This window comes from Hordeum vulgare, chromosome 2H (genome assembly GCF_904849725.1).
Source record: "Hordeum vulgare subsp. vulgare chromosome 2H, MorexV3_pseudomolecules_assembly, whole genome shotgun sequence".
NCBI classification, from domain to species: Eukaryota; Viridiplantae; Streptophyta; class Magnoliopsida; order Poales; family Poaceae; genus Hordeum; species Hordeum vulgare.
The window spans coordinates 57,034,149-57,106,237 of NC_058519.1; the positions used below are offsets into that span (position 1 = coordinate 57,034,149).

A 72,089-nucleotide genomic window follows, 5' to 3' on the forward strand; every position below is an offset into this window, starting at 1 on the left:
CTCTAGATCGGATTTCTGCGGAGCTCGGGCGAAGCCCTGCAGGAATAGATCATGACCATCACCGGAGCGCCGTCACGCTGCTGGAAAACTCATCTACTTCCCCGTCTATCTTGCTGGATCAAGAAGGTGGAGATCATCATCGAGCTATACGTGTGCTGAACGCGGAGGTGCCGTCCGTTCGGTGCTATGTCGGAATGGATCATGGGACGATGGTGATTTGAATCACGAAGCTGTAGCACTACATCAACCGTGTTTCTTAACGCTTCCCGCTTAGCGATTTACAAGGGTATGTGGATCCGATCTCCCTCTCGTAGATGAACATCACCATGATAGGTCTTCGTGTGCGTAGGAAAATGTGTGTTTCCCATGTAACGTTCCCCGACACCTGCAACGCACAGACCTCACGATTAAACAGGAATCAAGCACTACCTTTATGAAGGAAGAAACTTGGAAAAAGCTATGATGGATCAGCAAACGTTTTCTTAGGAGCATACAAAAACCCGAGAGTGGTGAAGAACACGATAGATGTTTTGTTCAGCTTGCACAACCCATAGATTCGTACGAACTCCGTTCGTGTACAACAGAAATTCTGCAATGCTTGTGAGGATGCCCAAGTGATAGAATACGAGATTCGCTAAACCTTATACAAGGTAATGATTTCAGTGCGACATGGCTTGGCCACCATGACGACTTACTCTTATCATTTCTCTTGCTATTCGGAATGGTAAATCTGAGAGACTTACCCATAGAGAGAGACGATGTTCTTTGAAGCTTTTGTTTAAGCCTTAGAATGGTATGATGAAAGCCCCATGTACATGGCAATTGTTGTCACGCGTAGGAAATTTTACGGTGAGGATGAAACCAAGACCCTTCTCACTGCAGGATAACAACAAATGGTAGACCACCATGAGAATCATCGATAGGTTATTTAGAATGGTCACGAGACTTGTGAGTTAAGAAGACCCAGTGCCAGAAGAAGTTTATATCAACGAAAGAGCACTCAATTTTGATGAAAAACATTATGACTATAATGGAAGATCATCACCAAAGGAGTTACCATGAAGAATGTGAGGAGCCAGATGCCAAAACCCCATAGGATTGTTAAAAATTTAAGGGACTGGTAATTCTCATTTTAAGTGTGGTAGCACCCCACTTTGCAGGATATTGGATTTGTTACAAGACCTCCAAAACCCTAACCTTTTCTTTCTAGCCTCTTCGAATCTCAAGGACGAGATTCATTTTAAGTGTGGTAGTTTGTAACATCCCACAATTTGTAAATTTTGGAATGTTATAACAAATAAATAATTAGGTTTTTTTTCCTTGAATGATGTGTGATTGATTGTTTGAAATTGAGTGGAATTTGAAACTTTTTCAAAATTTAATGAGAGGGAATAAAATGACTTCCCAAAATTTTCTATTTTGTATCCCTATTCAATTTGGAGTTTCAATTTTTTCAAAACCCTCAGAAAAAAAATCAAATGAGAGGAGGAAAATGACACTCCAAAGTTAGATACAATGCCTTCATTCAAATTTTAAGTATTTCAATTTATTTGAAATTCAAGATTCCTTTTCATTTCAAAGTTATTGTAAAAAAATTAAACAAGTATTTTATTTGGTCTTGAAAATATGTTCATGTTGTAGTAAATTTTATTCTAAAAATTTTGATATATAATATGCCTATATAAAAATTCTGTTTTATTTTGTATTTATTTTGCTTTGATGTTTTTGTTAAAAAAACAAGAAACACTATCCATGGATAAGCACTATTCATCCGGAAAAAATTTAACAAAAAAAAGTGCGCTACACTGTTCACCGCGGCTGGCTGAAGCTTTTGGCCCATGCGGCACCTCTCTCCTTCTTTTTCTATTTTCCCTACATTACGTATATGTTTAGTCCCACATTACCTATCTATTGACCTTTAGACCTTCCCTTCACCTATAAATATAGATCCATAGAAGCATCTAAAAATCATCTACTCCGGGATAAATCAATTTTTTGGTTTAACTAGATTTATTAAATAAAAAATATTCTCTTCTCTTCGGCAGGATTTCTCGATGTCGTCTCCTCTTTGGAATTATTTCTTGTGTGCATTCTAAAGGTATTCTCTTCGTGATTTTATTTTATACTCTCGTAGTTTATTGTTCTTAGACTAGTATTTCTAGACTAGTATACAGTAGAGTAACAGGATTATTAATTAGTCTTCATATTTACATATTAGTACTAGAATTCTTTTAGACATAACATTTTTTCTTCCGTAAAACACTTTGGCCCTGTTTTTTCAAATAGCCATAACTTTTTACTCGTTCACTCAAATTAGATGAAACGAGCACCTACATTTTAGTCTTGACCTCACCTATCGAGTGAACCTACCAAACCAACTTTTAAAAAAAATCAAATTTCAAAATTTGTTCGGATACATATTCAAACTTCTTTTGATCATATCTTTTTATCTGTAACTCCATTTTAGATGAATCCAATTGCATCAAATTCATATAAAAGTAATATTTTTGCTTGTATCAATTAGTGTTATCTCTCCAACATATAATTTCGATCATAGTTATTACTCCACTAGTCCACAGTAGTGTTGCCACACCGCGTTCTAACTAGATTCAATGACATATTGAATTACTTATATCTTTTGATCTGTTATTCGAAATCTAGTAATTCTTTTTTCTACATGTTCATATTGACCTCCCATTTGCAGTAGCTTCATTAGTTTCAACCTTGGAACCTTTCAAATTTGAGCGATCCAAATTTGAATTCGAACCTTCATTTGATCATACCTTGCAAACAGTAGCACCTTTTCCATTGATTTCTTTTGCCCCTAAACACTCGTGTTATGTACTTTGTATTCATAATAACCATGCTCCAATTCAAATACTTTTGACCTTGATGGAATTAAATTTATATTCATACTTCAGTTCGCTATAACTTGCGTTGTAGTGCTCCATTTCAATGAATTCTTTTTTTTTTGCAACTGAATTCTTATGCTCTATGCTATTTGTCATTCATGTTGTTCTCCGCATACTTGGGATCGTCTTTCATAGTATCTGCACCCTAAGCGTATATAGCAATAGTTCATCGTCCATTAGCTCTTTTGATCTCATTCCTGCACCTTCACTTTACAATACACTTAGAACCTATCTTTTTTTTATTAAACCTTAGTATGTTGTTATTTTGCACCAAGACATGTTTTGTTCTTATGTTCTTTTGGTTCTTCCTTTTGGCATGAATGTTTATTGAATGTTATTCGTTTATGATAGATTGCTCGGAGTGTGACGAGTAGAATTATCAGGAATGTGAGACCGACTATCTTCATCAAGTAATACCAGGCAAGTTCACATTGATCATATTTTTACCTATGGTTTTATTGCATTAGTTCAACCTCCTCCACCGAGTGCATGCAAAGTAGGTACTCGGAAATTTGGTTCTTGATGTAGTATCATGTGGTAGGCACTCATAAACCCTTGTTACTTTGGCCGGGGCGTTACTTTCCCATGCTCCTAGTAGACCGGGTTTGGTTGAGTGTTTATCATGAGTGTTGTGAGAACTTAATAATCAAGACCTGAAGACTTCAAGACTTTCAAGACCTCATTATGCAATATACCTCTCGGTGAAGGACGGTTCAGATGGGCACCCTGGGGAAGCGAGTGGATGACCCGGGATGCATGGGGAAGCGCCATGACATCTGGCGGAACGGTTCACCCAGGCACAAAGAGATGGATGGATTCTTCAAGACCCGATGCTTACTTGCACAGCCACAAGTCATTATGGGCTCCGTCTTGGTTGGACATCGTGGTGACTCTGGACGGGCGGTGCTATGATATGTAGAAGAACGGTAGGATTGGATGGGCAACGATAGTGTCTCAGAGGAACCCTTTGGAAGACCATGTTTTGATCATTCGGTTCTCAAACACCCTGAAGTGCGAGGACTTCAACGAAGGCGGTCAAATCTTGTGGGGAACGTGTGCAAAACTCTACAGAGTACTTAAACCTAATCGATTATCCGTGTCCACGGTCATGGACAACTTGAGCCAAAGTAACTGAAGCTATCAGGAATTCTCAACACCAATAATTTCATTGATGTGGGTGTTATTGATAACTCGGGTATGAGAACTGGTTGGTGGAACCTTCACATTAACAACCAACTGTGTAGTAAATTTTTGCTTTTACCCCCTCTCTTGTTGTAGGAAAAAATTGTTTTACGCAAAACTTAAACTACAGCCCCACCTGCCATATATGCATATAGTATAGAAGATATTTTGACCCCTCTCTTTTGTGACTTGCCGGCATATTCAATATGCTGACCTACACGGCTGCAATGTCTTATGTTGCAGATACTTTCTACGACGAGTAAGAGTACCATTCAGGGTTACGGTCCGCACTCAACCTGCCGTTGGTTTTTATTGGGACTCCACTCCCTTGACTGTCTCCATTGAGATTTTGAGGTATATACAGTTTTAAGTTATTTACATGTGATTGCACTTTGATATATACATTGATGTACTGTGTGTGCCATCATACTGATCAAGGGATGGCACAGATACACACCTCCGTGTAGACCCGATGCGGCCGTTTCCTCCCTCCAGGTGCCGGCGGCGGCGCCGCCCGTGAGGGGGGCACACCCCGGAGACGCGTGTCACCTCTTCGGAGATGCCACCACACCGTACGACATGTATGAGTGCTCGGTGCCCCCACGGCCCCCGGCCCACCTAACCCTATAGAAGTTGAACACGAGATCTAGCCCTTTGACTTTCCACGGACGGGCTTTGACCAGTGGACCTTGATACGTCCAAAATGCACCACTATTTTGTATCATAATTTCTCTCTAGTCATTGATATGTTTCACAATATGATGTTATTCTTATAGTGTTTTGGTTTATTTTATACAGTTTACAACTTTCCGGTGCCGAAACAGCAGACGCAGGATTCAGCGAAGAAAAGAGCATGAAGAGTTGCCATATCAGAACATCTCCAACTTCGCTGAAATTTATGGGGAAGGAGTTTCCGAATAAATCACTAAGATAGGCCGAAGAGGGGCCGAAGGGGGCCACCAGGCACCCACGCGACCTGGGGGCGCAGTCTGCCTCCTGGCTGCGCAGGGAGGCTGCCAGGGTGGTGGGTCCCACCTATGGTGCCCCTCTTTGGCCTATATGATCCTCGTCACCTAAAGCTCCTAAGGACAACGAAGTTTTCCTGGAGTTCCGCCACCGCTCCGGGGCGGAAACCTACAGAGAAGAAAAGACATTTGCGGCGGGCAGATTCCGCCGGGAGAACTTCTCCCGTAGGGAGGATCGTCCTCGTTGTCATCACCATCGTCACAGGCATCATCAAGATCATCATCATCACCAACACCATCTCCATCTTCACCCCATCTCACTTTACCATTGCAATCGGAGTTGTACCTTGCACTATTCATCCCAATTACTCTACTGTTGTTGATTACTCTTTTGTGGTGAATGCTATTGAGTATTGTTGGAGAATTATTGTTATGACCAGAGTGTTCATCATATTTTCATCACCTCTTATTATGATCTCTTTTATGTCTTGTGAGTAGTTCCTTTAGTTCTTGAGGACATGGGAGAAGTCTAGTTGTTAGTAATCATATGATGTTGAAGTAATATGTGTTGATTGATATTTAAATTATGGTGTTATTCTTCTAGTGGTGTTATGTGAACACCGACTACATAACACTTCACCTTTTTAAGGACCTAGGGGAATGCATCGTATAAAGAATGCTTATGGTGGGTTACCGGAGTCACAGAAACTTGAACCCCAGTTCACATGCTTTTGCACGAGGGAGTGTTGGATCCTAAAGCTTATTGCTATGGTTAGGCTTTGCCTTAATTTCTCTCTTGTATTTGCGGATGCTTGCAAGAGGTTTAATCATAAGAGTGTACTTGTCTTAGCCTAGACGATGCACTAGTTAAGATCCACCGACATAACACTTATCAATACAAAACATAGTACTAGACGGGATATGGCGAAAGCACATGACTATCTCTCCCGTGTGTCCTCAGGAACGCCTTAGTCTTTATAAGTTTAGTCCCTCGGCTTATCCTTTGTGTTCAAAAGGATTGGGCCACTTGCTGCACCTCAGCACGATTTACTTTCCCTGCTTTATTTCCTTGTTGCTTATACCAGAAAACCCATAAAAGGTTACCTTTCAGTACTTGCAGTTATTCCTTACTCAAGATTGCTTGTGAGTACCTTCTCCTCCTCGTTGGGTTCGACACTCTTACTTATCGAATGGGCTATGATATATCCTCTACACTTATGGGTCATCAAGACCATTTTCTGGCGCCGTTGTCGGGGAGTGTAGCGCTATTGGTAAGTGAAATTGGTAAGGAAACCTTTACGTTGTACGTGTTGTTTTTATTTTGCTGTTTCCGCTTTTTGTCCCTATGGACAACTCTACTCTTGTTTTGTTGCTTGTGGGGAACCGCACCAACTCTATTGTGGTGGAGAAGCCTCCTCCACCTCCGGAAATTGTGTCGTTTAAAATACCAACTGGTATTATTGATTGTGTCTTAGCTAATCGATATGCAGGAGATAAACATCCAGGTGAACACTTGTTATATATTTCACAACTATGCTCCTTATTTAAGCTTGTAGGTATATTGATGGATTTTGTTATGAGAAAGTTATTCTCTCTATCATGAAGAGATGAGGCTTTGTATTGGTATATGCTTCTTGATAACTCTCATTTGCTAAATTGGCAAGATCTTATGCCTCTCTTTTATGCAAAGTTTTATCCCCTTCATGAAATACATCGAGACGGGAACTATATTTATAACTTTTGGTATCGTGACTGAGAAAGCATCGCTCAAGCTTGGGGAGATTGAAGTCCCTAATGCTCAAATGTCCCAATCATGAGCTCCCTAAGGAAATTATTCTTACAAATTTTTATGCAAGGCTTTCTCGTCAAGATAAAGAGATGCTTGATGCCTCCTCTAGTGGGGCATTCTCCAACAAAAGCGCTGAAGCTAGGTGGGATCTTATTGAAAGGATCTAGAAGAACACTGAATATTGGGAGATTGATAAAGGTATTGAACCCGTTATAAATTATGAGCATGATTACATTGAGAGCTATGTGAAAACTGATTGCTTCAGTACCTTTTGTGCTAAGATTGGTCTTGATTCCCAGCTTCTAATTGATTTTTGGAAAGACTTTGCCTCTCATATTGATTCCTCTAAGAAGAAGGAGGATCGACACCATAAACCTTTTAAGGAATTACATGTTGATATCAATGTTGTTGACCCTATCTTGCCTGCAGTTTTATATGAAAAGCCCCCTTTTCCCACAAGGATGAGGGAGCATTCTTTTGTCACAGGCATACTGAATAAAAGTGAAAGAACGACTGATGAGCATGAGGACCTGATTAAGGTCAATCCTCAAGTTGCATTAGTCAAGGATCTTGTTACTAGTAATATTGAGGATTCCAATATAATTTTTTGTGATGTTTCTACTAACCTTGTTACAGCCAAGAATAAAGGCCTAATTTTAGGTACTCCAGTTGTATCTGTTAAAATAGGAGATCATAATTATTACGGGCTATGTGATTTGGGATCCAGTGCTAGTGCTATTCCTTTTTCACTTTGTCAAGAGATCATGAATGAGATTCTACCATGTGAAATTTAAGATGTTGATGTTACTATTCATCTTGCAAACAAAGAAACTATCTCTCCTATTGGAATTGTGCGAGATGTTGAAGTCCTATGTGGAAAGGTAAAATATCCTACCGACTTTTTAGTACTTGGTTCAGTGCAAGATAGTTTTTGCCCTATTATCTTTGGTAGGCCTTTTCTCAAAACTTGTGGAGCTATTATAGATTGCAGGAAAGGAAACGTATCTGTTGAATTTAATGGTGGGCCATATGAATTTAACTTTTCTAAATTCTCGAAGCAAACTCGTGGTACTGATTTTCCTAGTAATGATAAAATTATTGAAGAGATTGCTTCTATTGCTATTCCTCATAACGACCCTTTGCAGCAATTTATGAAGGACCACGAGAATGGTATGCATATGCAGGAAAGGAATGAGCTAGACGACATATTCTTGAGACAACTTGCTATCCTGAAGCACAACCTTTCGGTTGAGCCTTTGGGAATTTTATCGAAACCAAAAGAAGACCCGGTGTTTGATCTTAAACCTCTTCCCAATACGCTCAAGTATGCTTATTTAGATGAAAAGAAAGTATATCATGTTATTATCAATGCTAACCTTTCAGGATATGAAGAAGAGCGATTATTGGAAGTCCTTCGTAAACACTAAGGCGCTATTGGCTATACCCTTGATGATCTTAAGGGGATTAGTCTATCTATTTGTCAGCATACTATCAATCTTGAGCCTGATGCTAAATCGGTTGTTGATCATCAACGACGGTTGAACCAGAAGATGAAGGATGTTGTGAGGACTGAAATCCTCAAGCTTCTAGCCACAGGTATTATCTACCCTATAGCTGATAGTAAGTGGGTAAGTCCGGTACATTGTGTTCCCAAGAAAGGAGGTACGACTGTGGTTCCTAATGATAAGAATGAACTAATACCTCAAAGAATTATTATTGGATATAGAATGTGTATTGATTACAGGAAGTTGAACAAAGCAACCAGAAAGGACCACTACCCACTGTCGTTCATCAACCAAATGCTTGAAAGATTATCCAAAAACACTCACTTTTGCTATCTTGATGGGTATTCTGGCTTCTCTCAAATTCATGTTAACACTGTCGATCAAGAGAAGACCACTTTTACTTGTCCCTTTGGTACTTATGCTTATAGATGTATGCCTTTTGGTTTATGCAATGCTCCTGCTACTTTTCAAAGGTGTATGTCTGCTATCTTTCATGGTTTTTGTGAGGAAATTGTGGAGGTTTTCATGGACGATTTCTCCGTCTATGGAACCTCTTTTGACCATTGTCTCCACAACCCTAATAAAGTTTTGCGGAGATGTGGAGAGACGAACTTGGTACTCAACTGGGAGAAGTTCCACTTCATGGTCAATGACGTAATTGTTCTTGGCCACAAGACTTCTAAAAAGGGAATCGAGGTGGACATGGCAAAGATCGAAGCAATCAAGAGGATGCCTTACCCAAAGGACATCAGAGGTATTCGTAGTTTTCTCGGTCATGCTGGTTTCTATAGAAGATTTATTAAAGACTTTTCTAAGACTTCGAAACCCCTCACTAATCTTCTGCAGAAGGATATTCCTTTTGTGTTTGATGAAGATTGTAAGGAAGCCTTCGAAGTTCTTAAGAAATCCTTGATAACCGCCCCTATAGTCCACCATCTGATTGGAATTTGCCTTTTGAAATCATGTGTGATGCTAGTGATTTTGTTGTTGGAGCTGTGTTAGGACAAAGGATTGATAAGAAATTGAATGGTATGCATTATGCTAGCAAAACCCTTGATGGTGCTCAAAAGAATTATGCTACTACTGAAAAAGAATTTTTAGTGGTAGTGTTTGCTTGTGATAAGTTTAGACCTTACACTGTTGATTCCAAAGTCATCATTCATACTGATCATGCTGCTATTAAGTATTTTATGGAAAATAAGGATGCCAAACCAACGCTTATCAGATGGGTCCTTCTTCTTCAACAATTTGATTTGTAGATTGTTGATAGGAAGGGAGTAGACAACCCTGTAGCAGACAACCTTTCCAGGATGGAGGACATACCACATGATCCTATTCCGATCAACGATAGTTTTCGTGATGAATACTTCGCTATTTTGAAAATACAATCTAATTTCGATCCATGGTATGCATATTATGCTAACTTTATTGTTGCAAAGTTTTTGCCTCTAGGTTTAACATTCCAACAAAGGAAGAAATTCTTCCACGACTTGAGGTATAACTTTTGGGATGACCCACATCTTTTTAGAGAAGGTGCAGATGGGATCATGAGGAGATGCATACCGGAGCATGAGCAGAAGGATATCTTGAGACAATGTCATAGCAGTCATTATGGAGGACATCATGCCGGTGAGAGGACCGCACACAAGGTTCTCCAGTCAGGTTTTTATTGTCCTACTCTCTTTAAAGACGCTTGAAATTATGTTTTATCTTGTGATAAATGTCAGAAAGTTGGTAATATTAGTAGGAGAAATGAGATGCCTATGAATTATTCTCTAGTCATTGAGCCTTTTGATTGCTGGGGTTTTGACTTTATGGGTCCTTTTCCTCCTTCACACAAGTACATTCACATCTTAGTGGATGTTGATTATGTGACCAACTGGGTTTAAGCAATCCCCACTAAAAGTGTTGATCACAAGACATCTTTGAAAATGCTCAAGGATGTAATCTTCCCTAGGTTTGGTGTACTTAGGTACCTCATGACCGGGAGGATCACATTTTACACATGGTGCTTTTAGAAAAGCTCTAGCCAAATATGATGTTAATCATAGAATTGCTTCACCTTACCACCCTCAAACAAGTGGGTAAGTTGAGCTCACAAATAGAGAGATCAAGTTGATCTTGCAAAAGACAGTGAACAGTTCTAGAAAGGACTGGTCCAAAAAGTTAGGAGATGCCTTGTGGGCGTATAGAACTGCTTACAAAAATCCCATGGGAATGTCTCCGTATAATATGGTCTGTGGCAAGGCATGCCATCTACCTTTAGAGTTAGAGCACAAAGCTTTCTGGGCTGTTAGAGAGCTTAATGCTAACCCAAAGCTTGCTGGTGAAAAGCGTCTCATGAACTTGACTTCTCTAGATGAGTGGAGAAGTGAAGCTTACGAGAGCGCAAAAATGTTCAAAGAAAAGGTAAAGAAGTGGTAGGACAAGAGAATTTTGAAACGTGAATTTAGTGTTGGTGATAAAGTTTTGTTGTATAGATCTCGTTTCAGGTTTTCTCCAGGTAAATTACTTTCCAAGTGGGAAGGACCGTACCATATCGAAGAAGTCTACCGCTCCGGTGCAATCAAGACTAACAATTTTCAAGGCACCAAACCACATGTTGTGAATGGGCAAAGACTCAAGCATTACATGGCTAGAGACCCCACCGATGTAGAGGTGGATGTGATACAGATAGCTACTCATGAAGAACATATTGCAATACTGTGTCAGACACCAACAAAAGCAAAACAAGAATAGGTACGTAATACGGTAAGAAAACTTTGCGGACATCAATAAAAGTTTCGTATTATGTGTTTTTACAAAATTAGGAAAATTTTGAGCCGAAGTGGAGCAGGAAAGGAACTCCCGGGGCTCCAGGCGACCTCGTGGCGCGGCCTGCCTCCTGGCCGGGCAGGGAGGCCGCCTCGGCCACCAGTAGTCGGTCTCCGACCCCACTTTGGCTTGTTACCTTCCTTTTGGTGCAGAAATGTTTTCTATATATTTTTCCGGATCATCTCGGTTTTGTATCTTACGATTCCGTGCTTTTTATTTTTGATATGTTTGTGCCGGGAAAACTTTCAGCAAACCTAGGTGCCATGGCTTCCCCAAACTCCCCCAAGGACAAGTTCTTTGTCAACATCATTAATCCTTACCTCACACAGGTAAAGAGACACCCGCAAACACTTTGGGTGGAGGATGGTGTCCTCCACTAAGAAGATCTGAAGGGACCTGTCAAGGAGGGGGGCACCAAGGCCAGGATGGAAGAAGTGGAGCAAGAAGTCTTAAAGTACAAGTTGATGATCGAGTGTGGTGTCGAGGCCAACTTCGATATCATCGCCGAGTTGAAGAAGCAACATGAGGAGGAGATGAAGGAAGTGCGATCAATCATATCCGCACTAGAAACCAAATTGTTCGAGCTTCAAGGGCACATCTATGACCTTCAAAACCAGAATTGTGAGTATGAACTAAAGTTCTTGCGCATGGGCTTATCTGCCGAAAGCAGGATCCTGGAGACTGAAGAATCCTATGTGGAGGGAGGACCTTTGCCATGGAATCTTTTCGCTAAGGATTACCTGAGGAACAAGAACAAGTATGAAGAGTGAAATCTTCATGGGTAATGGCATTCCCTTAGCTTGTTCCAAGCTTGAGGGAGTGCCTGGTATCTTTATCTTTATCTTTTATCTTTTATGGTCAAGTCTAGTGTCATATCATGTCTAGGGAAGTTATCTTATGAAATAGGTGTTTGCATTGAGGTCTATCACTCCTTTGTGGAGAGTCTTGTATCCATGAGTGTGCAGTTGTCTATGATGGAATATTAATGAGAAGTCTATTGGTTTCCTCGCTGCACCTGGTATTCTCTTCATGCAATCGACCTTATATGATGATTCTTATGGGAGTATTCATCTTATATATCAGGTATGGCTTTGAAAACTTTATTTAATCTTGGCAAACATAGCATTGGTCATAACAGCAAGCATGATTTTTTCTAGTAGCGACATAGCCAAAACCTTTATGTTCTTATGCTTGAAGTGTTATGCTGACAAGGAAGACAACTTGATGTTTCATGCCAATTCTTTATGTTAAACTTTATATTGTTTTGCATCCAAGTCAACATCATTTGTCTGCTTTCAAAAGCCTTTGCTAGCCAACCCTTGTACTAAGCGGTAATACTTCTTGTGCACCCATACCTTGAAACCTCAACCTTCCCAAGAGTCCACCATACCTTCCCTATATGTGGTATTTCACCGCCACTCCTAAAGTATATTACTCATGTGCTATCTTTAAACCTTCAAAATATTATTCCCTGTTTTGTGCCTCTGTTTTAGCTCATGAGGAAGTAGTAGATAATTCATGATCTTCTCATACTGGACAAGCTTTATCCTGGGTTTGCATGTCTAATCTGTGAACCCCTAATAGAAGGAGGGACTCGCATGAGTGCGCCCAGCTCATAAAAGATAATATCAACAAACAAAACCTCCTTCATGCTTTGTTTATGAGAAATCAGAAAACTTTGGTAGTGATAAACAAAGGAGACTAAGGGGATGTTATCGTCCCCAATTTGGGAGTCGTTCCTCAAAACTTGTCCAGCATGAGAAGTATTGGGATATCTGCTAGCAATCGTTGACAAATTATGCACCTCTCAAAAGCTTGTTTTACAATCTTATTGATTTCAAAATCTCTAAAAGCCCTAGCACATACGTTTTCCCTACTTCCCTCTATGAAGGGCTAATCCTTTATTTTTATGTTGAGTCAGTAAACCTACTTCTTTCTATCCTACAAAAGAGCAGACACCTTATGTTGACAAAGATGCATGCATTTATATTGTTTCATTGAGAATTGCCATATCACAACTTTGTTGACAATATCATTAAGATAAGTAAGTTGTTTGTTAAGCCTAGCTAAATAAAACATCTTCCTTTGTGTTAGCATTTTCACTTCTTGACTAATAACATGTTCTTTCAAAAAAGCTTCAATTGATCTCATCAAAATATAAGAGGAAGAGCAAAATTTAAAAGTTATTAGTTGTTCTTTGACCAAGGACATGTTTGCCATGGTTTGATGAGTTTCCTTAGCCTTACTTTTTATTGTAATTGATATTACTCTTTCATATGGGCCTTATGAGTTGAGATTGTTGTTGAGGCTGGTTGAGTTTAGTAGACAAATTATCATGCTTCTTGTTCGTATTCTTATTTATCGACACTTCACTCTCTAAACTTGCGGACAGATTTACTGAGCTCAGTATTCGCTTGGGGACAAGCGAGGTCTAAGCTTGAGGGAGTTGATACGTCCAAAATGCATCACTATTTTGTATCATAACTTGTCTCTATTCATTGATATATTTCATAATATGATGGTGTTCTTATAGTGTTTTGGCTTATTTTATACAGTTTACAACTTTCCGATGCCGAAACAATATACGCAGGATTCAGCGGAGAAAAGAGCATGAAGAGTTGCCATATCAGAACATCTCCAACTGCGCTGAAATTTACAGGGAAGGAGTTTCCGAACAAATCACGAAGACATGCCGAAGAAGGGCCGGAGGGGGGCCACCAGGCACCTAGGCGACCTGGGGGCGCGGCCTGCCTCCTGGCCGCGCAGGGAGGCCGCCTGGGTGGTGGGTCCCACCTCCGGTGCTCCTCCTTGGCCTATATGATCCACGTGACCTAAAACTCCCGAGGACAAAAGTTTTTCCGCAGTTTCGACGCTGCTCCGAGGCGGAAACCTACAGAGAAGAAAAGACCTTTCCGGCGGGCAGATTCCACCGAGGAGAATTCCTCCCTGTGGGGGAGATCGTCCTCATTGTCATCACCATCGTCACGGGCATCATCGAGATCATCATCACCATCATTTTCATCACAAGCACCATCTCCATCTTCACCACATCTCACTTTACCATTGCAATCGGAGTTGTACCTTGCACTATTTATCCCCATTACTCTACCGGTGTTGATTACTCTTTCATGGTGAATGCTATTGAGTATTGTAGGAGAATTATTATTATGACCAGATTGTTCATCATATTTTCATCACCTCTGATCATGATCTCTTTTATGTCTTGTGAGTAGTTCCTTTAGTTCTTGAGGACATGGGAGAAGTCTAGTTGTTAGTAGTCATATGATGTTGAAGTAATATGTGTTGATTGATATTTAAGTTATGGTGTTATTCTTCTAGTGCTGTTATGTGAACGTTGACTACATAACACTTCGCCTTTTTAAGGACCTAGGGGAATGCATCGTGTATAAAGAATGCTTATGGTGGGTTGCCGGAGTGACAGAAACCTGAACCCCAGTTCACATGCTTTTGCACGAGGGAGTGTTGGATCCTAAAGCTTATTGCTATGGTTAGGCTTTGCCTTAATTTCTCTCTTGTATTTTCGGATGCTTGCAAGAGGTTTAATCATAAGAGTGTACTTGTCTTAGCCTAGACTGCGCACTAGTTAAGATCCACCCACATAAGACTTATCAATACAAAACATAGTACTAGACGGAATATGGAGAAAGCACTTGACTATATCTCCCGTGTGTCCTCAGGAACGCCTTAGTCTTTATAAGTTTAGTCCATCGGCTTGTCCTTTATGTTCAAAAGGATTGGGCCACTTGCTGCACCTCAACACCATTTACTTTTCCTGCATTTATTTCCTTGTTGCTTATACGAGAAAACCCAGAAAAAGTTACCTTTCAGTACTTGCAGTTATTCCTTGCTCAAGATCGCTTGTCAGTACCTTCTGCTCCTCGTTGGGTTTGACACTCTTACTTATCGAAAAGGCTACGATAGATCCCCTACACTTGTGGGTCATCAGACCTCTCCACCCGGCTGTGGTAGTTCATCCCACAGGAACACTTGGGAGCTACGTCCGGGGCAAACTCACAGCAAGAACCCCTCTGTGTAGACCCAACGCGACCGTTTCCCCCCTCCACGTGTTCGCAGTGGCGCCGTCCATGAGGGGGCCCACACCCTGGAGATGTGTGCCGCCTCTTCAGACATGCCACCACACCGTACGACATGTATGCGGGCCCGGTGCGACGCTCTGGTGCCATTGCTACCCTCCAGGGCACCCGTCCCGCCTAACCCTGTAGTAGTTGAACACGAGATCTAGCCCTTTGACTTTCCACGGACGGGCTTTGACCAGTGGACCTCTCCACACGGATGTGGTAGGTCAGCCCATAGGAACACTTGGGAGTAATGTCCGGGGCAAACCCACATCAAGAACCCCTCCGTGTAGACCCAACGCGGTTGTTTCCCCCCTTTGGGTGCCGGCGGATGCGCCGTTCATGAGGGGGGGCACACCTCGGAGATGTGTGTCGCCTCTTAGGACATACCACCACACCGTACGACATGTATGAGGGTCCGGTGCGACGCTCTGGTGCCATTGCTACCCCAGGGCCCCCGTCCCGCCTAACCCTATAGCAGTTGAACACAAGATCTAGCCCTTTGACTTTCCATGGATGGGCTTTGACCAGTGGACCTCTCCACCCGGCTATGGTAGGTCAACCCATAGGAACACTTGGGAGCAACATCCGAGGCAAACCCACAGCAAGAACCCCTCCATGTAGACCCAACGCGACCGTTCCCCCCCCCCCTTCCAGGTGCCGGCGGCGACGCCGTCCGTGAGGGGGGCCACACCCCGGATACGTGTGCCGCCTCTTCGTACATGCCACCACACCGTACGACATGTATGAGGGCCCGGTGCGACGCTCCGGTGCCATTGCTACCCCGCAGGGGGCCGTCCAGCCTAACCCTATAGCAGTTGAACATGAGATCTAACCCTTTGACTTTCCGTGAGGGGGGCACACCCCGGACGTGAGGGGGGTCACACTCCCGAGACGCGTGTCGGGCGTTTGCAACCGCCACAACACTTCTGTAGGCACAACTATTTTTGATTTTCATAAAGTATAAGGACCTATATTGAAAAGAACGTGACGATACATTATTAACGTACTCGAAAAAAAGTACAAACTACATATATATTCATAATCAATGGAAAAAATTCACCAAATCGATAAATAATGTATGTATGTTTATATTTACACATGCTACATGTAAGTTAATCAAATAATAATACTTAAAAATAAATAAAAATTATATATGAGGACAATATATATATATATAACTATGCCGACGGCACAGCCGTCGGCGTAGCTATGGCGAGGGTAGGTGATCGGCGCGTCGCGGATCGATGACGTGGCTGGTATGCCGACGGCAGCCATCGGCATATATGTTGGTCGGTGCGCCCCGGATCGGCGATGTGGCCTGCGTATCTATGCCGACGGCCAACCGTCTAGCCATGGGCATAGATTCGACGGCGTTAGCCCCCGTCACGAGGGGGGCGTCGGGCCCACAGCTATGCCAACGGCCCGTTTGTGCCAACGGCCACTGTAGGTGTACTCGTAGCTAGGTTGACAGCCTTTCAGTGCCGACGGCCTTTCTATGCCGTTGGGGGCCGTTGGCATAGCGACGGATAGCCCGACGGCCTGGATACGTCGATGGCCTGGCTACGACTATCGGCATAGCTCTGAATAGGCCGACGGGGGCCATCGGCACCGAGCCCTGTTCCGATAGTGAGTCATTAGCCCTCAGCCAGGGGTTGCCTAGCTCCATGCGCAAGAAATAGGAGGCCTGAGACCAACTAATCACTTGCCTGTACTAATCTGCTAAACCAGGCCACTCTAGCTTCATGCCACTCAGGGTGTCAAGTTGTCAATGAAACACTATTTAGGTAATATCCAGGGAGGCGTCAGGTCAAGCACATCAAGCTCAGGTGCTGACGGAACAGCCCCTTATGACATCTCCAGTAGATGATGTATATTTTGATGTTTCAAACTGGTAATGGTCTAAATTTAAAGCATCAAAAAGTGTTTTTTACATCTTTGAAAAAGACTTAACTCCAACAGATGGTCCAAAACGAAGATGTAAGAAAAAGCAACTCCAACAGATGGTCCAAAACGAAGATGTAAAACGACCAACTACTACTTCATCTCAACATAGTTCAACATCAAATTCAACATAGTTTCGTACATAAATTCAACTACTAGATGAAACTACTCCTCGTCGTCGGAGCTGCAGAACTACTCCCAAAACTCGTCCTTGTCTGGGTCATCGCACCCCTCGTCCTCCTTGTCGGAGTCACTCCAGTCCTCATCTGACAACTTGATAGGGATCACAGTCGAGGGGTCGGCCTCGTCCTCCTTCTTCACCCCCTTCTTTTTCGCCTCGACATCGCACTTCGAGTAGTGCTCTAGCTCGGCCTCGACGTACTATGGATGCTCTCGTGCAAAACAGGTCATCACCGCCTCGTCGCTCTCGTCGGGAGCGACGACAACCGCCGGAATCTTCTTCGCCTTCTTCGTCGGCATCTCCTCCATCCGGATGACCTGCGGCACGAGCCACTCCGCTACCGCCGGGTCTCGACCTCGGGGAAGTTGAGGTCCGTCTTCGGTCGTCTGACACGCCATAGTACCACGTTGTAGGCACGCACGACCTCATCAGCGGTGGGATACATGCCGAGCTACCAACGTCGCCCGGCGTCGGTGAACTCCACTCTGAAGTTCCCGAAAGGCTTCACCCTCACACCGAATAAACCGGACTTGCCCTTCGGCGTCTTCTTCGGCAACATCGGGGAGCGGGCGGAGGCGTGCGACGCGGAGCGGAGGCACACGGAGGCATGCGGTGTGGGCAGAGGCCGGTCCAAAGGCGGGGGCGGACGGAGAGGACGTGGACAGGGTCGGGGCGAAGGCGGCCGGAGAGGAGGCGGACGGGGTCGAGGCGGCGGCGGTCGGAGCAGGGCAGATGGCGTCGGGGCGGAGCAGAGGCGGACGGAGGTGTGCGGTGCGGGTGAAGGCCGGACCGGAGGTGGAGGCGGACGGGGTCGGGGCGGAGGCGGCCGGAGCGGGGCAGACGGGGTCGGGGCGGAGCGGACGCGGCAGGGTGGAATGGGCGGCGGCGGGCGGGAGGAAGAAGGGGGAAAGCAAATGAAGAGTGATTGGTGGTTGGCGCGCGACCGCGGTTTTTACATCTCCTGCCTCCGGAGATGTAAATTTGCGCCGCGAGGTGTTGAAATTTACATCACCAGGAGGCGGAGACGTAATTTCTTTGCATATGGACCACCTGTTGGAGTGCTGCTTTTTGCCTCAGAATATCCAAAAGTTAGTTATTTTTACATATGGACCGTCTATTGGAGATGCTCTTAGTCCAAACTAGCCTCGCGAGGCTGAAATTTTCATCCGCGCACATCCACGTCAGGCTCCACTTTCTCCCAGACACGGGCGTCGGGAGATGGACCAAACTAACTCTAAGACTACCCACAATAAAAATAACATAAATAGTAACATAAATGCCACCTAAGTAAAAAAATATAATGTGACAACTAGTTAATGAGAAGAAAGAGAAACTGAGTAACTTAGCTAGTTACTCATACTATGAGTAACATAATGCATACGAAGGCAAGATGAGTCTATAAGCTAATAAATGAAAGGCTCAATGTTACTATCCACCGTAAAGTTAGTAACTTAGACTAGTAACATATGCATGTTACTACTCTATGTTACTCCCCATTGTGAGTAGTCTAAGCATCTCCAATAGCTTGTCTATATGGACGTCTATATTCGTTTTCCACGATGTGAGCCCAAAACAGGCATCCAACAGCTTGTCTATATGATCCTCCAAACATGCACATCCTCTAAATCGACCGCGACAATGTCTATGCCTGGACAAAGGCGTCGTCCAAACCCAGTTGCAGCCATGATTTCTCCCTTTCTCTAGCGGCGGATCACCTGTCATGGTCCCTGTATATAGACGTTCTGATGCAAAATTGAACATGTATATGAGGGAATTTTTTTAAACCATCGTCTATATGAATATATAGACATCAAAATATAGACATGCTATTGGAGATGCTCTAAAAACAAGGTGGGTGACGGGGCCGAAGCGGCGACCGACGAAGCTAGGGTGCCGGCGAGGCCGGAGCGGCCACCGATGGGGGATAGGGGTGAGGACTAGAGCATAGGGAACTCTATTGCTCTGACATATTCTCGAAAAAATGCAATCATGGCTGGCATGTTGCTAAGAGCATGGTTAATAGTATAGCCAGCTGATGGCTATAAGCTATTGTCATGTCATCCGTAGTTCATCCTATAGCCAACATGTATAATAATTGATTAGAAAAGTGTACTAATCTTTTTTATATAGCCCACATTTCACTAAGAACCCGCTAATCTTCCGTCTCTTCTTCTCTTTCCTCCAATTAAACAAAAATATATTAGTTTATTTTTTATAGACAGCTGACTCAACTTTATTATACTTGCTCTAAGGCCATGTCTAATGCTGGAGGCCTGCCCAGGAGCTTTCTTCATGAGTACTTCCTCTATACGTAAATAATTATAGTTAGAGAAAACTCTTTATGTACCTAAATAATTATAGTTGGAAAGAACTAGATTAGTCTACACAAATACAATTATTTAGATATAAAGGAAATACACTATAGTTGCAAAGGAGAGAAGTAGCAAACCAAAATGGTACAGCAAATCATCTCAATCGATAGATCGGATCCAGCATCGGTATGTACTAAAACTTTGGAGGACTTGTAGGGATTCTTAAAACCACTTGCATTAGAATTGCTCGCCGTTTCCGGCAATGTATGAACGACCCACTTACAGGGCTGCTCCTGACATTTTAGGGCCCAGATGCAGAACGATAAATTTCCCCTTTATATACAAATAAATATATACAGGTTTGTGAGGCTGGTCCTTTTTAATGATCTTCATGTATTGTTCACTTCAAAGACTCTTGCTGATACCATGGAATAATTTATTTTATTAAATTATTTTTTAGGCTAATTAACATGCGTTGGATGGGTCCCTAAACAACAAGAGGCATGTGCGGTAGATTGGTAGTTATGATGTTAAATTTCCAACGCCTGGTCCGTCCGAGCGCCAAGCACTCGGCTCTTTTTGTCTACTACGTTCGTTTCTAAATATTTATCTTTTTAAAGAATTCATTACGGACTAGATACAGATGTATATAGACATAATTTAAAGTGTAATTTTAATTATTTTACTTTATATGTAGTCTGTAGTTGAATCTTTAAAAAAATAATAAATATTTATGAACAGACGGAGTACATACAAGATGGCTCTGCCTTTGTTTCTAATATGTGCAAAGCCCTTATAGGAATAGAAAAATCAGTGGCTAGACTTCATTGTACTTCGAATTGAATTACTGAATCAAATCTCCGGTATCATATTGTGCTCCCTCCGTTCCTAAATACTCCCTCCGTTCTAAAATATAAGACCTTTTAGAGATTTCATTAGGAGACTACATACAGAGCAAAATGAGTGAATGTACACTCTAAAATATGTCTATATACATCCGTATGTAGTATATAGTGCAATTTCTAAAAGGTCTTATATTTAGGAACGGAGGGAGTATAAGTCTTTTTAGTGATTTCACCAGGGGCTACATACGAAACAAAATAAGTGAATTTATACTCTAAAGTATATCTATATGTAGTCCTCTAGTGAAACTTTTAAAAAGACTTATATTTAGGAACGAAGGGAGTAAGGAATTATGCTTTTCACTTATATCACACCAACAGAATTTCCTTGACCACTTAATAACACTGATGGTTCTAAGTCTATTAGTAGTATTTTTATCACGAAAGTCGCAATATAAAACAAACTGAGCGTATCACCACTCACCAGCAACCTTGAGCTCTACACAAGTAGCCCATGAGTCAGTTCATCCCCAGATCACAACCACAAAGCCAGCCAGCCTCGCATAATAAGAAGGCATATATGCATACACTCCTGAAGATAAAATGCAGAGCTTCACAACCACCCTTCTGAACATCAAGCTACTCCCCGATTTTACTACAGAAATATCGATAATATACCGGTTGTAAGTGATAATTATATTAGATGTGCCACCTAAGTTGGTCAAACAGTCCGGTTCTTGCTCCGCAGACTACGCCCTCTGTACTCTGTAGACCGCCGTCCAGAGGTTAATGAGACAGCACGGCGCGATTGCGAACCAGCTCAAGAAAGCCATGGCGGTGGCGGCCATATAGGTCGGGCAGTGGTTCTCCGAGCACAGTAGCAGGTCGTCGTCGATGAGAATGGTGATGGCTGCCGACCCACTCGCTGCAGCGAAGCCCAGTCCTCCAGTGACCTGCCGATGAGACGCCGGTGGGAGGGTCAGAACCGAATCTATGCATACTTCTTTAGGAGAAAGGGAAAATACGTGTGATGCTTAAATGATTCTTTGCTTGTTCATGCCTGTGAAACATGTTCAGTGCAGGAGTGAGTCCACAGGGAATGGCAGATGGGTGTTTGGTTTGAGGTGCCTGAGAAAAAAAGCGTGTGACTTACCCAGTCCCCGGTGGAATATATGGTGGTAACTCGGGGAGTCCGGAACGAGCGCTTGACAAGAAGCGCGTAGACGTCCACGGCGGCCAGGGCCAGGCTCCACAGGCATTGCAAAGACTCTGCTGCTACCAGGAGGCTGCTCAAAAGAGCAACAATGAGTGAGTTCATCAATAGAAGGAAATCGACCCCCTGTTCTGAGTTCTGAAAGCAACATCCTAATGCAAAAGACTATCTAATCGCACCACAGAAATAAGATACACATGCATAAGACAACATGTAACGCATATCAGGAATGTATATTACCACAATCACACCGTTCTGAATTCCGACAACCAGAATGCTAACCAACCCTATCGCCGTATCCAAGAAAGCCAGCTGAGATGATATCACAGAGAGCATCGACATGTCACCATCTGATTTGCATTACGTCTTTCAGGACACCAGACTAACAGTACAACACTGGATGCACTTGTTCAAATGTTTTCCTGACCAACAATAATTATGCACAGCGCAGTACACCATTGTCCATTGCAAATAACACTATTCCGAATCCGATAACCAGAATCGCAGAGTATGAACCAAACTTATTGGCATACACACTGAAGAGCTCTGTGCCCGAATGCCCAGGAAACTATGCAAGCAGACATCAAACTGGGAGACAGAAAAAAAATGGGCTGAAGCTAAAAATTGCTGCATCCAAGAAGACAGCTGAGATGATACCAGAGAGAACATAGCAGTCACATATGAAATCCGTGAAGACTTTATTAATAACTGAAAGCGAGAAAACCCCACCTCACACAGAATCATCTGTTCTGTCCCTAAATTTCCAAGGAGAAATCGATCTGCTTTCGGAGCAAAGGGGAAATGGATCGTGACCTAAGGGGAGAAAGAAGATGTGGAGCGAGAGGGGGTCACGCACCGGAAGGCGGTGACCTCGTGGAAGTCGTCGGTGGAGGCCATGAAGGCGACGGCGGCGGCCCCGAGCAGCGCCTGCGCGAGGCGGGCCCCGAGCCCCCAGCGCGTCCCCGGCGCCCCCCTCGGGTCCACCATCTGCACCCCGGGAGGCGGCGCGTTCCCGTCCCCCTCCTCCGCCGCCACAGCCGGAGCCGGAGCCGGAACCGGGCCCTGTCCCTGCGCCTGGGCCGCAGCAGCTGCCGCCTGCGCCTGCGCCACCGCAGCCGGAGCGGGAGCCACCGGTCCCTGCGCCACGGCAGCCGGAGCGGCGACCACCGGCCCCTGCCCCAGCCCAGCCGGAGCGGGAGCCGCCGGGTACGGGTGCACGACGGGATGGCTGGAGCGCAGCAACATGCCGGCAGCAGAAGGACTTGAAACCAGACCCAAAACTGCTCCCTTGCGCCGTACTTAAGAGTTCAGAGCCCACGACACCTCCTTCCACGCCGGCCGGGGTTTTGGGGGCTTTATGGAGGAGGAGGAGAGCGCGTCGTGGTCCGGTCCGGACACTCCGCGTGGGGCCTTGGCGTGGCGCGCCCACCCCTCCTTCCCTTTTCGTTGAGCAAGCGAGACCGCGTGTCCGCGTCCATCCATGTCCATGGCCAAGCAACTCCGCACGGCCTTTTCCCGCCTAGAGCAACACGACGGCAGGACGGGTCCATAGAGCCAACGTACGTGTACTAGTTTCACAGTTTCGCTCGCTGCACTCTCCACCAATTTTCTTCTCTTTTTCGTGTTTCCTTTCCTACTATGCCGCTATGCGTCGTCCCTCTCTTCTCTCTTCTCTCTCCATGCTCCAACATGGACCGGTTGTTGGAGCGTCGAGGCCCTCTGCTCAGGTTGTGTTTGGTTGCATTTCCTATGGGCTACGGTTGTTTCCATTTAAGACATGGCGAGTGTAACACATACTGAGTAGAGGCATTTGTTATTGTTTGGTAGTAATGTATGTGTTAATACATGTTAAGGTGAACTTTGTTTGGTAGGTTGTACCTGAACATACATGTTGGACTGAGCCTGTGTATGGTCATCCTCCCCAGTGTGCCCCGACCCCTCACCTCTATCGACCTTCCTCCCGATCCCCTCTGCTCGCACCTCCACCCATGGCACCGTCCAACCTTCAGCAGACACGCCCCCACCACCTCCCGCCGGCAGCCTAGAAACCCCGCGCCGCCCATCAGGTTTCTCCCCTCACCCGACTCCAACCCAGTTCCCCCTATATGCTTCGATCCATAGCGATGGATCCGGCCGGATTCAGCCCCTGCTGCGCCCCTAGGCGACGGGAGCGAGCAACAGACGTCGTTGACCCGGCGTGCCCTCGTCGGAGACACCTCCTCCCCCCCCCCCCTATTGGATCCTGTCGCGGGGACGCGGCGGCGCGGCCACTTCCCACTGCCATGGGTTCGCGAGAGAGAGGAGGGGTGCGAGGGAGGGGAGGCCGAGCGAGGAAACTGTGTGGGAGGAGAGGTCGTTCGATCCAAAATGGGTCGGGGAGAGATTCGCGTGGGTCGAACCCAGGATAGTTGAGCCCAACTCGCCTGTATGGGCGAGCTCTCCTCAGCATAGTTGAGGGCATTTTTTGCATCAGTTTGACTATGCTGAGGAGAGCTCATACACTCTCCCAGACACCCAAAAGTGGGTTGAAGAAGGAACTTTTACCCTCATGCACCCTCCATGCAAGCTACCAACACGCTCTGAGTGGCAGAGGTAGAGGGTGGTCAGGTGGGCCACCTTGAGATTTAAAAATTGATTTTATACTTCCTCTGTCTTAAAATAAGTGTCTTAATTTTGTATTAGCTCTAGTATAAAGTTGTACTAAGCTTGAGATACTTATTTTAAAACACAGGAAGTACTATATAAGAGAAAGGTTAAAAAAAATTAAATGCATGTATTATAGTAATGTTGGCCTATCCTGGTCTAATGGGCTAGGTCTGTCACTGCTCCGTCTCGTCCATTCACGGTGGACGAGAGACAATTTTTTAAGGTTTTCCCTTCTACACAATGCTCTAAGCATCCATCTATTTTCATTAGAGAAACCTTTCGTCATCGTCGAGTATCCTTCTTAGTATACATATATCTATGTTAGTATATTATGTTATACTCCCTCTGTATCATAATAATTATAGTTGGAAAAAACTAATTTAGTTCTTTCCAACTACAATTAGTATGGCACGAGGGAGTAAGATGCATATTTTGTGGTGCACGAGTCTTGTCAAAACTCCATCTCCCCCAAAATAAAAGAGGTACTCCCTCCATCTGTAAATACTAGAAGGGGCAATGAATGTATCTAGATGTATTTTAGTTCAAGATACATCTATTTTTATTAATTCTTATGACAAGTAGTTCCGGGCGAAGGGAGTATATCATCACATTTCTCGCGCGGTGTAACACAATATACAATGTATCGCCATCAAATGGACCGCATATCACCAAAAACGTGTTACTTACTACTGACTCAAGGTGTTCACGGCCGTATGTTCACCGCACTGCATAGAAAACTCAATTTTAACCAACAATTGTAACAAGAAGGAAACTATAGAAGAAGTAACCACGGCAAAGACAATAATTCTAACAAGAAAATATCAAAATATAAGACTTTTTGAGTCAAAAAAATGACTTATATTTTGATGCGAAGAGAGTATATAAGAACCTGCAGTGATACATTAAGACCCGTAATAGGCTGAAGAGCTTCGACCCAATAGCGAAAGGCAAAATGAAAGTAACATTCATTGGTGATCCCTACTGGAAATTGCACACAATATCTCGTAAACTTGCATTGTTTGATACATTATGGTTTACTATCTTCAATGAGAATCGATAGCTAGTCCGAAGATCCAACAAAAACACGATTGATGAAGAGTGAAAAGCAATGATTCGCCATCCGGACCCTGGAAAGATTGGCCACTAAATAGTCTACACCTTCATCGTCGAGTTTTACGACTTCTTCCTCAAGAACAATCCATCGATGCGGTTGAACATGTAGGATCTCGATGTCGCCCTGCTTGACACCCTCGATTGGAGGAGCAATGGCATTCCTCCAAATAGAACATACACCATCCATAGCGACATAGTAAACAAGGGAATTACTATCCAACATACATTCTCCAACATCATAAATGATACGAGCCGATGCACGCTGCCAAGGAGACATCTTGCTACGACTAATTGGCTGGTCAATTATATAGGAAAAATAAATAGTAAATGATATGTGAAATGTTTTTTAGTTCACTATGTGTATGTTTTCTATTTAAAACTAAGAATATCCTATGTGGGAGGTGTGGCGAAACCAACGTGGGAGGTGGAGGCGTAGGGGAGGGGGTGGAGGCCAACATACAAGGATAAACTCCAATTTAATAATAGAGATGTCATTGAATAGATTACACCTTTTTAGGGGCTCTAAACTATAGTCATATCATAGATTGTTACAAGTCCTAGACATAAACAAGATGACGATAACGTACTCAACATTCTTGACACTTACTGTAGCTGCAGGACCCAAGAACCTTAAACTTGACCTTTCAAGGTACTTTCCCCTCAATGTATGCCCCGATAGCCGCAATAGCCTTTCGGGCTTCAATAATTGTATCCCTACAAAAGGGAAACCGTTGCCTGACCTCCTCCTATGATACCCAAGAGTAGTGTCCAGGGTATACCTGGGCATCTCCGGCCCGGCCGACCCCAAAATCCAGGGCCTAGGCCTTATGGGCTTGCCCGTGGGTCGGGCTTGGGCTTGAGTTTTGAGCCTATCAGCAAGGCCGAGTCGGGCTTGGGTTGACATATTGGGATTTTAAGGAAGAGGCCCGACCCATGACCCCAAGCCCGACGGGCTTTTCAATATATGGCATGGGCTTGGGCTTCAAAGTAGGCCCGATGGCAGGGCCTGGGCCTCAGTTTTCTCTCATGGGCTTTTTAGGGGCCGGCCCAAGCTCGGCCCGTCCCGGCCCATGGCCAGATATAGTCCAGGGTAAGGTGCTTTAGTGACATTGCATAATCAATAATACATCTCATTAGCTCAATCAGTGTCTTCCAGGGGCAAAAGCCAGTGATGATCACACTCCTAAGCCTGCAATGACAGTGTTTGGAACACAACTTGCCAGTGAGGAGTCGTCGCCAATATTGACTACAGGAATCAAACCACATTTTATAGTAGGAGCCTACTACTTCTAAACTAAAGTCAAAGGTATGGCTGGACTTCACAAAGATCTCCAAAGATGGTGATCCAATGATTATAGCTAAATGCAAACATTGTGAGAAGGAATTGTCAAGTAAATCGACAAATGGTACATCTCATCTACTTAGACACATTGAAAAGAATCATAAGGTTGAACAAGCGACAATGAATAACTTTTTCTTGAAATCGAAAACAAATGACGATGGAACAACTCCATTAAGAAATGGTAGATTTGATGCTCAAGTTGCTAGAAATTCAGTCTCTATTTATCTTGGGTCTGGTGCTCATCCATTTACAACAATTGAAGAAGATGGATTTAGAACAATGATGTCTGCTTGTTGTCCACAATTCAAGTCTATTGGTCGACACACAATAAAAAGAGAGATAATGGCAATGTTTCTTAGCCAGAAAAGGGAATTGATGGAAATTATTCTTGCTGCCCCTGGTAGAGTTAGTTTCACATCCGACAATTGGAAATCTGAAGTCACCAAGCATAGCTATATTTGTATTACTTGCCATTACATAGATGTTGATTGGAAACTAAACAAGAGGATTGTATGGTTCAAGAAAATTGATCCACCATATGATGGAGCATCTATTGAGGATGAGGTCCACCTAGCTTTCCGTGAGTGGAGGATTGATAAGAAAGTGATGTGCATCACTCTTGATAATGCAACCTATAATGATAGGATGATTACTTGCTTGTGTACCCATTTGTCAAAAGGTGCTATACCTTTGTGTGGTAAATTCTTCCAAATCCGTTGTTGTGCACACATACTGAACTTGGTAGTTCAAGCTGGTTTCACATTGATTGATGTGTGTGTTGGCAAACTTAGAGATGGTATAATGTACCTAAAGGCTTCAAGCAATAGGCTGGATAAAATTTATAATACTGCTACAACTATTTTCAACCTAGAAGAATCAAAGAGGAAACCTGATATGCCCATCCGTTGGAATTTAACGTACACTATGCTTGGCTGTTGTTTGTACTATAGAGATGTTTTGCATTGGTATTCTGAGAGGGATAGCATATTTAAGGTGAACTTTTGGCTATCCGAAGAAGAATGGGCCAAGATATCTCATATGTATCAATTCTTGGAGGTCTTTCTTCAAGGTAACTACAATTTTCTCAGGAACAAAGTATCCAACAGCCAACTTATACTTCATGAATGTCTATCTTGTTCATTCTGCTATTATTGAGGCTAGTGCTGGAATAAATAGTTACATGGCTCCAATGTTGGTAGCTATGAGGGAGAAATTCATGAAATATTGGTCCGACTATAGCGTATTTCTGTCTTGTGCTGTTGTTCTTGATCCCCGCATTAAGTTCAAGTTCTTAGGATATGCCTACTCCAAGCTATATGATGGTGATGATGCCCTTCATCTCATTAATCTTGTTAAAAGCACAATGACTTCTTTATTTGAGGAGTAAGGTAGTGGGGTACATGTCAATGAAAACTTAGCAACAAGTGCATCCTCAGTCTCCTCAAGCACTTGTGGACTTGGTGCCTTTTCCGACTATGATCAATACGTGGAAAGCACAAACTCACAGGAAGAGAAATCTGAATTGGAATTGTATTTGGCTGAACCTGCGAAGGGGTTGAATGAAAATGTCAATATCTTGGATTTTTGGAGTAAGTCTACAGCTAGGTATCCGCAGTTAGCAAGAATGGCACGTGATATCCTTGCAATTCATGTGTCAAATGTTGCTTCAGAATCTGCTTTCAGCTTGAGTAAGAAGATTATAACCCCGAATCGAAGCTCACTTAAACCAAAGACGGTTGATGCTTTAATGTGTTTGCAAGATTGGTATCGTTGCAAACTACAGAAAAAAGAAGGTATGTATTGTAATCATATTTTACATTCTTATTTGCATGTTGCATTTGCAAATGATCCAATCTATTGTTGTAGATAATAAGATGAAGGCACAAGAAGTGGTTGCGGTAGATAAAGATGAAGGTTCATCTTCTTCGGATGAAGAATGTAACATATCTGCTATTTGTTCCTATCAATTCTCAATTTTTACTTTATGTCGCTGCTAATTTTCTTTAATTTCATCTTGTAGAGTTGCTAAACTGCTAGAGCATTGAGAAGAGAAAATTCGGAGAAAAGCATCGCGGGATGGCTCTAGTCTTTACTTTTGGTTCTCAAACACTTATGTTGTTGTTATGATGTTGTGAAACTGAAACTGGAACTGGAACATTTAGATGTTGTGAAACTGAAACACTTATGTTGTTGTTATGACTTGTTGTTGTTATGCTTTGCTGTTGGAATTGGAACATTTATGTTGTTGTGAAACTGGAACTGGAAAATTGTGATGATTTAGTGCTGTTATGTTGTCCAAAATATTAATGTTATGTTGTTGTTTTGCTCTCAGAAGTCAGAACTAGTGCAGTTTTGCTGTTGTTATGTTTTTACTACAGTTTTGTGTTGTTTTTTGCTGGTGTGATGTTTTTTACTACGGAATTTTGTGTTGTTTTTTGCTGATTTCGGGCCGTCTGGTCGGGCTTCGGGCTGTCGGGCTTTGCCTCGGGCTGGGCCTGGGCCTGGAAAACAAAGATATTGGTTGGGCCGGGCCGGGCTTGGGCCTGTCCCGTAGACGTTGGTTTTTTTTTGCCCGACCCGAAGCCCGGCCCGGCCCGAGAAATGGCCTGCATATCTTTGCTTCCAATGTCAATTTCTTAGCAAAGCCACACATATACTCCCTCTATTCCTAAATATAAGGTGTACTATTTTTCAAAAAATCAAACTTCTCAAACTTTGACCAAGGTTATAAACAAAAATATCAATATCTAGAATACGTAATCATCAGTACTAGATTCGCCCTGAAATATGTTTTTATATTATATATGTTTGTTATTATAAATATTTATATAATTTGCTATAATGTTGATCAAACATAAACATCATTTTTACTTTTTAAAAAACTAATGCATCAAATATTTGGGAACGTAGGAAGCAATATTCTTAGTATATTATTAAGTACAACATAGTAAATCATCGGCTGATAGTAAGAGTTCAGAAGGACAATATAGTATAGTAACACCAAAAACAAGTACTTTTCAATAATTTTACCAACGTAGTAACGGGTAAGGTATCACAACTGATGTGTAGCAATTAGTTGTACACACGGCATAGCAGTAACATAACATAATATTTGAAAGGAAAAAGGGGTAAAGGATAATTCACCAAGTAAAGATCAAGATGAGCCAAATGAATCTGCCTACCTATAAGCTGGGGAAAAGGTACTGGGAAATGAAGAATGTCTTACACGCAAGACGAAAATCTTCAAGGTGGGAGAAGCATCAAGAAAAGAAACCAAAGAACAGATGTTGTAACCTCGAGAACGACCTGGCATAGAAGTTTATCTCCAAATACTTGAGGTGCAGAAATTTACCCAGCACCATTGGTGTATTGAGTGTCTGAAAAAGAATACCACAAAGATATGACTTGTCAGGGTTTATAGCTTAGACTAGCACATTACTGAATTGGTGCATGAAAGCTAAAACTAACCTCATAAAGTGAGTGTAGAAAAAGAATTTGGACATTTGGCGCAATGGATAAAAGCATGGTACTAGCATAATGGAGCAGGTTAGGCACAATGGCACATGCCATCTGCATTTTCTTCACTTGCAATGAACCTCCAAGCAAGATATGTATTGGGGGACCATCATAATTGAAGATGAAGACGTTTGGAGCATTGCATTCAATCATCTACAACATTTTGCAACATTGCACTTCCAGGGTATTAAGCTTCGATAAAAGATGTGGTATCTTTAAGCAATATATATTGCAGCAGAACTCGAGGTCCAAATGCTCTAACACGAAGGAATTGGACAGAAGAAGACATAACTCCTCCCCAGTAATACCAACATTATGCAGACAAATAGTCTTCAAATTACTCAAGCAGACAACTTCGTATACAGAATGAAAAGCACAGCTATTGAAGCTCCAACCTCGCCTATCACTCCCAAAGCTCCTCTTATGTTGTTTGGTACCTCCCAGAGCCATTGTCGCCCACCACCTATTCGGTGAAATGACCGAACATACCATGACCATCCGTTTTTGTTGTACATCTGAAGGGGCGCACTGTGGATGCTAATGAGGAGGAAACGTGAAAAATATGAGGCAAGACAAATGGCGGAGGACAATTGAGGGATGCCCTTGGGTACCATCATTTCTTCGCATATATGAAAATGTATGTAGACACGTTCAAACATATCCACGGACAAATGGGGAAGGGGATTTGATGCATACCACTCAAAGATGCCCTTATTGTCTTGGTCCCTAGGGCCTATGTCAGAGCATTTCCAGCAGATGATGCATAAGTTGGTGTACGAAAACAGTTTCAAGACAGGAAAGAGAAAGGTTTTACATCACCACAATGGTTGTTGCTCCAATAGGTGATATAAAAGTGGTGCATTAAATGACTTCTTTTTCGTCCTAGCTGCATTTGTGCATATATATATCACCTGTCAGAGAAGCGTTTATTACACAAGGCGATATAAACAACCATTTTTATGTGGTTGTTCATGATGAAAAAGTTTTACATTTTCTTGAAACGGACATAAAAGTTTTACATCACCCCCAATGGTGCTGCAAATATGCAGCAGGTGGAGGCGATATTTTGGGGAGGTAATAGCACTGGGGATCCTAGAACTTGCACACAATGTGATGGTTTGATCCTAAAACTAGCAAAGTGCACCTATTTCATCCTAGAACTTGCTCCTCTTGTGCAGTTTTAGTCCACAACCAATCACAGCGCGCCAAGTGGACAGAGTGGGGCAGTGTTGGTGGTTTTGCAAAGTGGCCCTTCCATTTGTCACTTATTAGTGAACACCTGTCAGCCATTTGCATTAGCACCTGAATTAATTAAAGACCCTCCTCTCTGATTACTTACCCCCGGTGGCCTCACACTCGCTGGAGAACTATGAGCCAGCTCCACAACCCCTGTCGCACAAGACGACCACAAAGATGGGGAAGCTCATGCGCAGGGCCGCACGGCGGATGTCGCTATCGCCGGTGACCCGCAGAGACGATCTCGGCACTCCTCCGGCGAATGCTGGTGCCGTGACAAGGGGCTCAAGCGCTGCTGCTGCCGCCGATCATGCCGCGCAGCCGCACGACGTTGCAGTCACCACTGCCGCTGCCGATCATACCGCGCAGCCGCCGCACGACGTCGCCGCCACCACGACCGCTCCTCCGGCGAAGCCCCCACAGAGCGTCGGCCTCAACAACAAGGACGAGCAGGCACGGCTGACGGGTTTGCTGCTCAACTTCACCGGCCCGACCGCCGTCCCTCCGGTGAGCGACCACGTCGACATCTTCAGCCGGTTCGGGCCCGTGGTGGAGACCAGGGCCGAGGGCTTCTCCGTCGCCGTGGTAGTCTTCGAGAGCAGCCTGGACGCCGCGGCAGCGTTCGCGGGCACGGCCAAGATCGGCGTCCTCAGCCCCAACCTCGTCAGCTTCCGCCTCGCCTACTCGCCGTCGGCCGCCTCCGCGCAGCAGGCCGAGTCTCCGCAGAGCCCCATGAACGCCGATGACATGGATCACCTGCTCGATCAAGCTGATAGGATGGACCTCCTCGACCTCCTCGCACTCGAAGCCCTTCAGTAGTTTTGCAGGTTTCTTCTTCTGCTCATCACTGACAGGCAATGTGGTCTGCTTCTTGTCTGAATCATATGACATTGTGGCACTTCCTCTTCTTGTGTTACTCAATGCCGATGTTGTTTTTCTTCTTCTTCACAGGTTATTTTGGATAGGAGAATTGAGAAGGCAATGGAAGAGTTCACATGTTCTTCAAATCAAGCAAGGAATTTTTTGAATCTTATTAGGTGATGGTAACCTGTAGCAGGACAAATAGTAAATTGTGTTGCATCCATGTCCATGTGGAGTGGTGAAGTCGTAGCATCACACATCAGTTACATCTTTTTTGGTCTGTCTTCTACTACAGAGTGTTGTTTCACTTGCTGCATCTCAGTGCGTTATCTGTGGTGCAAAGACATCAAAGTCAATGATGATTTATATCCTATATATCTATGCATTTGGAATTTGGACTGGTGCTGTATTGCCTGCATTACAAGTTGTGGGTCATTTGAGCTGCAAAATTTGTAGCAGAAACTTGTTTCAATGTTGTGTTCAATTTTTGTCTGAAATCATTATATCATTCCATGTGTGTGTATACAGGCCTACTATCCATATTAGAAACCATGGTAATTGATGTATCAACAGTAATCCGTATACGGGCACAAGCTAATCGACAGTAAATAATTAAAAAAGGTCCACTTCGTCCTCAACCTTTGTTTGGCGCATGCATGCATGCATGCATGCACGTATCTCTCATCGATGTCCTCTGCACGCGCAAGAAGGTCCACTTCGTCCTCGACCTCGCCGCCGGCGGCGAGCTCTTCTCGCTCGTCGACTCCGACGGCCGCATGACGGAGGACCTCGCGCGGCATTACTTCCGCCAGCTCGTCTCCGCCGTCTGGTACTGCCACTCCCGCGGCGTCTACCACCGCGACATCAAGCTGGAGAATTTGCTGCTCGACGGCGAGGGCGAGCTTAAGGTCGCCGACTTCGGGCTCGGCGCCGTCGCGGACGGGAGCCTCCACCACACCCTCCGCGGCACCCCTGCCTACGTCGCGCCGGAGATCCTCTCGAAGCAGGGGCACCACCCCGCCAAGGTCGGCATCTGGTCCTGCGGCGTGGTGCTCTTCGTGCTCGCCGCCGGCTACCTCCCATTCAACGACGCCAGCCTCATCAACATGTACCGCAAGATCTACGACGGCAGGTTCCGGTGCCCGAACTGGTTCTCGCCGGCGCTGCGCCGCATCCTCGACCCCAACCCGGCCACGCGCATTGACACGTACGGCATCATGGAGCACCCGTGGTTCTGCCATGGCGCGGTATGATCGGCAGCGGCAGTGGTGACTGCAACGTCGTGCGGCAGCAGCGGCAGCGCTTGAGCCCCTTGTCACAGCACCAGCATTCGCCGGAGGAGTGTCGAGATCGTCTCTGCGGGTCACCGGCGATAGCGACATCCGCCGTGCGGCCCTGCGCATGAGCTTCCCCATCTTTGTGGTGCCGTGGAGCTGGCTCGTAGTTCTCCAGCGAGTGTGAGGTCACCGGGGGTAAGTAAGCAGAGAAGAGAGTCCTTAATTAATTCAGGTGCTAATGCAAATGGTCGACAGGTGTTCACTAATAAGTGACAAATGGAAGGGTCACTTTGCAAAACCACACTTTGCAAAACCACCAACACTGCCCCACTCTGTCCACTTGACGCATTGTAATTGGCTGTGGACTAAAACTACACAAGAGAAGCAAGTTCTAGGATGAAATGGGTGTACTTTGCTAGTTTTAGGATCAAACCATCACATTGTGTGCAAGTTCTAGGATCCCAGTGCTATTACCTCTATTTTGGGCATGATAAAAGAATTATATCACTGCATGCAGATACATCATCTTCTGAAGCCGTTTTTGGACCTAAACCGCGGGATTTTTGGGCACGGCCGCGTTTACACATCATATGTGAGAGATGCTCTCAAAACAAGCATTAACCCCTTAAATCGTTACGTACATACATTACATTACAAAAGCATTACAAAATCACACTCGGATGAGGTTGCTGCACAGCCAAAAAAAATAAACAAGAAAAGGAATATACATTCTCGCCAGCAGCTGCTACAACTAACGAAAGAAGGGATGAATGTCCTTTACCAAGAATATACAAACATGGAACTAGAAGAAACCAAAACCTCCTACCTCGGACTGTTCCAAGGGGACGAAGACTTGTACTGAAAACCATGGGGCGCGGAACCATGTCCTAAATCAAGACTGTGGAGCTGTTCCATCAACTGCGACCTCCGTTCTTTGAAGAAATCTAGTCTGGTTGTCAGCTCAACCAGGGTGGATGACGGCACGGGCGGTTGCCGACCATACTCGATAGCCTGCATTACAATAAGAGAGTCAAACAACTTGGCCGCCATTAAAAGGAGTGATGAGCTACAGTATGACCGTAAGATGCAATGATTTGCCTTACCTCCGTTGCTCTTGGATTGTTTGCAGACATTGAGCCGCTGTCCGCTGGTATGCTTGACGATACCTCCCTTGAATCGCTCGAAGAGGCATCCATGGAGTGCTTGCGGGAGAAGGGCTTCGAAGAAGACTGAGTCAGCACATGTTGTTTAATACTTTTCCAGTGTGATGCGCCCGACAAGTTCTCCTGTCATAATTTTAGTGTGGCTTTCTCTTAGTATCATCGCCAGGCAACACCGGTGTCACATCACACCAGTTAAGTTATTCACTGTTGTCTCACCCTTTTACAACTAAACATAGCTCCATAAACTATTATGGAAATGCAATGAAAAATGGATTTAATACAGCTAACTGGTTGGAAGACTTCTAAAGGGTAGTACAGTAGATTGATGGGGGTGTTCTATCAAACCTCATTCCTCTGCTTCTTTTCTTGATTACAGAAAGCAAGTTTCGTATCAAACCCTGGTTGAACAAAGCTCCTGTTGGCAATAAAATATGTGCAATTGTTAATATATTACTTACAATCTGAACAAATCAAGAACGAAACACATTCAACTCAAAAACCGTATGTTTTAAGCTGATAAAATACCTTAAGACAAAACATCCTGCTTTTGTTACTAAAATACTAAGCACAAAACTTGGTGGAGATTTTGTAATACCGCCTATAGGTAGTAATATTAAAAATAATTGTACATATTAGTTTAATGGCAACGATCAGGTGCAAGTGTAACCCGCTATATCCAGAAGTAAGAAATCTCATGCTTGAACAAAATATTCATGTACTTCCCAGTTTACATCACCTTCGTATAAATTTCAAATTCAAACTTGTTCTGTGCCAAGAGTATATATAAATGAACAGGATAATAGAAAAGATACTGACACATGCTATAGTTAACAAGTAATATTTTCTCCCTTCTAATACATTTTGAAGTTCAAATTCTAAAATGTGCTACCCCACTCTAGAGTACAGCAACATTTGTTTATTATTTGAATTTTCAGGTTGGTTTGATAGCCTGGCTTGACTGAAGCATCACTCACATATTACAACCTAAGGGTGGGTTGGGCCTGATAAGTCAGACTTCTAATTTGATATATCCTAGCAGCTTGGAGACATTACATGATTACACCATGTTGTATGCCCTTAAAAAGGAAAGGGAACAGAATTATTAATCATGAGTAATACAACAATCACTGTCTTACTGTGGAAGATGACTTGGACGATGCTGATAATGATCATTCTCGTCTACGAAAGAGCCATACTGGTGTTGGCGCTGTTGACTAAGTTGGACATGCAGCTCTGCAACCTTCTGCTTTAACCTTGCAACATCAGCTTCTGCGAGAGCAATTTCCTCAAGCTCTGCCTTTGTCTTAAGACAAAGAAGTTAGACACCACTAAAGACTGAAAGTACGATAACTGGTGGCCAGCTGCTAGATTGACATTTCAGTACCTTTGAGTCCATAACACGTGAACCAGAAAATTGTGCAGAAGACATGCTTAATCCAACTTCTAATGCAGCTCTAAGATCCCGTTCAGCCTGCAGCTGCTCTTGCAACCTTGATACCTGCAGGTACAAACAACTGCGATCAAGCAAAGTATCAAGCCGACATTTAATCCTCCAGACATTTTTTATAATTATTTAATGGGATACTGTTGAACAAAAATGGCAAGAAAAGTAAACTTAACAAAAATGGAAATTATGGGTAAATTCCCATCATATAAAGTGTGAAATGTAGTTGATTCATATAGTGGTAGAATGTGGCGTACATCTTGTTCCAGCACCAAACGGCGCTCATGCAGTGCTTGCTTTCTTCTTTCCAAACTAGCCTGTAAGATTGCATTACCTCTAGTCTGAGAAGAATTTTCAGTTAGTTTGCAAGATCCCCCACATCACAGGCCCAATTAAAGAATACATGTATTCCTTTTGTACCTCTTTTGCAATCCTGATTTGCAGATCATTCTTTGCGATCTCAAGCCTTTGGATAGCAAGCCTGAAAGGTACGTTTGCAAAGTGAAATAATTAAGTACAAAATCAACTCTTCAGTGATAATGTCGCTATATGTGATCCAATGAAAAGTCAAAAGCTACGCGACAAGCATGGCCACACCCATCAATGGTACCACAGGCCACAAAGATAGCACAGAAACTTTTAAATAAATAGCAACAACTTTCTCAATAGGCCCACTCTACAACAATCTATCATACACAGTGGTGACTACATATTTTGATCAAATGGAAATCTTCAGTCAAGACAATAACATCAAAATACAGAATTACGAGCACGGTATTAGTAATATAACAAACTCACACAACAATTGAACGGTTTTGCTAAATCTCAGTAGACTAAGACTTGGTTATGTCTCAGTCGATGCTCGTGAGATCTTACATTGAGATCCATGCAAAACTTTCTTTCCAGTTTTTTTTTCCTTTTTTTCTTTCTTACATATTATGTCACTTGACTGAGACTTGGTCAAGTCTCAGTCGACTGAGACCTAGCCACACCCAAAATTGAACTCTGCAATTCTGACCATTTATAGGAAACAGTCATGTAAATTTTAAGTTGAGGAATTAGTACTTGAAATGACTAGGAACTTACTCTTCTTCACCCGATGAATCAACAAACTCAGACTGCTGGCTCTTTCTTGCCTGCGTAAACCACATGTTTAAATCCACATGGTCAAAACAAAAGCTAAAGTAGACAACTACAGATGCTTCTTCAAGAGTAACTAGAGGAGTGTATTTCTAGTGATGGTTTCCCCTATAAAACCATAAATAGTTATACAAGAAAACGATGGAAGTCAACGGAATGAAATTCACTGAACTAGCATTAACATATTGAGGAAGACAACAGAAGGTAACGACTCGCTTACATTATTCCGTCCCCAAATATTAGAACGCTTCACATGTAACTGAGTTTCATTGGACTTGATGGACTGCCTATCTACAGAATGTTCAGCTCCAGTACCAGGTAAAGGAACTCCTGCATCCAAAGACGAAAGAATCTCTCCCATTGACAATGGAGACTCATGATTGGAAACCAGAATTGTTGGATCATTTCCATTTGGCAATCTCTGGACATTTATCGTTCCATTTTGATTTAAATGGCTGTGTGGAACATCATTTAAATCCGACTTTGCTTCCAAAGCCTTATCCGTGACAGAACGTTCGGCGTCTGAATCACCAGGGTCTACCTGTGGTGCCACATTAAGGTGAGTAAGAAAGGAAAAAACCACATCATGATATCGACACAAAAAGAGTTGCTAGCCGAATAATATTGAAAATCAAGTTAGTTTCGGACTGGACTATTCGGAACTTCACACCACAAACGTTAATAAAATGTTGTATAAACTGAGGATAGGCTAGGTAGGAAATTTCTACAGGAAAAGGAGCTGGGAAAAAGCTCTATAAGATTATAGTATTGGAGCCAAAATTTGAAACACACTATGAACAAGCAGAAAAATACATCATCAGTGAAACTGGAAGCAAATCGATTTTATTAGCTATCAGAAAAATATACTCCCTCCGTCCCAAAACATACTAAAGTTGAGACACTTATTTTCGGATGGAGGGAGTATAAGGCAAATGTACGATTGCTATCAAGCCATAAATTTATATACTAGAAACTTCAAAATTGCAAACCATATCAAACCTGGTAGTCATAGAGGTCAGCACCAGTACGCGCACTGCTTTCACTCAAGTTTCCACTCAGTATACGCTCATCTAATTCCTGATCTACATCATTCTCTGCATCATGAAACCCATTATCTTTGGCATCCACAGTTTCATCATCTGTAGACTCTTCACTTCCACTATCCTGAATTCGAGAATCAGGTGAGAGGGAACACCTAGGATGTTCATCCTGTAAAAGTGATAAACATTATGATAAGCAGCCTTTACAGTAACTCGGCAAGTGGAAGACCAGTAGCAAATGCGTCAGCCTAAATTGTCCAGAATAGCATCATCGGGAAAATGAACTCTGGGATAGCATCAGGTAAACTTACATCAAATATGCTCTCATATTCCTCTAATAGAGTTGTGACAATGCATTGAGCATTGTTAGCAGCATTTGCAGCAGCAATAAGCTGAGCAGAATTGTCATCACTCATGTCTATGTCATCTTCCATCTCACATTCACCAGCCAGAAGTGGGCGCAGCAATAGAGGAGCCATACAAGCAGCAACCGCTGATGGAGTCATTCGATTCTCAGTGGTATGAGAAGCAACAGTGTGCATCATCCTCAAAATTCTGCAAACATCATGTTCATGAGCTAACTGAAGAATTATCTTGATTACTGGTAAGGAAATGGTGTTGCTTGTCAACCCAAAAATGAAGACTAACCTCTGTAGCAGCCGCCTGTTAGGCTCGGGAAATGTCTCAGACATCGCTGCACGCATCGAATTTACCCGAGATTCTTTACACTCCAGACCTAAACAAGGATGATAGAAGTGAAAAGAAATGGTAAAGAGCAGAATATGAATTAACACTAATCATTAGATAACTAAGATAATACTAATCATTAGGTTTCTGCAGACATCTTTTTAAGCAAATAAGCTTATAAAATTTCATATATTAACTACCTCTGTTAAGCTGCAGCTTCTGATAAGATAGTCTCAATCCATGGCCATGATACAGGCATTCTACTTGCTAAGGTACCAAATGTTCCAAGAGTAGTCAGATGTTCAAATAGTTTAGGTTCAGTGCTACTGTTTTTTGTCTAGTCTATGAGTCCGATGTACCCTTTAAAGTTGGCTTTTATCCTACAACAACAATATAGCTGATGAGGAACAACAGAGAGAAGTAAAAGAAAAGGAACAGAAGTCAAATCCATTTAACTACTTCTACTCCAGCCTAGTATTTGTTTTGTTTTCTTGACTTTAACTACTGTTTTAAGTCTTGTAGCTACGAGTAGAATACTGAATCTTAAGTAATGTTTTCAAGAGTGTTCTAGCTATTGTTACAGTATCTGTGGATTGCACTAGCCCTTTCCATCAGTTCGGACTTTTGGTTGCGTTCGCTAGTGCATGAAGCTTAACATGGTATCGGAGCTAAGGTCTTGAGTTCAAGTCTTGGCTTTTGCAATTTATTTAAAAAATTGCTGGTAGCCCCCCTTTGTGTCCACGTAGAGGCCTCTTGAGTCATACGTGAGTTTCACGCGCCGGCACTCTCTTCCGGTTGCACGTGTTGACTTGTCTTCCCCGTCACACGTGAGAGGGGGTGGATTGCACTAGCCCTTTCCATCAGTTCGAACTTTTGGTTGCGTTGGATAGTGCATGAAGCTTAACAGCTATATGTAGAAGTTGAGATGTAAAGGCTTCCCAAAGCTCTATAAATCGAGGTCATCACATCTACAGTAATTTGTAACCAGACTATGTAACCCCACCCTATCTGTAATAGAAGTTCGTGTTCTTATCTAAGATCTTGGACTAGATCTTGTGTTCTAGGAGTTTTGGACTGAACTCCTGCTGCCATATCGGCATATATTCGCCTCTAGAACGACATCTAATGCAGCGTTGAAGTAGTTCCTTCAAAACTAGTGATGTACACTTTATAGCAGCAAGGTGGAGATGCTCCTCCATGGCCTTATGCTGCTTCAATAGCCGATGAATCCATATCTTTCCTAACATAGAAAGGTGCACAGAAGAAAGGCCTCCATGCTTCTAAAAAGATGTACTTGGTAACTCAGTCAAGGATACGAGTGCAAAGCAGTAAATACTCCAAGTATTCTTAAATAAAATTTAATGCACGGTTAAATACAGTATCTAACATACTGCAAATGTTTATTCCAATATCATGTAAAACAGTTAATTTTCTTATATTTATTGATAGTTTTCAAAGTTATGGTAAAAACTTATAACCTCATCGACTACCCTAACAGACATCTTCTTGCAAGACCTATTTAGGTTAACATGAATAGAGCACTTACGAAAAGCTTCTAACAATGCTGTGCAGCAGGAAGCAGGCACTGGAGAAGATGGTAGCTCTCGCAGAACATGCTGCAGATGTATATTCACATGAATACAGTTGGCAAGCAGAACATGAACTATTGAAACTCTATTGACTTGTATGATCCTTGAAAAACGACACAAATGAATAACAGCAAAGTACCTTTACACAATCACCGATAACATGAGCATCCTCATCCGGTGCAAACTCAGTCCTTCCTGGAATAAAACAGAAACAGGTGCCCTAATTGAAATATATAGGTATAATGACATGAAAACTACCAAACCAGAAACACCACCAATTAATAACAGGACTGTCCTAAATGTCAACTATGCAGTGACATAAACCTTGCTCATATTCATTCATTCTTCTGTCAACCTCCTCCACATCTGCAGCCTGACGCAAAATTCCCTCCACCTTTATCCCTGCAAGAGATGTTCACATTTCTGGTTAAATGTTCCAGATTGGTTGATGAGGCAGCATACTACTACCAAATGCGAAGTGCAGACGATTCCAAACATTAGTGATAGTTGATTCTTTTTAGTCCTACCATGTTTCTCAAGAAAACACAAAGCTTTTTCCAGAAAAGAAGGGCTGCCATCAATATCTTCTAGTGCAAGAAGAATTGGCCTTCCAACAACCAAGGATTTGGTAGGCCTCTTCTCTCTCCCTGCAGCCATCAGAGGAGAGGTATGAACGAACAATCAGAGGTTGGGTTTGTCATGAGTAACAATAAGTCATAACATAGTGTGAGAAACCAACAATTTGGAGTTGCTCCTTCATATGCATCTGGTGTGTCATTACGGAATATCCCATTATGTCCGATCACAAGAGCTGCATTTGGAGCCTGTGCAAGAGCTTCTTCCAATGCCGTTTTCCACTCAAGCAAATCTTCAGATGTTTCTGCCTGTTAAAAGTAGCAGATCGTTCCATTTAACTTTTGAAGGAGAATTAAATGTATAAAGCTGCATTTGCTGAAGTGAATCTGCCAAGTTAAATGGAAAATATATACCTTCAAGGTAAAAGCACGACCATCACGACCATCTGGAAATAGGACAGTCAACAACTTTTTGTCTTCCCTGACCACTACACTGTGAACGGGAAATACAGTTAGTATGACACCGGGAAAAAAGCAAAAGAACAAGGACTCATTTTTCACTGGCCATGAATAACATTTAACACAACAATATTGTTGCAAAAGGAACCAAAATATAAACTAAAGAAGAAGAAAATCTAGGACACGTACCTCCCAGAATTATTCAAGTCAATTCCTCCCAAAGTAACATTCACTTCACCACCTCTTTGGGGTAAGGTATTCTGCAATGTCAAGAACAAGCATAAGTCAAGGAAGTGAGAATTAACTCATAAGACGGACCAATGAATGGATGGTACAATATATCTAACAAGTAGTTCCCTTAAACAGCATTCACGGGGTAAGTAGGGCAAGAACAAGAATAAGCAGGTTAAAGCCAGCTAAGCATCAAGTACTGAACATAATTCGGTATATTTTTTTTACTTTTCAAGTGAAGGACCACATGAGAAGTTGGTGCAAACCAGAACAAAAGAAATAAAGCTGCAATCACATCAAGCAGCAAGCACTGAGAAGATGTCACTGAGATTGAACTAACAAAAAAGTACCACTCTAAAAGAAGACTGGAAACAGCAAAGCCAAAGTAACCATTCAGCTATTCAGCACTAAATTCAAGACAGTGTATACTCGCACAAGATATTGATCTTGGTATACACACATACATGTCAGGACATATGAAAAAAGTTAGAACAACAAACCAGACTATTACATATTGGCAGTGACCAAGATATGATTAAAGCATCTAGCTGGATATTATACTAGATCCAGTTCCGAAATATTGGACCAAAAAGCAAAACGAAAAACAATTTCTGGTCTGATAAATCTTCTTAATTTATGCTTTCCAGTATACATAATATCTATATCCGCATTATGGGCAAAAATTAAATTACTAACAGGATCATTCTTGAAGAAAATCAGCGATGTTCGGGTGAGGATGAACCAACGCTTTTTCCAAGATTTCCATCCGATTCCTGGAAATCATATAAGCAACATTCATTTTCAGGTAAAAGAAAAATAAAACTGTATAACAATATAAATAGGAAAAATTCTGATTTTCCTTTTAATGATAAGAATATGCACATACTATATTGATAAAAATTCATGACATAACCCATATAGTAGAGGGATTAAGCGCAAATCAAACAAATCGAATAACTAGAATGAGAAATAAACTATGAGAATTACCCTATACAAGATTCGGTTTAGGGTTTCCGAATATCTCATAGAAAATTATTTAATTGTATTAATTTTTAATTTCATGATACGACTGAAATTTTAGTCAGGTATCAGGATACAACTAAACTACTTGAAAATTTATGGCAGACTCAGGAACTATTAAGAGAAAGGGTATTAAAAGGAAACCAACAACACAGATTCTAACTTGGTCACAAACAATATAGAACCTATAGCTCCCTCTCTTACTTTGGGCCTGTAACAGATATGGATGGCTGTGATGTTGAAAACATGTTAAGGAAACTGGGAATGGGCCCCATGTGGAACTTCCCCACATGGACAGGAAACACAGCTAACTATAATGCCATAATGGTATTATGAATTGATGCATTTCCATCTGTGGCTCCAATCTACAGTCCAATTCAACCAACGGATTCACGATGTGAATACAAGCAACTCAACATTTCTGAGTGGTGGAGGCTGGCAATCAGTTCTGCATCGACGGTTCAAGGGGATGGAACGGCAATCATGAGACAGCTCACCACATGGTTGATCTGGAAGCACTGGAATGCTAAAAAGCACGGACACGGCAGAACCAGCCGAATCCCGGTGCTGACACGGAAGGACACGGAGATACGCTGTGACACGCGTATGCCACTGTATTTCACGAAATACGAATTAAAAAAAACGGTGTGACACGGCTGGGATACGTACAGGACACGTAGCGGACACGTGAGGCCAAACTTGGCCTCGGCCCGACAGAAAAACTTGTTCTTTTTTTGCAGATTCATGCACGGGCGATACAAAAGGAGCGCTCGTCGCTCGAAACCTCCTCGTCCACACCAGAAATAGGGATTCCCCGCTCCTAGACTCGCTGCCGCCAGCTCCTGGACTCGCCACCGCCGCGAGCTGCTGGACTGGACTCGCCGCCGCGAGCTGCTGGACTGGACTCGTCGCTGCCAGCTCCTATGGAGTCGCCGTCGCCTCCTGCACCTAACCGCCGTTGTTCCCCAAGTGCAACCGCCTCTCCCCTCAATGGAAACCAAGCCGGAGCAGGTAACCTCGAGTCCTCGACCTCTTTCTTTCATCTGTATGAATCGACTTGCTATGAATCTGTTGGTTGGTGTTGCTTTTGATGCTTGCTGTAGTTCCTGTTGTATCCTTGCTGATTGAATGTTTATTGCTGCTGCTACTTGGTTCATTGGTGGTGTGGGCATGCTTGAAGGTGTAGATCTTTCACTTGATGAACCAGCTTTGGAGGAGGAGATAATAGATTCTCTCACTTGAGTCTCTTTATCCATCAAGCTTCAGCCATCAGCCTAGCTGTCTAGGAGCTTATTTAATTTATGTTTCTACCATTTATGTAATGCACTCTTAAATTGTTAGACTAAGGCCATTTGAACTGTTTGCTATTGGAGTCTGGTTCTTTGGTTTGTATTATGCTTCTAAATGCTATTGAAGTATTGGGAGCTATTGGGAGCTAGCATTGCAGATTGGGTAAGCAAACTTCTTTGCTGTTTGTCAAGTACCACTTTAGATTATTATGATTTATCTCTCTAATAGACTGTTGTTTGATGTGTTTTGCACGATGCAATGACATGGATTTGGTTTGGATGGTCAATCAAGCACTTCAATTGAAATAGGAGGCAACAGACAACAAATGGAGCAGTATTTCTTTCTCTTTTTCTGTCTTTAACTCTATATTACATGGATATTTATATTTTTTATATATATACTTGTCGTGTCCCCGATGGGCTGTTTTTGGAAAAAGCCGTATCCCGTGTCCCCGTATGCGTGTCACCGTGTCCGTGTCACCGTATCAATGCTTTTCAGCTGGAATGCATGTGTCCTCGATGGAAACCAACCAAATATCGTGTGCTTGCTCATACAGATTCAGGTGGAAGCAAGGTCTTGAGAAACAGCAGGTGCGACAGGGTTACGGCAGATCCTGCCAACAGGAACTAGTGCTCTTGCTTAGTGTTGTATGGGTATTGGGCTGTAATTATGAACTCTTCTTTCTAACAATTCAAGGCACGGGACTTTCGTGATTTCTCGAGCGAGAGAAAATACAAGCAACTCGTCATGATCTAGCCCCCATCTTATTTATTTTTTGTACTAATACAGAGAAACCTTCAGCAGCAGCATCAACAAGACATATATGTTTTAGCTCTGCATATAATCCATTTCTTCTTGATGATGATTTTTCAAGAACAAAGAGAAAGAAAGTCACTACTGTTACCTTTTAACAATGGTACTAAAGACAAGTGTAAATGCTTAATGTAGACACTTATATACGTAGCTTTGCTTCAAAAGGAATAAGGTAAGCAGCATTGCTATGACCCCAAAAGGACAGTTAACTAATGTGTGATGTAAACAATTTTACCTTTGGATGATATGAAGAGAGGGCCACTCTTAAATACCTGGTTATGAGGTAATTTTGATGTCAGAAACAGCACGAAGAGTTAATGATAACACATAACAGTATCTTGAATGCTTAGAAGTCAGTCAACTGGGTACTCATTACCCAGATATAAACGTAACACTGTTAAAGCGATAGTTCAACAGGAACCTACATATCTGATACATTGAATAATGAACAAATTGAATAATGAGACGTCACTCATTTCGGAACGGGTGGAAGCTCTCCAAATAGCCGAATGAATGTACGCAGCTTGTTCCCCTATGCGTGCAAAAACGGAAGGAGGAAAAACTACAGCAAATTCTTGACCATGCTCCTGAAATTAAAATCCCCGTGCACTACAAATCCTTGTTTATCTAATGGGGCACATCCCTGAAACCAATTCGACACACAGAAGCAGTTCCTCGTTTGAATGCACCTATTTTCCTTAAATGTAACCACCTCCAAACAGTTCCATCGGCATTCATGTGCCGTATTAATCACTAATCAGCTATACTCCAAGCGAAATTAAATCGGTCCTGCGGCCCATCCGCTTATGGTTGAGCAATACTAGGACATACACTCTCAAGTTCAGCCAAAAAAACAGAGGCCGCAGCAAGCTCGCACCATCCATCGCTCTGTTGCCTTTCGCATCAGAGCAGCCACACATGACACCACCCCTGAGCCGCATTGCTCCTCGGCCCCATCTCGCCTCCCAGAGCTCAACCCCGAAAATTCCACAAACGGAAACAGTGAAGCACCAGCCCGCACGCCAAAGCAGAGCATCTCCCGGCCGGGCGGCGTCAGATACCCCAAACCCCAACCCCATCCCCCCGCCAAAAAAAAACAGCATCTCCCCCAAACGCAAGCGAGGAATCCGAGGGCGAGGGAGCGCACACAGGAGGGGAGGAAACCACTCACCGGGCCGCCGCTCGGCGCCGCCCCCGCCGTAGCCGCCATCCCCGCCGCGCCTCCTCCTCCTCCTCAGATCGTCCGCAGCAGCCAGCCAGCCAGCGCCGCCACCGCAGCAGCCACTAGCACAGAAGCAGCGGCGGCCGCATTGGATCCAGGCCCGCGCCACCGATCTGGCGTGCGGTGGAAGCGCCGCGACGCGCAGCGGGGATTAGGCGGTGGTTAGGATTTGGTGCTCGGGTTTTTTCGGAGGTGCCGCTGCCGCTGAGGAGAGGGGGTGGAGGTGGAGGTGGAGGAGCGAATGCGACAGCGATTACGCGACCGCACGCACGCACACACGGGCTGCCCGCCTGCCCGCCGTGATCCCTCCCTCCTCTCCCCTCTCTCTCTCTCTCTGTGTAAATTTTCTCTCTCCGGTCTGCGAGGAGTTTGGGGGGAGTCCACTCCACTTTGGTTGTGCTTGTGCGGGGGGTGGGGGGTAGGGTAGGGGTGGGGTGGGGGGAGCTTGCTCCGAAAGCTTTCTCGATTTCTTTAGCCACGATGCCGCGCTGTCCACACTTGCTTTAGATTAACCTTTCCGCCTTATCCTGCCTTTGCCCCTCTGGATGGATCTAGACATCTATTACCTTAAACTAGATCGCCACCTCGTTTTTCCTTGGGCACAAAAATGGTTGGGAAATGAAGCGTGACCAACACAAAATACACATGGCCGATGCTTTACGGCTGGTAGCTTGGTTTGGTTCGTCTCCTGGGCTCCATGCATTTGCCACAAAAGAATGCATCCACTATATGGTTCGATCGTCTAATCACGTCTTTTTGTTCGATATATATACATACTCCACGTACGAGCCACACAAGGCTCACCGGAATGTTATTACAGCAGAGACCGATCCAACCACTAAAACTGAAGCAAAAAAAAAAAAAAAAAGTTCCGAATGGCATGCACGAGGGCTCGTGGCGTACTTGTATCTGGTAGGTGGTGGGAAGCGACAGTTTTCATGGCGGCAACAACATTGTTGTACGCAGCAAATAAATCTACGAGGTACAATTCCATAAATGATAAATCTGGCCGGGCCGCACTGACTGCCCAGCGCATCCATCCATCCCGGCCATCAACCATGCTGCAATGTGACACCCGTAAAACTGTAATGGCAGCTTATTAAGACGGAACATCAACAGAAACAGCAACGGTGCGCAGAGCATCGATACGTTTCCCGAGAGCCGCTCTTGGCATCGCGTGAGCCGTCGGGGAGGGCTTCGGCAGGGGCAGGCAGGGATTAGGTGCGACCCGGCCAGAGAGAGCAGAGTAGAGTAGGTGCGACGCAGATACAGCGGTGGGATAAAATAAAACAACGGGATGTTCTCTGTAGAAAAAAACGTTTTCTTGCTTGTTATTTCTACCTGCTACAGTTGCCCACCGAGTTGGATGGGGCAGGGCTGGGCGGCTTTCGGGCCGGGCCGGGCCCGCCTGGCCTGAAGGACCACCACCGTTTGGATGGATGGATGGAGGAGGGCTTTGCTATGCTAGCTGGGTGAGCTTTTGGCTGGTGGCGCCGTAGCGAACTGATGGCGATCCATTTGTTTTGGTGCTTCCTCTGCGGCGGGTTTGCTGAGGGGAATCTGAGACGAGTAATGTGCCTGTTGTTGTGAGGAGGAGAGCAAGTTGGACCTGGACCTGGTGTGTTTGTTCCCACGGGGGCGTTTGATTAATTACCGTGTGTGAGTTTAGTGGGAGCCACTCGCTGGTTTGTGCCCGGTGCGGTCCTCGTCAATGGCAGCGCAGCGGCGCGTGACTGGTGGAGGCGCTCGTGTCATGTGAATGCGCGTGTTTTGTTGTGTGCGTCTCCTTCGTAACCGCGGGGAAAGCGATTTGTGGATGGATATGGAACTCCTTGATTTGATGTGTGACGATGTTAATCTTGGAAACATCTCGAGTGAGTCAAGTGGGTGGGCGATGGATATAGAGCACGACATCTTGAGTCCACACGGCGCCTCGTGGTCGTGAAGGACATCTCATTCCATGGAATGATCATGGACATCAACAAAAAGACTGAAATAAAATACAGAAAAATATAAGCATTGATGTTAATTTTAAGACTTAAACCTTGATGGACTGATTTCTTTAAAAAAAAGGTGAAGATCTAAGCTACACCCAGTTGGATGACATCCGTTTTAAGGGTAGTGGTGTGCAGATCTATACCAGACAAAGTATTTTTATTGTCGCCGAGCTAATTTGCAATTTATGTAACAGAAAAATGGCATGGCTACTATTTCGTATGGAAATGGTTGACTGCAATAGTAGCTCCACTGTTGCACCAAAATTCTCGCGGGTTTGTTATTTCTCAATGGATCGAGGAATAGTTATAGCTCAATTACGCATGACGATTTATGATGCTTTTAGTTTTGTGGTTTCAGAAATATTATAAATCTGACATCGGGATTAAACAATTCTCGAGCGAACTATTTAACTGACACACAAATCATAAAACGGTAGCGGAGACTTCAACAAACACGTACGTTCGCTCAAATATAATCAGTCAAGCGCATTATCCTATCCACTCCCCCATCCAATCTCCCCACCTCCCCCCCCCCCCCCCCCACTAGCATGCCTTCTCCGTTTTTCTCTCTACTTCTCCTATACAAATCGAATTCGCCTCTACCGCCACGGCTCTCTCGCTAAGGCGCGCCCAAGTCATCCTGCTCCTCGTGCTCTTTCTTGCGTCGGCTCGTGTCCTGCTTTGTCGGGCGAACAACCATCACATCCCAAACATACGGGGCTTTGTTCGCCATAGGCCACACCCTTCACGCAGAAGCATCCAAAACTTTGGCGTTGTGGCTCCCTTCTCCTTGTCGTTGGATGCTTTTTCTCCCCCCGGGAACCACATTCCGCCTGGCGGAGATATCGTCACTCTCATCACGGATGATGGCGATGTGGGAGTGCCGACAAGCTCTCCTTGCAAAGGGGGTGGCTGCGGGCCGTGAGGCAGGTGATTGAGACGGTCCTTCAAGAGGCAAACAAAGTGTATGTTCACAAAGTATTGAAATGCATATGTGTTGAAATGGGTTTTTGCCATGACAACTTTTATTACAACACATAGGTTTCATAAAGTATTCCTTGCCACTAGCAATTTTCATTGACATGCATATGTTCTTAACATGAATTTTACCAGCGAAATGCCGCTATGTCAATATATTCTTATTTGCTTTTGGTACATAGCAAACTCGAGAGATAGATTTCCTGAGAATATATGAATATTTTTTTGTCATTGCTAATTCGTTTTATTTTGTATTGCAAAACAAACGCTTTGACAAAATAGTCAAGTATAGTGTTATGGTTTCCGATGGCATGGCAATCTTTAAAGTTTAGTAGTTTACTGTTTTTCAAACGGCAAATTTATAGATTTTTTTTCATGGCTCATAGCAAATCTATTATATACACTTGGCAAGATTCATTTAATATAACATGGTAATTATTCTGTAATCTATGTGATATGCCAAATTTCCCAGGTGTCTATGTAAAATGTAGTGTATGCACTTTGACAGTTTTACTAAACGTAACATGACAACTTCCTAAATTTGCCTTCTTTCTTATATTTACAAAATCCCTAAATTTTCCATGTGCCCATTACAGTTTTTTAAAAAGTTGCCATGTTTTTAGAGAACAAAATTATAAAATTTCCATTTACCCATGGCAATATTCTCAACTTGACATCTTTTGTTTGTTCTTTAAGAACAAATTCATATTTTTGCCATGTGCCATTTTAACTTTTCCAAAAACATGCCATATCTTTTTAGAGAACAACATTCTTAAAACTTGTCATATGTCAAAGGAAAAATCCTAAATCTGACATATTTTCAAAGAATACAGATTTTCCACGTGTCCTTGGCAATTTGCTCAACTTGCCATATTTTTGTTTTTAAAGAACAAATCTCCTAAATTTTGTCGTGCACCCATTTAAATTTCCCCCCAAAACTTGCCAGGTCTTTTAGAGGATAGAATTCATAAAACTTGACATATGGCGTTGGTAAATTCATAAATTTTACATATTTTCAAAGAATACGGTCCCTATATTTGCCACGTGCGCATCACGAATTCCCCAAAATAGTTGCCATGTGTTTCTTAAAACAATATTTTCTTAAATTTTTGCCGATGTGGCCATTCCAAAATCAGAATTTCCTAAACATTTTTATCCACATTTACCATCATGTACAAATGTATTTTTCACATGATATTTTTGGACTGTGCCAAATTTCTGTTTGGACCATGCCAAAGTTCTTTCTTTCGGATCGTGGCAAATTTATGGCTTTTATGGTGGATATTTTATTCTTTTACGATGTCCAGTCTTTTTTACCATGTCCAGTCTTTTTACCATGGCAAATTTAATATTTGGGCCATGGATTTTTTTCACTATGGCAACTTTATTTTGTTTGGCCATGGTCAATTTTTTTACACCATGACAATTTTATTAAGTACATTGTAGGTAACACGACGTTTATTTTATCTATACCATGGAAATATTTTATTTTAGATCATGGCAATTTTATTAATTAGATCATGGTGCTTTATTTGTAGGTACCATTGCAACTTCATTGTGTACACCACGACAATTTACTATTTAGACCATGGTAGTATTATTGTATGTAACATTGGTAATATTTCATGTATTTTAGTTCAATGGAAAATATTATGGTAATTTTGTTTTTTCATAAACCATGGAAAATGGAAAATCATTTCAATTTCGGTAGGTACGTGTGTTCACTAGACCATAAAAATATTGGTAGTTGCACTCTATCATGTCATTTTTCTTTTTGTGGGTATTTTTGTGTGTGGTGGTTTTAACGAGTATACCATTACAATTTTATCAGCTAATCCATGACAATTTTTATATATTTTTGCTAGCTACTATTATATACATACGAATTTCTAGATTTTCATGGAAAATTTTCTTTAAAGTTTTTTATAAAATTTTTATTCAGATTTTGCATTTCTTTCGTGTTTAGTACCTAGAGGCCCATTCCTTTGTCGCTCGTGCTGGCAAGCCTTTGAAGGGGTTGTGCGAGAGGTTTCCGCAAGTGAATGTTTGCTCATGACGTAAGCGCCGCATTAAGGCACCCTCGAGAGAGAACAACTCGAATCTTTTGCTCTAGGATCCTACAAATCTGACGTTTCAGTGTTACTGGATTTCTTTTGTTTTTGGTTGCTTTTTTTCCTTATTATTTTTTCAAGAGAGACGATCGAATTGAACTCTAGGCACTCCCAAAGTCTTGGACAAGGTAATTAAGATCAAGATTATATTTTCCCACAAAAAAAATCTAGATTATATTTGATTGCTAGGGTCATTGACTCAACGTAAATCTTCAGATGATGATTTTCTTTCATAAATGTCAGGTTGTCAACTACTTCCATCGATTCGAAATAAATGTCACAGTTTTGAACTACTACATTCCCACATGAATCTAATGATATATTATTTATTACATATAATATATATTCCCTCCGTTTTAAAATATAAGACCTTTTAGAGATTTCACTAGAAGACTACATACGAAGCAAAATGAGTGAATTTATAATCTAAAATATGTCTATGTACATCCGTATGTAGTTTATAGTACAATCTCTAAAAGGTCTTATATTTAGGAACGGATGGAGTATTTAGTTAGTTAAATTAACAAACTAGAACTACGCGCATACCCTATACACTTGGACGGAGGTAGTACGGTTAATTTAAAACTTCAACACTTATTATGAATAGGAGGTAGTACTTGATATCCCAAACTAATACAGAGTACTATATTCTGGATTAGTGGCTTTTTACCGGAGTAGGACCAAATCAGTGGCTATACATTGCCCTGTCATATTGTCCCATATCCTGCAATCATTTTTCACATCATCCTGCACGGCCGTGAAAAGGCCACATTCAGGTAAGCGAATCAGCAATGATCTCCCCGGCACCTCGAGTCCCAGAAAACTGAAAGTAAGCTTAATTACAGTTTTCATACGGAGTAGGAGTAGTATATACACTGTCGGTAAAAAGGATTGCTTTGAACAGGGAGACAGCACAATCACGTCACGTGCATGCCGATGGCCGGCTGAATCTTGTCACTTTCGCCGTAGCCTGAGAGGCGAACCAGGCACAGGAGTATCCACGGAAACAAAAGTTTTCAGGCATTTTCTGATCTCCGTGCGAGTGGCAGAGATCTCGCAGCGGGTGGTCTGGGTACCTGTAAACTTCCCCGCGCTCCTTTCTCCGCCAAAGGGAAGGTAAACTTTTCTGTCACGGTTCGGTAAGTTAAGCTTGTGGTGGTCAGTGCCCGTTCAAAGGTGACTTTGTTGTGGTAATTCGCTTTTGTTTTTGTATACCCCCTTTTCTTTGTATCTCTTGCCTTTTCTTTTTTGTAGAAAGCAGCTGTCAAAGCACCGGACCAGTATTTCTGACATAATTTAGCAACCAACTACAGAACTTGGTTTGAAATGTAGACATATTTTCTTTTCCACACAAATCAATGTATTGTTGGGAATTATCACACAAATGCACTTGTAATTAACTGAAAACTGCAAAGAAAACAAAGGCCCTGTTTGGAACCATCCAGATTATATAATCCAGTTTTTATAATCTATTCTATCTCCAAACAGGACAACTTATGGTGTAGATTATAAAAACTAGATGGATAGATTAATAAAAACTCATAATCTACTCTATACCAGCTAAAATCAGATTATGTATTGCTAATGACCCATTCCCTTGTAAAGTTGGAGATAATCACATTCCTACCACCGTCACCCTCTTCTTTAAAAAAACAGAGGGCAGATAGGTCATTATGCAATGTAAAACCTGAATTATAGTTTATATAACCTGACCTCCAAACATGTTCACCTAGATTATTTTTATAAACCAGATTATATAATCTATCTGCATAATCCAGATTATCATAATCTATTATGGTTCCAAACAAGGTCAAAGTAATCTCAGCACAACATCATGTATTAACTTAAAAATCGTTGCTTAGCACAGAAGGAAACATGTGCAGGAGCATATATGAAGGAAAAATATTACTCGACAGACAAGACGCTCCTCAGACAAGTGTCTTGTGGTAGGAGTAATTTTTTGAACATCAGCAAGCATCAACAAAAAAACACCATATTTTTATGTGGAAAACCCATCAACTTGAGGGGAAAAAACCACGGGCCAAAGTCACCCAAATCCTCTTTCACTATTATCAAATGTGGGATACAACAAGTTTCTTCTCTAGATAGCACCAGAGGATCTCATACATCAAGATTTATGAATCTTGGATGAACACAACAAGATTTGGGGCTCAAGAGCTAGGGATTGGAACAATCTCACCAAAGATGGTCGAACCACAGCTTGAAGAAGACAAGGTAGTGGATTTGGATCATCACAACCTTGGGGAGGAGCTCCCTTTGCTTCTTCCTTCAATCTTTATCTTCTTCCCTTTCTCACTTGGTTTTCTATCTTCTTCTCCAATGAAGGTTGAACATATTTTCCTCACGCTAGGTGGTGGCTGTTGGATGGAGGATAAATCATCCCCATTCACTCACGTGCAAAGGCCAAAATGACCCTAGGTCATAACCCTAATGGGTAGTGGGCTTGTGCATCTTTTTTTGGCTACCTAAAAGGCCTCAAATGGTCATCTCCTTAGAGCCCGCATGAGGAGGATATCCCAATAAATCTCCCCTCCGACTCATGAGAGGGGCACCGCCATGCCCGCTACCTTGCAACATGCTTGTAGCTTCTCATTTGGCAATATCTTGGTCATCATATCCGAACCATTGTCGTCAGTATGGATCGTCTCAAGTTTCAGCAACTTGGAACTTACAACACCTCGAATCAAATGATACCTCACATCAATGTGCTTGGTTCGAAAGTGATAGCCTGAATTCTTGGCAATGTGGATAGCACTTTGACTGTCGCAAAACAAAACATACTTCTCTTGCTTCATGTCGAGCTCTTGCAAGAAGTTCTTCATCCACAAAACTTCCTTGCTAGCATCAACTGCTACTATGTACTCAACTTTTGTAGTTGATGTACAAACACATTTTTGCAATCTTGATTGCCATGACACTGCTCCCCCTGCATAAGTCATGAGGTATTGAGATGTGGACTTCCTATAATATTTGTCACCTGCATAATCTGCATCTGTATAGCCGTGCAATACATGATCACCACTTCCGAAGCATAAACAGAATGTAGAAGTTCCCTTGAGATACCTGAGAATCCACTTCAGTGCTTCCCAATGGGCTTTACCTAGATTTGTCATGAACCGGCTAACAACTCCAAGTGCATAGGCAATATCAGGCCTAGTGCATACCATGGCATACATCAAAATGCCCACAACAGAGTGGTAAGGTATTTTCCTCATTTCTTCTTTCTCCTTCTTACTTGTAGGATATTGTTTTGAATTCAGTTTTTGATGGCCTTCAAGCAAAGAGATAACAGATTTTGCATCTTTCATATTGAACCTTTCAAGTACCTTCTCAATGTATCTTTCCCGTGAGAGCCAAAGTAGCTTCTTTGATCTTCATGCCAAGTATTTGCTTACCTGATCCTAAATCCTTCATGGCAAATGATTTACTCAATGCCTTCTTGAGGAGAGCAATCATCTTTGTGCCATTTCCAATAATCAGCATATCATCAACATACATCAAAGAATAATGAAGTCACCCTCGGCGTACCTCATCATAAAGACATAATGACCAGGTTGTGCTTTATGGTAACCAAGCCAGTCATAAAAGACTCAAACTTATTCTTGTACCACAGTCGAGGAGCTTGCTTCAAGCCATACAAGCTCTTCTTCAGTTTGCAAACTAAGTGCTCCTTGCTTGCAGCCATGAATCCCTCTGGCTGCTCCATGTATATATCCTCATATAGGTCACCATGCAAGAATGCAGTCTTCACATCAAGTTGTTCAATTTCCAAGTCCATGGTGGCTGCCATGCCAAGCATAACTCGGATTGAAGACATCTTGACCATCGGAGAGAATATCTCATCATAATCAATGCCCTTTTCTGACTGAAACCTTTCACAACCAATCTGGCCTTGTACCTTGGGTGTGAGGTGTTTTCTTGAGTCTTCACTCTGTACACCCACTTGTTCTTGAGTGTTTTCTTGCCCTTTGGCAGATTTACTAACTCAAAAGTATCATTCTCATACAGGGATTTCATCTCATCCTGCATGGCTTCTGACCATTCTTCCTTATTATCATCTGCTACTACCTCCTCATAGCATGAGGGCTCGCATGCATGAGTCATCAACACATATTGATGTGTTGGATACCTAGAAGAAGGAATGTGAGCTCTATCACTTCTTCTTTGTTGCTGTACAGGTGGTGAATCAGGTGGATTTTCGTTGGCATTACCAACTTCTTCATCATCCTCACTTGATGGCTGCTCGTCACTTTGACTTGTACTACCTTGGTCAATTGCATCTCCACTGTCTTTAATGTCATCATCTCCCCCATGATTGTCATGCACGAGAGGAGGACGGATTGGATCCATATCAACCAGAGGTGTGTTGGTCATTGGCTTCTCTGGTTTCCCAATATCGTTTATTATCTCATCTTCAATGAACACCACATCTCGGATTCTCACAATTTTTTGTTTGGTCGGTCCCACAACCTATAGCTAAACTCTTCACTTGGTTGTCTGAGGTAGATGCACTGCTTTGTCTTGCTATCAAGCTTGGATCTCTCATCCCTTGGGACATGTACAAATGCTCTGCAACCAAAGACCTTCAGGTGCTTATATGATACCTCCTTCCCTGACCAAACTCTTTCAGGAATATCACCTAAAAGAGGAACTGAGGTAGATAGGTTAACCACATACATAACATTCATCAATGCTTCAACCCAAAAATAACTAGGTAAATGAGCATGAGACAGCATAGCCGTGACCCTCTGTGTGAGTGTCCTGTTCATTCTCTCTGCAAGACCATTTAGGTGAGGTGTCTTTGGTGGACTCTTCTCAAGCGGTGACGCCCTCGGCTTAATCGTACGCTAATCATACACGCAAATGCGTACGATCAAACCCAAGGACTCACGGGAAGATATCACAACACAACTCTAGACACAAATAAAATAACATCAGCTTCATATTACAAGCCAGGGGCCTCGAGGGCTAGAATACGAAAGCTCGATAAGCACACGAGTTAGCGGAAGCAACAAATATCTGAGTACAGACATAAAACATGGGGTGCCTTAGAGAAGGCTAGCACAAAAGATACAACGATCGAACGAGGCGAGGCCTCCTGCCTGGGAACCTCCTAACTACTCCTGATCATCAGCGGCCTCCACGTAGTAGTAGGCACCGTCGGGGTAGCAGTCGTCGGCGGTGGGGACCTCCATCTCCTGGGCTTCATCATCTGGTCGCAGCAAACGGATCAAGGGAACAAGGGGGGAGCAAAGCAGCGGTGAGTACTCATCCAAAGTACTCGTAAGTCTTACATCAGAACTATTCTAATTATGCACCAGTATCAAAGAAGGGGGTTATATGTGGACTGACTGCAGCAATGCGAAAATAGAGAGAGAAGGGCCTAGTCCTATCGAAGACTAGCATCTTCAGGGTCTTGCAGCAATAGACGAGAGTAGAACAGGGGGGTAACACAATAATAGTCATATTGTTGCAGCAAAATTAAAGTGAGGTCACGCCTAAAGATCCTCCCTCGATTCCCTGCGAGGAAGCAATCCCGAGGCAAACTAATTCCAGTTAAGTAACAATTGTAGTTGTATAAGATCGGGGCACAACTCCAAGTCGTCCTGTAACCGTGGACACGGCTATCCGAATAGTTAATTTTCATCCCTGCAGGGGTGCACCACATGTCCCGTCACGCTCGATAACACTCTGGCCGGACATACTTTTCTGGGTCCTGCCCGGCCTCGGAATATCGACACGTCGCAGCCCCACCTAAGACTAATCAGAGAGGCCAGCCCGCCGGTCTAAATCCTAAGCACAAAGGGTTCGTGGGCCCAGTTCCCCTTCACGCTCCTGCACGTGGCGTGGGCGGCCGACGTCAGTCCTAGCATCCCTTAATCACAAGCGCGATGCATCTCGGGACCACTCGGGCGCGCGCCGCTACACTGCTGGCATCTGAAAAGCTTCGGCTGATACCGCGACGCCGAGTACCCATAATTCTTCCCGTGTAGCCGGTTAGTGCGAAAAGGTCTCCGACCAACCCAGATCAAATACCCAAATCCATTAGCATTTTAATTAGGCCAACAACACAGTCTCGCGGGAATCCACCCGTCTTACAACTAATCACCAATGATCCCAGTAACATGGTCGAGTAACTGTGTGGTTGTAACATCGGGGGAATCCGAGGTATCACCCTCGTTGGATCCCGAACGATGTACCCGTCAAGGTGGGCTTAGAGGAATCACCCTCGGGGGTCCCACACTCGCGGGGTTGCACGACAGAGACGTCATCGGGAATGGTGAAAGAGGAATCACCCTCGATAACCACGACCGACTAGCTATACTACAGAGATATCATCAGGAGTACTTAGCGAGGTGTCACCCTCGGTACCCGATAGTATCTCTGTAGCGTCGTACAACAAAGGGGGGTGAATGTGCTGTGTCGGGTCTGGCTCGTCGATCAAAGATCGAGATTTGAAAACAAGCGGGGCAACTGAACTACGGGGTCTGAGGGGATGACTGCTCCACCTATACTAAGCATATTAAAAGTACAGGACTGAAAGTAGCAGTTCATCGAAAACAGGCTATGCATCAGATATAGGAGCTAACTACAACAGTAGCAAAATACTAATGCAAGCAGTAGGAAGAAAGACATAGGCGATATAGGAATGATCAAGGGGAGTTTGCTTGCCTTGCTGCTCTGCGGCAAAGGACTGATCGGCAGGGTCGTAGATGTACCCGGCAGCAGCGTCAGTCTCGGGGTCTACCGGTAAGAAGAGGGGGAAGAAACAATAAATAATAGCACCGATGCAACACAAAGCATGACATGGAAAGATGCAGGCTAGACATGAGCTAACGCAGCAACATCCGTCATAGACGGGTCGGAAGAATATCTGACGATATTTTCCGGGTCTCGGGCTACTACCGGTTATACTGGAAACGATGGAAAAGTTCCATGTTTGCTATGCTAGGGACGCGTGACAGACGAACGGGCCGTGTATCCGGGTTCGTCTCGCTTTGCTGATCAACTTTCATGTTGAAATTAATTTGATCTGACTTACGGATTATTTTATATTAATTTTCAAAGTTTTATTAATTATTTAGGAATTAAAAACAGAATTAAAAGATTTAATAAAATCCTATTATGACATCATCGCGATGTCATGCTGACATCACATTTGACCGGTCAACTGACCAGCGGGTCCCGAACGTCATAGGCACAAGTTTTTATTAAGATTAATTATTAATTAATCAGATTAATTTAGTGGGGGACCCGCGTGTCATACTCTAATTATGTTAATTAATTATTTTAACTAATATATCTATTTATTTATTTATTTAAGGAAAACATTATTTTTAATATTTATATTAACTCTCGCGTGGGGCCTCCATGTCATAGACAGCGGGTGCATTGGCCCCACCGGTAAGTGACCTAAGGCTATTTTCTCATCTTTTCATTATTAGATACCTAACCGTTCAAATACCGTATTCCTCTAAAAATCCATATACGCAAATACATACATCACATCTCATACATACATACATACATACATACGCATCTAATACATCATTTATTTTTATTTTCTTTTTCTCTCAAAACTCTCAACACTCATCTCTGTGTTAACACACACACAGAACTCTCTCTAACTCCACCTAGAAGAACACAAACTTCAAATCTTCCTACCGGAGTCCACCGTCGACGGATCGAGGCCCCGTTTGCCGGAACGGAACCGGGACGTCGAGGAGAACGACAAGGTGGGAGGAGCCCGGGGAGGGGCTCACCGACGGTGACGTGACGGCCCGGTGAAGCCGGAGTTCGCACGAAGGTGATGGTGGAGACGCGTGGTTCCGGTGGTGGAGGGGACGGTGATGATGGTGGTGACGCGCCGGCGAGGGGGAACCGGCCGAATCCGGCGTGGTGGAGGTGTCTCCCTGCCCGGTCCCTCCCGGACCGAGCGGGAAAAGGCCGACGGGGTTGGAGGGCCGAGGTGGGGGGCGGCTCGCCGGCGGGAAGGAGGAGGGGCCGCCGGCCGAGGTGGGGCTCGCCAGGGGAGGGAGGAGGCCGTGGGGGGAGGAGGCCGCCGGCGGGAGGAAGGAGGCCGTGGGGGGAGGAGGCCGCCGGCGGGAGGAGGTGGCCGTGGGGGAGGAGGCCGCCGGCGGGAGGAGGTGGCCGTGAGGGAGGGGGTCGCCGGCGGGAGGTAGAGAGGCCGCCGGGGATCTGCGGGAGGGAGAGGGGCTCGGTGGGGGAGGCGAGATGGGGTGGGAGAGGGAGTCGTCACGGGAGAGGAGGGATCCACGGGAGAGAGATTGCTCTCGTGGGTGGGGGTTGTCGGTGGGGGGTGGGGGTGGGGCCCCCCACGAGGGGAGGCTGGGGGGCGCTGGCGGCGCTGGTGGGAGGGGAGGGAGTAGCGAGGGGAGGGAGGTTTGCTCGCCAGGGGGGCTAGGGTTTAGCGGGAGGGGGCGCGGGAGGCCTGGCGGTTGGGCCTCTTGGCCCAGCCAGGCCAGTGGGGGGGGGGGCTTTCTTCCTTGCTTTTTTTTTGTTTGTTTTGTTTTGTTTTAGTTTGTTTTCCCTGTTTCCTTTTTTTTATTATTTCTTTCTTTCAATTTTCTTTTCTTTCTCTTATCATTTTTTTAATACTTTCCTTTTTTTTACATATATAATCTTTTGATATTTAATCATGAATTTATAATATACTTTTCCTTCGCCCTCAAATTTTGAACCCGGATAGGCTTGAATCAACGCGGGTCTGAGATGGAAATTCGATGACATGGCATCATTAGCGGTTGATCACTGTAGCTTAATTACAATTACTACTGTAGCAAAAGTCGAGGATGTCACAATTCTCCCCTACTAACAAGAATTCTCGTCCCGAGAATTAAGAGGTAGAGGGAAAGAGCCCGGGGTATTCATCACGAAGATGATCCTCGCGTTCCCAAGTGGCTTCATCTTCAGAGTGATTTGACCACTGCACCTTAAGGAACTTGGTGACCTTGCGACGAGTCTTACGTTCAGCTTGATCGAGAATGCGGACCGGATGCTCTTTATAAGAGAGGTCTTGTTGTAGCTCAAGCATATCGTGATCCACTGCTCGAATAGGGTCCTTGAAGCAGCGACGGAGCTGAGAAACATGGAAGACATCGTGAACCTGGGAAAGGTTCGCCGGCAGTTCCAATTGATAAGCCACTCTTCCACGCCTTTCGAGAACAGTGAAAGGACCAATATAACGAGGAGCTAACTTGCCCTTGATTCCGAAACGGTGTGCACCTCTCATTAGTGTGACACGAAGATAAGCCTTTTCGCCAGGTTGATAGACCATATCTTGATGATGACGGTCATACTGACTCTTCTGACGAGACTGAGCAGCCTTCAGATTGTCATGAAAAATGTGGACTTGATCTTTAGTATATTGGATAATATCCGGACCGAAGAGTGATCGTTCCCCGGTTTCTGACCAATTCAGAGGAATTCGACACCTTCGCCCATACAATATTTCGAAAGGGGCCATCTTCAGACTAGCTTGATAGCTATTGTTGTAAGAGAACTCGGCATACGGGAGAGATTCCTCCCATTTCTTACCGAAAGAAATGACACAAGCTCGAAGCATGTCCTCGAGAATTTGGTTGACTCGTTCAACTTGTCCCTGGGATTGAGGATGAAATGCCGTGCTGAAGGACAGATGAGTCCCCATAGCCTTCTGAAAACTTTCCCAGAATTTTGAAGTGAACAAGCTGCCACGGTCCGAACTGATTACCAACGGAATACCGTGAAGTGAAACAACTCTTGACATATAAAGATCTGCCAGCTGACTAGCATTAATCGTTTCTTTGACGGCCAGGAAATGTGCAACTTTGGACAGTCGATCAATGACGACAAGAATAGCATCATTACCTTTCTGAGACCTGGGAAAACCAGTGACGAAGTCCATCTCAACATGGTCCCATTTCCACTCAGGAATAGAGATAGGTTGCAGAGTTCCAGCAGGCTTTTGGTGTTCTGCTTTGATACGCCGGCATATATCACATTCTGCCACATAGCGTGCAATGTCTTGTTTCATATTGGGCCACCAGAATCTTTGCCGGATGTCTTGGTACATCTTGGTACTACCCGGGTGAATAGACAATGGTGTGTCATGAGCTTCTTCCATCACCTTCCCAGTCATCCTGAGATTTTCCTTCTTATTTGTGACGAATAGGCGACCCTTGAAATACAAGGCGCCACCTTCATCAATAGTGAAAAAGGAGGGTTTACCCTTTGCAATATAGCTCTTAATCCTGTCGACATCATCGTCAAAGTCTTGTATATTCTTTATGGAGCTCACAAGATCTGGTTCAACCACTAGGTTACTGAGGGATCCCTGATTAACAACACGAAGGTTCATCTTTTGATACTCTTCAGGAGGGGGAACAAGGTAACCCTGAGGAACAATGTGGAGGTTCAGTTTACGGAATTCCTCTTGCAAACGATCGTGAACCTGATGAACCTGGAGGTGGTTGCAGTATGACTTGCGACTTAAGGCATCAACCATTACATTAGCCTTGCCAGGGGTATATGATATACTACAATCAAAATCTGCTATACGCTCCATCCATCTTTGTTGACGCAGGTTCAGCTCCGGTTGAGTGAACAAGTACTTCAGACTTTGATGGTCGGTGTAGATTTCACAGCGATTACCGACAAGGTATTGTCGCCATTCCTTCAATGCATGAATGACTGCGGCAAGCTCGAGATCATGAACTGGGTAGTTCTCTTCATGAGCACGCAGTTGACGTGAAGCATAAGCGATCACCTTGCGATCCTGCATTAGGACACAACCTATTCCTTGACGAGAAGCATCACAGTATATGACGAAATCCCTTTTCGTATCTGGAGGAGCAAGTACTGGAGCGGACGTCAGTTTGTCCTTGAGCGTCTGGAAACTTTCCTGACATTTATCAGTCCATTCATACTTAACACCCTTGTGAAGCAGGTTGGTTAAGGGCTTCGCAATCTTGGAGAAGTTCTCGACGAATCGACGGCAATAGCTGGCAAGTCCGAGAAAACTTCTGACTTGCTTGACATTCTTCGGGGGAGTCCAGTCAAGAATAGCTTGAATTCGTTCGGGGTTGACCGCAATACCATCTTTGGAAATCACATGACCAAGGTAAGTCACTTCGTCTAGCCAGAATTCACATTTGGAATACTTCGCATAGAGTTTATGCTCCCGAAGCTTATCCAATACAAGACGAAGATGTTCAGCATGCTCTTCTTTATTCTTCGAAAACACCAGAATATCATCCAGATATACCACGACAAATTTGTCGAGGTAGTCCATGAATATATAATTCATCAGTCGAGAGAAGGTTGCCGGTGCATTGGTTAAGCCGAAGGACATGACGGTGTACTCGTATGATCCATATCGAGTAACAAAGGCGGTCTTTGGAATATCCTCCTTGCGAACACGGATCTGGTGGTATCCCAATCTCAAGTCGAGCTTAGAGAAAACGGTGGAACCAGCAAGTTGATCATACAAATCATTTATCCGTGGGAGAGGATATTTGTTTTGAATAGTGGCCTGGTTGATAGGACGATAGTCTTGAACCAATCGATTTGTCCCATCCTTCTTCTTAACAAAGAGAGAAGGTGCTCCCCAAGCAGAGGAACTCGGACGGATGAAACCCAGACGGAGCGAGTTGTCAATTTCTTGCTTAAGTTCAAGGAGTTCATGTGGTGGCATTTTATAAGGACGCTTGGCAATAGGAGTGGTACCGGGTACCAAGTCAATGACAAACTCGACAGCTCGAGCAGGGGGAATCCCCGGAAGTTCTTCTGGAAAGACATCTTGAAATTCTCGGACCACCGGTATGTTTTCAATCCCTTCAAGAGGCGACGCATTTAATGCATTCAAAGCATACAGCCGTGCCTCAGCATTACGGACGAGATGAGCATGGTAGCTTACTAGTTCATCTGAAGGGTGTAGTAGGTGGACGGTTTTGGTGGCACAAACGATCGATGCCGTATGAGCTTTCAACCAGTCCATCCCCAATATGAGATCAATGTTGGATGACTTTAGTAGGATGGGGTTGGCAAGGAATTCTAATCCTTCAATTTCAACTGGAACATGGGGGCAAACCACAGAGGTTCGGCATTCGCCCCCAGGGGTGTTTACCACTATCGGGATGTTCATCTCTTCGCTCCTAATGTCATGCATGTATGCAAAATTTTCCGACATAAAGGAATGCGATGCTCCTGTATCAAACAATACAGAAGCAGGTACTGAGTTAACGAGAAGTGTACCCATCACGGTAGCAGGCTGGTCTTGAGCTTGACCCATATCAATGTTGTTGGCCTGACCACGAACATAAGCAGGCTTAGCGTTGAAGTTGCGGTTCTGGTTGTTGCCACGGCCAGTTGCGGGAAGTGCCAGCTGATTCTGATCCTGCCTGCAGTCTCTAGCACGGTGACCTGGACGGCCACACTTGAAGCAAAGCCTGTCCTCAAGACGGGAAGGAGGAACTCGAGGCGGTGGAGCTGGAAGCCTCGGCTGCCTAGGTGGTGGAGGAGGCAGGCGAGGTGCAGCATATGACGGCCTCGGAGTAGGAGCAGGTGCATGGTACATGTTGTTGGGAATCCAGATCTTACGCTTCTGTGCAGATGAGCCCGAAGATGAGCCCATGTCACGGTTGCGCTTGCTGCTATCTTTGTATTCCTGCAGACCAGTCTCAACCTGAATAGCCTTGTTCACGAGGGTGGCGAAATCAGCATAGTCCTGAACGAGGAGTGTCAGCTTGATATCAGGGTGGAGGCCTTCACGGAACTTCTCCTGCCTGCGTGCATCAGTCGCAATGTCTTCTTCAGCATAGCGAGATAATTCCAGAAATTCCCGCTGATAAGCATCCACAGTCTTATTGCCCTGGACCAAGTTGCGGAACTCACGCTTCTTCCGGTCCATGATTCCCTGGGGAATGTATCGAGCACGGAAAGCAGCCTTGAACTCTGCCCAAGTGATGATAGTTCCATCGGGCTGAGAGCGCCTGTGGCTGTCCCACCATTGAGCAGCGGGACCTTTCAGAAAGTAGGCGGCAAAGTTGACATAGCTCGCCAGGGGCACATTGGCAGACTCCAGCTCATAACAAATGTCACGGAGCCAGTCATCAGCATCAAGAGGCTGAGTTGAGCTGCGGTAGATCGCAGGGTTGAGACGACAGAAGTCTTGCAGTGTCACGCCTTGTGGTTGGTTCATGTTCGGCCTTTGGAACTGATCCATGAGCCCTTGCATAAACTGGCGGTTCAGCTCAAACTGTTGGATCATCCCCGCCATATACTCAGGAGGCGGGGGTGGTGCATCGTTGGCAGGGCCACGCGGGCGGCCAACTGGTCTAACCATCCTGTTAAATATTTAGCAGGGGTAGTTTAGCTTAAAGTAATTGAAAGACATCGCATGCATTCATGACGTAATCAAGCATAATGAAAGGGAAATGCGATAAATACTTCATAGTAGTTGAGTTCGACATACAGACCCATACATAAGTTCGATTACAGACTAACGATTAAAAACTCGAAATTTGGCGATAGCCCGGACGCATTTGACGATACCCTGGACTCACTAGGCGGCGCGCAGGCACGCGGTGGAAGAGTACCACAACAAGATGTAGCGATAAGGCTACATCAACGTCGGAGAGGACGACCGAATCCTGGTAGCTGGCGGTGATAGAAGGTAGGGACAGGACCCTGTGTCCCGTTGTGACTCTGGTGAGGGTACCGCATCCAGTCGAGCAGCTGAGGTCCAAGTGCAGGGGTTCTACCCCCAACATCAGTCCACTCGAGAGCTGATGGTAGCTCTGTCCTGCTCGGCTCGCGGATGCGCATAGGTGGAACCCTCGGACAGTGTGATGGCTGTAGCTCTGTCAACGCGTCGTAAAGACGAGCGCGCGTAGCATACAACTCCACAGTCAGAGCTCGGAAAGCACGATCCATTGCCTCAGTGTACTGCACCAGAATCCGCGCGTCGTAGCGACGCGTCACGTAGGGGGCACAGACAGTGACGTAGGAACGGTCGCTGCGCTCCCGAACGTCAGAAGCGTAGGCAGTGAGATCAGACCCAGTCTCATCCCCAGCAGGAGCATGCGGGATGTATCTGAAAGGGCTCTCCTCCAGGTGAGGGTACGCTCCACGGAGACGGGTGATGGCGATGTAGGCCGCATCATGGACGGCCATCTCGACCGACACTCCAATACCACAGAACACGTGGCGCTCGAGGGTCTCGCCGCCCCTCTGGTCGAAGATGCAAACCTCAGCCTGGTACTGGTACTGGTTGTACTCGCGGAAATCCTCGAACACAGTGTACTCGGGGTACCAGCGATATCCCAGCCTGGTCAGGAGATCGACCAAAATGGCCGAGAACCCAGTCGTCTCGGTGGCCTGTGTTAGGCGCACGTGCTGTCTTGCGGGACGCATCTGAAAATAAGATTGACGGATGTCAATGACAGTGTGTGTAATACATATTCACGAGAAAAAGAGTAGATAGTCCAGCGCTCCGGATTGATGTGATTCGAGAACCTAATGTTAGAGTTAGTAAAATCTTTGACCCGAAAGAGAAGAGGAAGTAGAGCCCAGAGTATAGAAAAGGAGTAAAAGATACTAATACCACCCAATTGAGATGTGGGCCCGTAAGCCACAACATCAGTGTTAGTAAAGTTTTTCAAACACTAGACTCAACTTCGGCCAAGGAGTTGGAAAGGGGGCTACCTACAGGCAGTTGGCTCTGATACCAACTTGTGACGCCCTCGGCTTAATCGTACGCTAATCATACACGCAAATGCGTACGATCAAACCCAAGGACTCACGGGAAGATATCACAACACAACTCTAGACACAAATAAAATAACATCAGCTTCATATTACAAGCCAGGGGCCTCGAGGGCTAGAATACGAAAGCTCGATAAGCACACGAGTTAGCGGAAGCAACAAATATCTGAGTACAGACATAAAACATGGGGTGCCTTAGAGAAGGCTAGCACAAAAGATACAACGATCGAACGAGGCGAGGCCTCCTGCCTGGGAACCTCCTAACTACTCCTGATCATCAGCGGCCTCCACGTAGTAGTAGGCACCGTCGGGGTAGCAGTCGTCGGCGGTGGGGACCTCCATCTCCTGGGCTTCATCATCTGGTCGCAGCAAACGGATCAAGGGAACAAGGGGGGAGCAAAGCAGCGGTGAGTACTCATCCAAAGTACTCGTAAGTCTTACATCAGAACTATTCTAATTATGCACCAGTATCAAAGAAGGGGGTTATATGTGGACTGACTGCAGCAATGCGAAAATAGAGAGAGAAGGGCCTAGTCCTATCGAAGACTAGCATCTTCAGGGTCTTGCAGCAATAGACGAGAGTAGAACAGGGGGGGTAACACAATAATAGTCATATTGTTGCAGCAAAATTAAAGTGAGGTCACGCCTAAAGATCCTCCCTCGACTCCCTGCGAGGAAGCAATCCCGAGGCAAACTAATTCCACTTAAGTAACAATTGTAGTTGTATAAGATCGGGGCACAACTCCAAGTCGTCCTGTAACCGTGGACACGGCTATCCGAATAGTTAATTTTCATCCCTGCAGGGGTGCACCACATGTCCCGTCACGCTCGATAACACTCTGGCCGGACATACTTTTCTGGGTCCTGCCCGGCCTCGGAATATCGACACGTCGCAGCCCCACCTAAGACTAATCAGAGAGGCCAGCCCACCGGTCTAAATCCTAAGCACAAAGGGTTCGTGGGCCCAGTTCCCCTTCACGCTCCTGCACGTGGCGTGGGCGGCCGACGTCAGTCCTAGCATCCCTTAATCACAAGCGCGATGCATCTCGGGACCACTCGGGCGCGCGCCGCTACACTGCTGGCATCTGAAAAGCTTCGGCTGATACCGCGACGCCGAGTACCCATAATTCTTCCCGTGTAGCCGGTTAGTGCGAAAAGGTCTCCGACCAACCCAGATCAAATACCCAAATCCATTAGCATTTTAATTAGGCCAACAACACAGTCTCGCGGGAATCCACCCGTCTTACAACTAATCACCAATGATCCCAGTAACATGGTCGAGTAACTGTGTGGTTGTAACATCGGGGGAATCCGAGGTATCACCCTCGTTGGATCCCGAACGATGTACCCGTCAAGGTGGGATTAGAGGAATCACCCTCGGGGGTCCCACACTCGCGGGGTTGCACGACAGAGACGTCATCGGGAATGGTGAAAGAGGAATCACCCTCGATAACCACGACCGACTAGCTATACTACAGAGATATCATCAGGAGTACTTAGCGAGGTGTCACCCTCGGTACCCGATAGTATCTCTGTAGCGTCGTACAACGAAGGGGGGTGAATGTGCTGTGTCGGGTCTGGCTCGTCGATCAAAGATCGAGATTTGAAAACAAGCGGGGCAACTGAACTACGGGGTCTGAGGGGATGACTGCTCCACCTATACTAAGCATATTAAAAGTACAGGACTGAAAGTAGCAGTTCATCGAAAACAGGCTATGCATCAGATATAGGAGCTAACTACAACAGTAGCAAAATACTAATGCAAGCAGTAGGAAGAAAGACATAGGCGATATAGGAATGATCAAGGGGAGTTTGCTTGCCTTGCTGCTCTGCGGCAAAGGACTGATCGGCAGGATCGTAGATGTACCCGGCAGCAGCGTCAGTCTCGGGGTCTACCGGTAAGAAGAGGGGGAAGAAACAATAAATAATAGCACCGATGCAACACAAAGCATGACATGGAAAGATGCAGGCTAGACATGAGCTAACGCAGCAACATCCGTCATAGATGGGTCGGAAGAATATCTGACGATATTTTCCGGGTCTCGGGCTACTACCGGTTATACTGGAAACGATGGAAAAGTTCCATGTTTGCTATGCTAGGGACGCGTGACAGACGAACGGGTCGTGTATCCGGGTTCGTCTTGCTTTGCTGATCAACTTTCATGTTGAAATTAATTTGATCTGACTTACGGATTATTTTATATTAATTTTCAAAGTTTTATTAATTATTTAGGAATTAAAAACAGAATTAAAAGATTTAATAAAATCCTATTATGACATCATCGCGATGTCATGCTGACATCACATTTGACCGGTCAACTGACCAGCGGGTCCCGAACGTCATAGGCACAAGTTTTTATTAAGATCAATTATTAATTAATCAGATTAATTTAGTGGGGGACCCGCGTGTCATACTCTAATTATGTTAATTAATTATTTTAACTAATATATCTATTTATTTATTTATTTAAGGAAAACATTATTTTTAATATTTATATTAACTCTCGCGTGGGGCCTCCCTGTCATAGACAGCGGGTGCATTGGCCCCACCGGTAAGTGACCTAAGGCTATTTTCTCATCTTTTCACTATTAGATACCTAACCGTTCAAATACCGTATTCCTCTAAAAATCCATATACGCAAATACATACATCACATCTCATACATACATACATACATACGCATCTAATACATCATTTATTTTTATTTTCTTTTTCTCTCAAAACTCTCAACACTCATCTGTGTGTTAACAGAGACAGAGAACTTTCTCTAACTCCACCTAGAAGAACACAAACTTCAAATCCTCCTACCGGAGTCCACCGTCGACGGATCGAGGCCCCGTTTGCCGGAACGGAACCGGGACGTCGAGGAGAACGACAAGGTGGGAGGAGCCCGAGGAGGGGCTCACCGACGGTGACGTGACGGCCCGGTGAAGCCGGAGGTCGCACGAAGGTGATGGTGGAGATGGCGTGGTTCCGGTGGTGGAGGGGACGGTGATGATGGTGGTGACGCGCCGGCGAGGGGGAACCGGCCGGATCCGGCGTGGTGGAGGTGTCTCCCTGCCCGGTCCCTCCCGGACCGAGCGGGAAAAGGCCGACGGGGTTGGAGGGCCGAGGTGGGGGGCGGCTCGCCGGCGGGAAGGAGGAGGGGCCGCCGGCCGAGGTGGGGCTCGCCGGGGGAGGGAGGAGGCCGTGGGGGGAGGAGGCCGCCGGCGGGAGGAAGGAGGCCGTGGGGGGAGGAGGCCGCCGGCGGGAGGAGGTGGCCGTGGGGGAGGAGGCCGCCGGCGGGAGAAGGTGGCCGTGAGGGAGGGGGTCGCCGGCGGGAGGTAGAGAGGCCGCCGGGGATCTGCGGGAGGGAGAGGGGCTCGGTGGGGGAGGCGAGATGGGGTGGGAGAGGGAGTCGTCACGGGAGAGGAGGGATCCACGGGAGAGAGATTGCTCTCGTGGGTGGGGGTTGTCGGTGGGGGGTGGGGGTGGGGCCCCCCACGAGGGGAGGCTGGGGGGCGCTGGCGGCGCTGGTGGGAGGGGAGGGAGTAGCGAGGGGAGGGAGGTTTGCTCGCCAGGGGGGCTAGGGTTTAGCGGGAGGGGGCGCGGGAGGCCTGGCCGGTTGGGCCTCTTGGCCCAGCCAGGCCAGTGGGGGGGGCTTTCTTCCTTGCTTTTTTTTGTTTGTTTTGTTTTGTTTAGTTTGCTTTCCCTGTTTCCTTTTTTTATTATTTCTTTCTTTCAATTTTCTTTTCTTTATCTTATCATTTTTTTAATACTTTCCTTTTTTTTACATATATAATCTTTTGATATTTAATCATGAATTTATAATATACTTTTCCTTCGCCCTCAAATTTTGAACCCGGATAGGCTTGAATCAACGCGGGTCTGAGATGGAAATTCGATGACATGGCATCATTAGCGGTTGATCACTGTAGCTTAATTACAATCACTACTGTAGCAAAAGTCGAGGATGTCACACAAGCCTAATGCCAAACTTCCCGCAATACCTTTCAAAAGGACCTCGGTATTCACCACCATTGCCTGATCTCACACACTTCAATTTCCTGCCAGCTTCTCTCTCAACTTTGGCATGGAACTCCTTGAAGGCTTCAAGCGTCTCGTATTTGTATTTCAGCACATACACAAAAACCTTTCTCGAATGGTCATCAATAAAAGTCACAAAATATAATGCTCCATCATGAGATTTTTCAGTCATGGAGTAAACATCAGTGTGCACAATATCAAGAACATTTTTTGCATGGTGTGGAGGGAGTGTACGAAATGTAGCCCTATGTTGTTTGCCAGCAAAATAATGTTCACAAGGTTTCAAGGATATACCTTTCAACTGAGGGAGGTACTCCATGCGAGAAAGAGCATGCATGCCCTTCTCACTCATATGCCCAAGCCTCTTGTGCCATAATTCCACCGAAGTGTCTTTTTTAGCAATGTTCAACACCTCATTGCACAACTTGGTTTTAGTCACATGGAGATTACCTTGCCTACTTCCTCGAGCCACAATCAAAGAGCCTTTGGTGAGATTCCACCTTCCTACACCAAAATAACTAGGATGTGTGATATCATAAAGCTTGCCTACTGAAACTAAATTGAGCCTTATATCGGGAACATGCCTCACATCATCGAGCACCAACGTGCAACTTGTATTTGTTTCAATGCATATAGAGCCCTTGCCAACAACTGTTGATGAACCACTGTTTCCCATCCTCACTTGACCAATAACACCACTAGTGTAAGATGTGAAATACTCCTTGTGTGATGTGATGTGGAAGGACGTACCTGAATCCACAACCCAACTCATGGCATCATCATGAGTAGCACTATAGCATTCATCATCTTCAATGACTAGATAGTCCTCATCTGTTGGACTCATGGCTGAGCTGCTCTTAGCCTTTTGCTCGGTTTTATTTGCGAGTTTCCCCTCTGCAAGCTCTCTTTTGTACTTCCTACACTCACTCTTTATGTGTCCCGGATTGCCACAATGAAAGCAAGTAATATATATTCTCTGTTTTGACTTTGATCTCCCTCTGGATTTATTTTTGCCTTGCTAAAATCTGGTGTGACCACGTCCACGGTTCTCATTCTTCCCATGGGTTTCAGCCACATATGCATCAGAAGAAGAGGCATCACCCTTTTCATTCTTTCTGGCTTCTTCATTAAGCATGTTGTTCTTCACCATCTCCAAAGTTAGCTTCCCATCCGGAGCTGAATTGCTAAGTGACACAACAAGCGTGTTCCAACTATCAAGCATGGAATTCAGCAGCAACAATGCTTGCACCTCATCCGCAAAGTTGATCTTCATGGCTGAAAGTTGATTTATATGGCATTGGAAGACATTCAAGTGCTCAATCACACTTGTGCCATATCGGTACTCAAGCTTTGAAAGTCTTTTGATCACCGAGGCCTTGTTCATTGATGTATTCCTCTCATACATAGACTCCAAATTATGCCACATCTCATATGCATTTGCGGCATTTGCAACATGGTGAAATATATCATGGTTGATGTACAACTGAATCATACCTATTGCCTTTCTATGCAACACTCCATTCTTCTTCCGTGACTCCTGTGAGTATCTTGTCTTTCACAATAGGCTCATACAAATCCTTGCAATAAACGATGCCTTCCATCATGGTATTCCATAATGAGTAATTGAAAGAATCAAGTTTTGTCATGCCACTTGTAGTAGCACTTTCTTCCAAAGCCATTGTGAGCAGCACTTCTAGCAACAATCAAGCAACCGGTATTAGCAACCTTCTAAGCAACCTCGGCTCTGATACCACTCTATTGGGAATTAG

The 72,089-nt window shown here is 44.3% G+C and overlaps 2 protein-coding genes across 2 annotated transcripts; both read right to left on the reverse strand.

Annotated features, from left to right (window-relative positions):
- Positions 1–20,887: 20,887 nt before the first annotated feature.
- Positions 20,888–23,213, reverse strand: LOC123424923 (CASP-like protein 5A3). The gene is made up of 3 exons (XM_045108609.1): positions 22,613–23,213; positions 21,697–21,829; positions 20,888–21,496 (listed from the first exon to the last, which is right to left on the reverse strand). Exons 1-3 carry the CDS (start codon positions 22,999–23,001, stop codon positions 21,293–21,295), a joined length of 726 nt encoding a protein of 241 aa, XP_044964544.1. The 5' UTR covers positions 23,002–23,213; the 3' UTR covers positions 20,888–21,292.
- Positions 23,214–34,338: 11,125 nt separating this feature from the next.
- On the reverse strand, positions 34,339–46,806 carry LOC123424924 (rho GTPase-activating protein 7-like). The gene is made up of 22 exons (XM_045108610.1): positions 46,370–46,806; positions 45,434–45,470; positions 42,772–42,848; positions 42,034–42,104; positions 41,800–41,878; positions 41,550–41,694; positions 41,338–41,457; positions 41,135–41,212; positions 40,950–41,005; positions 40,768–40,837; positions 39,183–39,270; positions 38,846–39,089; positions 38,494–38,703; positions 37,715–38,035; positions 37,441–37,490; positions 36,775–36,835; positions 36,612–36,695; positions 36,295–36,408; positions 36,047–36,213; positions 35,256–35,325; positions 34,851–35,033; positions 34,339–34,758 (listed from the first exon to the last, which is right to left on the reverse strand). Exons 1-22 carry the CDS (start codon positions 46,406–46,408, stop codon positions 34,570–34,572), a joined length of 2,553 nt encoding a protein of 850 aa, XP_044964545.1. The 5' UTR covers positions 46,409–46,806; the 3' UTR covers positions 34,339–34,569.
- Between the last annotated feature and the right edge of the window lie 25,283 nt (positions 46,807–72,089).

Excerpts from the sequence above, each read along its gene's own strand:
- LOC123424923 (XM_045108609.1), bottom strand. The coding sequence starts at position 23,001 with ATGTTGCTGCGCTCCAGCCATCCCGTCGTGCACCCGTACCCGGCGGCT. Across the intron at positions 21,830-22,612 it reads CACGAGGTCACCGCCTTCCG|CCTCCTGGTAGCAGCAGAGT; the intron begins GTGCGTGACCCC and ends TCTTTTGAGCAG. Across the intron at positions 21,497-21,696 it reads TATATTCCACCGGGGACTGG|GTCACTGGAGGACTGGGCTT; the intron begins GTAAGTCACACG and ends TCTCATCGGCAG.
- LOC123424924 (XM_045108610.1), bottom strand. The coding sequence starts at position 46,408 with ATGGCGGCTACGGCGGGGGCGGCGCCGAGCGGCGGCCCG. Across the intron at positions 38,704-38,845 it reads AATATGAGAGCATATTTGAT|GATGAACATCCTAGGTGTTC; the intron begins GTAAGTTTACCT and ends TCACTTTTACAG. Across the intron at positions 35,326-36,046 it reads CGTCCAAGTCATCTTCCACA|GAGCTTTGTTCAACCAGGGT; the intron begins GTAAGACAGTGA and ends TATTGCCAACAG.